The sequence below is a fragment of the Camellia sinensis genome, chromosome 9 (genome assembly GCF_055761805.1).
Source record: "Camellia sinensis isolate YWXY chromosome 9, ASM5576180v1, whole genome shotgun sequence".
Lineage (NCBI taxonomy): Eukaryota > Viridiplantae > Streptophyta > Magnoliopsida > Ericales > Theaceae > Camellia > Camellia sinensis.
In genome coordinates this window covers 106,350,530-106,422,618 of record NC_138969.1, presented here as the reverse complement: position 1 = coordinate 106,422,618, position 72,089 = coordinate 106,350,530, and the positions used below count along the sequence as shown (strand labels likewise).

Sequence of the window (72,089 nt, the reverse complement as noted above, 5' to 3'; positions counted from 1 at the left end):
TCTAGCCGGTGGTGATCCCCTCTGTCCAAGGATGCAGTCCTGAGGTTTTGACAGCCTCCAGAGGAGTGAAGGAAGGAAAACTGAGGCAACCTATGCATGGCGGCGCGTTTCCCGAGGCGTTTACTGCTTTTCTTAGTCTATTTTAATTTGTTAATTAAATTAGGCAATTTGTAACATTTAATTAGCTTGCGTAATTTGTAATATTTATTTGGTCCCTCCGAGCGAGGGCATATTTGTAATAAGTGTGCGTGCGTGTGATGTATGTCTTCCAAACCCACTTCTTTCTTCCCTTTTATTTACCTGCTTATGATGGTAGATTAGGGCACATTTATTTTAGCATACCTTATGCTATGCATGCGTGCATTCATGCATTTGTTGACATGCATCAGGCTCGGCACATCATGCTAACTGCATTTGTACTTTAATTTCAAAATTGAATACGTGCATCAATTGATTGCATCTCACATGCCATGCTTAGGTTAGCCGAGCCTACTTCAATTGCATCCCGTATGTGTTGCATTAGTCAATCTAACATGAACTAGGACATGCATGTTTGCTAACTAGTTTATTATTTTGGCACGGAGTACGATGTAAGTATTTATGATTTAGCATCCCGCATGCGTGTGAGTGTTGCCATGACAGTATGCTTAACATGTGGCTAGATGCTTATGTGTTATAAATTGTTTGAATGCCTGTGGATGGAGGTTGAATTACCTAAATTGGAATAATGCATTAAAACTGTAAGTTTTAAGCCCACTAGATAGTGGCAAAATCATCTTCTCTAAAAGCCCACTTAAGGGTGGCAAAATCTGCATTTTAGCCTACTTGCGAGTAGCAAACCATTTTCAAAACAAACATGAAATGTTTTGTTCCAATTTGGGCGATTTGGTCAATACTTGTTTGTTGCGCGCATAACATAGTAATTCTAGGCTAACAATTGGTTTAAGAACACATAAAGTTTTCAAAAACGGATATCACGGTTAGTAGAGGCCGGTCTTCGGACCGGGCGAAAGGGAGTGCTCATAGCTGACCTTCCCCGATCGTACCCAAGCTCCCGAGCCGAGACAACTCCGGTGATGACGGACATGTGGCCTTCGGCACCGAGTCAGGGTTTCCTAAATTCTCCCATTTTAAAATATTTAGGTGGCGACTCTGTATCTGGCAAAGCAGTCCATGTTTGGCACTACTTTTTCAAAAATCTGTTTCTCAAAACGATTTGCCAGATTTGGACTCTTTGGTTCAGATTAAGAACTGTGACACAAATCGAGTCCGAACTGTAGCATGAGGCCCACGGGGCGCGTCTACAGACATAAACGAGTAGACCGAAGGTCGTTTCGATATGAATAAATGGACCGAAGGTCGTTTGATGTAAATGAATGGACCAAAGGTCGTTTTGATATAATTGAATGGACCGAAGGTCGTTTTGATGTAAATGAATGGACCAAAGGTCGTTTTGATATAAATGAAGGGACCGAAGGTCGTTTCGATGTAAACGAATGGACCAAAGGTCGTTTTGACATATGTGAGTGGGCCGAAGGCCGTTTTGACATGAACGAGTGGGCCAAAGGCCGTTTTGACATAAATGAATGGGCCGAAGGCCATTTTGACAGAAATGAATGGGCCGAAGGCCGTTTCGACATAAGTGAATGGGCCGAAGGCCGTTTCGACATAAGTGAATGGGCCGAAGGCCGTTTTGCCATGAATGGAAACCCGAATGGGCCAAGGGCCAGAATGTTTGGAACTACAGTTACTTGATTTGCATTTCGTATAGTTATATATATCTGTTAAATAGAAGTATGAATTGGGCCCAAGGCCGTTTGGAACATGTTGTTCTACATTGTTATGTAACTTCTGTATTTGATTTGATATTATTCACTGGACTATCGCTCACGCTCATTCATGTGTTTGTAGGTGAGCCAAGAGAAGTCCAGACCCAGTCTCAGTGAAGTCTGTATGGAACAACTAAGGTTTTGAGAGAGTCAGCCCTTGTGTCTCACGCACGAGACCCGTCTTCGCCCTTTTGTTATGTATTTACATTTTGTCAGGTTGGCGAAGTTTTGTATATGTCTACTTATGGTTTTATGGGTTGACTTAGTTTTGGATGATCCTGTCTGTACAGAACCTATGTCGCTATGTTTCTGTTGTGAGTTATTAACGGACATATGTATGGTTTGTTTTGATGTGCCATGTAAGCACAGCTCTATGGACAAAGCTTTTAAATTTTGCTTCCCTTTTGGCCCCTTTACTCTGATGTGTTAAGTCTGTTTTGGTTTGAGTCCGTAGGTAATCTTAGGATTACTGGCCGGTTACGTCCTTAACCCATGGAGGCGGGTACGGGTCGTGACATTATAATCAGTGTCTACCATGTGTGGTGCATAACGGGCAAGTTCAGTAAATTTTGTCTCATATTCAGCCACCGACATGGTGCCTTGTTTCAGTTGTTCAAACTCAGTCACTTTTCTGTCCCTAGCACACTGAGGGAAATACTTCTCGAAGAAGGCTCCTTTGAATTGAGCCCAAGTCATTACGGTGTTGTTATCACGGATAAGCATCCACCACCTTCTGGCTTCTTCTTGCAGAGTAAAGGTGGCCAATAGCACTTTATGTGCTTCAGAGCACGGAAAAACCACAAACAATTTTTCAGTCTCAAGAACCCATGCTTCAGCTTTTAACGGTTCAAGGCCTTCCTGGAAGGACAGTGGTTTCATTTTGCTGAACTTATGGGTGAGAGCAATTATGTCCCCATCATTAACATTGGCATTCTGTCCCGGCTGTACTGGAGGAGGAGGTGGGGGCTGTTGATTCTGGTGTTGGTCCAGTCTTTCAATTATTAGTTCCATTATCCTTTCTAGTCTTGCCATTCTTGCCTCAGAGGATGAGGTTTCAGATTCGTTTGCAGTTCTCGCATTATCTATTTCACTATATGCAGTTATAACAGTTATCAACATAGGCAGTCATTTGTTTAAACAGATTAACACATTAGCATACATTAAGTCATGTCATAGCCACACACACTTATCATGCTCATGTGATGCCCTATTTACTTTTCTAGGACACCCTATAGCTTATTTGGACACGTGTGTGCGGTATAACTCGTGGTAAGTATCGCTCTGATACCACTCTGTCACGACCCAAACCCGCCCCTATGGGTTTAGCACCGTAATCGGCCAGTAATCCGAGATTACCGAAGGCCTGCTTAATAGTAATACAGTAAGACAGAGTGCAGGGGCTGGCAGAAGCCAATACAGTAAATAAACAATGTCCAATGAGCTGTGATAATCTGTATGCAAAAAGAATTTTCATTCATATATATATATATATATATACAGTCAGACAAAACAGTATGTACATATATACATTCATTTAGTTCAGGGACCTAATTCCCATTAAACAGTACGGTAACAGTCTATACAGTCGCACAAAACAGATACAGAGACAGACGGGGAAATTAAAAACACTCCTAAGCCATAGCTTGATTGGCTCGGAACCTCGCATTGAGGCACATAGGTTGGCTCGACAAAACTGGAGTTTACCCCGACGCTCCTAGCTGCGGTCTGGTGCCTGTACACCTACATATATATATGAGCAGTGAGCTAAAGCCCAGTGAATAACACAATGCGTAAAGGGGTTAAGAATGAATGTCCTTACAGTAATGAAAACAGTTCATTAATTCAGTATATCAGTCATTCAGTCATATGTGGTACATCCATTAGCATAACAATACAGTAAACAGTAGGTCTTAAAAGACCGAACAGTAAATGATGGCCATCAGTCAGTAACAGTAGTGGTTCCAACGAGGGAACCGACAGAGATCTCTGTAATAGTAACAGTAAACAGTAAACAGTAGTTGCCAAGGATGCCACAGTACAGTTCAGAATATAGGACATACATTCATTCAATCAACAGTATCAGTTCAGAAAGCAGTACAGTTCAATTGTTCAGAAGATAATCATTTTGAACATATCTTTACACAGTTGTTACTCACAGAGTTCTAGGCTATAGTAAAGCTAGAGCGCGTCCCCAGTCACCAACCCTACACAGTTACAGATTGAACACACACTAAGCTATACAGTTGAGAAAGATAATAACTTAATCCCTAATTTGGCTTGGTGTGGTTCTACATCTATATCTTCATTAAGATGTTTTAAACTAGGCCTAAGAATGCCTAGGATGAGATGAGGATGCAAAAATGCACTTCAAAAACATTTTCAGAATTTTCAGAAAACAGGGGTCACGCTCGAGCGTAGGTTACTCCGCTCGAGCGGACATGCAGACAAAGGTTTCTGCTCGAGCGTAGACTTACCCGCTCGAGCGTTCTGCAAAACAGTCAAAAGTGCTGGATAGGCGAAAATCACGCTCGATTGGGCGCTCGACACCCGCTCGAGCATGAGACACAATGTCCCGTTCGAGCGTCAATTATTCCGCTCGAGCGGACTTCAAAACAGAACAAAATACTGGGAGCACGATTTCTACGCTCGAGCGCCAGTTACCCTGCTCGAGCGTGAGTCCAAATTCTGGAAATTCCAGATTTGAACCCCAAGCTCAAAACCAAGTTTTAAACCATAAACTCCGATCCTCTTGGGCCAATTTTCCAGAAAACACATCAAAACTCATACTTTAACATGATTCAAAGCTCAATTTGTAAAATCAAAGCCCAAGGGTGTTTCAAACAACTCAATTTGAAACCAATTTCCATAAATATGAAGAACATGCAAACATGCATGAATTTAAATCATTTCAAAGCTTCAATTTGATGCTCTAAGGAGCCAATTGTTCCAAAAAAAAGATGAAAACCTGGACTTAACTTAACTATGAGCATGCATGTGACAATTCTCCATGGAATCAATCCAAAATTCAACAATATAGGCATGCATGCATGAATTAAGCTATAATTCAACAATTAAGAGCCATAACTTGGCTCTAGACTTCAACTTGCTCAAAACCATGCAAGAGTCAATTCAAAACATACACAAGAGGCAATGAATCTACCTTAGGTTTTGTAGTTCAAGATGTACAAGCTCAATTTTGCAAAGAACTCTTCAATTTACTTCAATTATCAAGCAAAACTCAAGCAAAAGTGAGATGAAATCAACTCTTCTAGTCTCTCTCTCTCTATGGTTGGCAATAACAAGGAGAATGGCTGAGGAAAAGTGTTGATTCAAAGTGTATACAAGCCTCAAAATGTGTAAGGTAGTGGCCACTAATAGGGCAAGGTTGTAATTAAGTGTAACAATGCAATTTAACTCATTTTAATCTAATTTAATCATACCTAATCAGTTTTCAGGTAATCACACCATAAAATCACATAAATCACGATGATCATAAAACACTAATCGGTTTCCGGTTCGGCCGCCGATAAGGCCTTCAATTAGCAGTTTAAACACAAAGACACGAACAGATAATCAAATGACCAAACAGATAGAATTACAATTAAACAGGTATACTCAATCAATTCAGTTTCAATTTCAGTCAGTCAGTTCAGTAGTTTATTCAGTTCACTTATCAGTCATAATCAGTTTCAGTTTAACGGTAATCAGTGGTTATTTGGTAAACAGTGACGAGGGTTGTTACACTTGCCTTATCGATAGATTACCTCCATCTTGAAATGACTTTACTAAGCATCTTAGGCACAAACACGGAGATCTGTCATTACCTCAACTAATCAATACACTTAGGGTAGAAGAGAAGCACAGATCAAATCTAGAAACTGGAAAAGAGAAAACTCCTAAGGTAAATTTGGTGGAGAATGGGAATAAAAATAGTTCCAACAATATGAATAACTTTCGACCTAAAGGTAAAATTTTCAAGAACAACCTTAAGTTTAAATCTAAAAGTCAAAATGGCAAACACCATCATAACAACTACCAAGCCAAGGCCAATAATTTTAAGGGACAAGGGAGTGGCAAAAGGTTGTGCTATGTATGTGGAAGAACCAATCATTATGCTAAGAATTGTTTTTTTTAAAGAAGATTGATGAGTATAAATCAAGGTTCAACAATAAGCAAAGAAATCAAGGTCATAATGCTGAAGTGAATATGATTTTGGAGAAAGAAGAAATTGGCAGGCCATCTTTTAGGTATAATCCTGAAATTAATTTTACTTTTGAATATCAAGATTGGTGGTTAGATTCTGGGGCTAATAAACATGTGTTTTTTGATTGTGGTTATTTTAAAACTTTCCAGAAATCAAGTGGAGGAAGTGTAACTTTGGGGAATGGATCAATTGCACCGATACTTGGCATTGGAGATATAGATTTAAAGACGACTTCTGAAAAAATCTTAACTTTGAGAGATGTGCGATATGTTCCTGAAGTTAGAAGAAATCTTATTCGTGGATCGTGTTTAGTACAGTTAGGTTACAAAATTGTAATAAGTAAAAATGATATCTTTATTGGTAAAGGTTTTGTATGTGATGGTTTATTTAAATTGAATGTATCTTTTGAAGTTAATTATATCTCTCATAATATTTTGAATATTGAAGTTTGTGATTTGTGGGGTAGATGACTTGGACATGTGAATTTAAGGAAAATTAGGAAAACGATGGATTTAGAATTAGTACCTAAATCACCTATTGATGTCAAACGTAAATGTGAAAATTGTGTGCAAGCAAAACAACCTAAGAAACCTTATAAATCTGTAGAAAGAAATTCACAACTCTTAGACCTTATATATAGTGACGTTTGTGATTCTAATAGACCACCAACTAGAGCAGGAAATAAATATTTTGCAACCTTTATAGATGATTGTTCTAAGTTTTGTTACTTATATTTAATTAAAACCAAAGATGAAGTTTTTAGTAAATTTAAAATTTATAAAGCTGAAATAGAAAATCAATTAGAAAGAAAGATTAAGAAACTTAGATCTGATAGAGGAGGTGAATATAATGTTGGTACCCTTAGTAATTTTTGTAAAGAACATGAAATTATTCATGAAGTAACCCCACCTTATTCTTCACAATCTAATGGGCTAGCTGAAAGGAAAAATAGAACTCTAATGGATATGATAAATGCAATGCTTATTAGTTCTGGTTTACCGGAAAGTTTGTGGGGGGAAGCAATACTCCTTGTGTTATATTAAATAGAGTTTGTGAATGATAATGATAACACACCTTATGAAATCTAGAAAAAAAAACGAGTACCTAATCTTAAAATCTTGAAAGTGTAGGGTGTTTAGCAAAAGTAGCAATTTCAGAACCTAAATATAAGAAAATATGACCTAAAACTGTTGATACTATTTTCTTAGGATATGCTCAAAATAGTATTGCTAATAGATTTCTAGTAATAAATTTTGAAATTAGTGAAATTACTAATAATACGATAATTGAATCTCGTGAAACTACTTTTTTTGAGAATATTTTTCCATATAAAACTAAGATCTCAAATCAGGTTGTAAATAAAACTTCTACTACTAGTGCTAGTGTTATTCCTTTAAAAGATGATTCTGAACATCTAGATATAGAACCTAGAAAGAGTAAGAGAACTAGAATAGAGAAAACCTTTGGAGATGATTTTTATATTTTTTTAACTGAAGGAGAACCAATACTTTTATAGAAGCTATGTTATCTCTAGATGCACCATTTTGAAAGGAAGCCATTAATAGTGAGTTTGAATCTATACTTCAAAATAATACTTTGGAGTTGACTAATCTACCTCCTAGGAGTAAAGCTAGTGGTTGCAAATGGGTATTTAGAAAGAAATTAAAACCTGATGGAAGTATAGATAAATATAAGGCAAGATTAGTAGCCAAGGGATTTACACAAAAGAAAGGAATAGATTATTTTGATACCTATTCACCTGTTCTAGGATTACAACCATTAGAGTCTTAATTGCTCTAGCATCCATTTATATTTAGAAATTCATCAAATGGATGTTAAAACTGTTTTTTTGAATGAAAATTTAGATGAAGAAATTTGTATGGAGCAACTTGAAGGTTTTGTGGTTAAAGGACAAGAACATAAAGTTTGCAAGTTGGTTAAATCTTTGTATGGACTTAAGCAAGCTCCCAAATAGTGGCATGAAAAGTTTGACAAGATAATTCTAGAATTTGATTTTAAGATCAATGAACATGAGAGATGTGTATACTATAAAGAAGATAATGGAGAATGTATTATTTTGTGTTTATATGTTGATGATATCTTATTATTTGGAACAAATTTAGAGATAATTAAAAATGTGAAATCTTATTTATCTTCAAAATTTGATATGAAAGATTTAGGAGAAGCTTATATAATTTTGGGTATGAAATTAGATAAAACAACCAAAGGTATTACATTAAATCAATCTAGAGTCCTAGAGAAAATGTTAAAAAAGTTTGATTATTATAATCTCAAACCTGTTTCAACTCCTTTTGATCCTAGCATGAATTTGAAGAAAAATAATGGTGTACCTATATCTCAACTTAGATATTCTCAAATTATTAGATCACTTTTCTATATTGCTAATAAGACTAGACCTGATATTGCCTATGCTGTTGGGAGATAAAGTAGACATACTCATAATCCTAGTAAAGATCATTGGATTGTTGTGGAAGAGTTTTTAAATATCTACGAGGAACTCTAGATTATTCACTTTGCTTTAGTGGTTTTCCTAATGTGGTAGAAGGTTATAACGATGCTAATTGGATAACAAATAACTTAGATGTTAAATCTACTACTGGGTATATATTTATGTTAGGTGGAGCAGCAATATCTTAGGGTTCTAAAAAACAAACTGTTATCTCTAGAAGTACAACAGAATCAGAACTTATAGCCTTAGTTACTACTGTACTGAAGCTGAGTGGATTAAAAATTTACTCTTTGATATTTCACTTGTGAAAGATCCTATACCTGTTATTTCCATACATTGCGACAATAAAGTTGTAATAGAACTTGTGAGACAAGCACATACTAATAAAAAGATGAATAGGCATATGCAAGTGAGGTATAAATCTATAAACAGTTTGGTGAATAAAAATGTTGTATCTTTGAATTTTGTGAAATTTGAAAAGAATATTGTTGATCAGTTAACGAAGGGTTTATCTAAGAGTGTAGTGTTAGATTTATCAAGGGGAATTGGTCTAAGCCCATAGGGAGTCAACTAAGGAAGTAACCCAACTTCTGTGATCGGAGATCTCATGAAGGAAGTTCAACAGGTAAGAACAATCCCTATAGTGGGACTTGTATTCTAGCACTTTAAAGAAGGAGACTTTATGTCACACACCAAACTTGCCCCTAAAGGTTTGGGCATGACCAACTCGATAATGGTCTCAAAACTTAATAATTATATAATAAGGGGCCTGAACGGAAGCAAGTAGTAAACTAAGATAACATCCATTGAGCTAATGCGACATGCCAGGATCACAAAACATTCAACATGTAATGAACTGCATAATGGAACATATACATTAGTAATAATTATACATAGACACATATACAGACCCAACCACGCAACTGGAGGGTATAACAAAAGCATCGAGAGTGTAGGATGCACGTGATTAACAACATTTGACAAGAGGCAAGTGACCCAAGCTATAAGCTATGAAAAGAACTCCACAAAAATGAATAGGCTTCATCTAATTGCTTGGCGCAGCAGGGTTGACAAAAACCGATAGGGCTGGCCTAGGTTTGACCTCCAGGCTGAGAACCTACAGAGACAGACATAACTCAGAGTGAGCAAAGCTCAGGGAATAATAGTACGTAGAAAATTCAAATGAGTAGACATGAATTACAGCGCACATAAACACATAAGTCACATGTTTGATCTTGTTCTGTAAACATTTCCATAATGGCCTTGGGCCCATTATATGTACAAAACGGCCTCAGGCCTAATATCATGCAGAACAACCTCAGGCCTAACATGTTATACAGAACGGCCTCAGGCCCACATCTCGACAGTTGTCCACACATTGGAGGGTAGGTAGAACATTAACATGTACACTACTTCCCTTGGCCTCTGGCCATGAATCATAATCAATCCGAATCATATTAGGGTCGGTGATACATCAGTATGTCGTCACCTCTCTCAGTCTTAGAGTTGCTGACAAGATGTAACTTATATCTGAACGGCCTCGGGCCCAGCAATAACAAAACAGAACGACCTCTGGTCCATAAGAATTTCCTTATCCAGTATCACACATAATTTCCAATTGTTCCTCATGTGAGAATATAGTTCATTCATGAATGACAATATGCTAACGGTAACAATTAGCAGTAATTAATCATATTACTACAGTACTATTACTCACAGTGCTGTGGCGGAGCGATAGTCCCTTCCTGTATGTGACCTACACACATTTGTAGTTCAGAAATTAGCTTATTTTCCTTTTTAATCAATATCCGATTCGTTCGACATACATTTAGTTATAAGCATTTTAAAGACTTCAAATGCACATTTTAGTAGTGCCAAAGGGTCCAACAGAAGAAAAGAAACATACAAAAAATTTGGCCCTAGGCCGCACGTGCGGCAGTCCTCTCTTGCACGTGCGGGGAGGTGGGCCGCACGTGCGGGAAGGTGGGCAGCACGTGCGGTGATCCTCCCTTGCACGTGCCTTTATTTCAGTACCTCCAAGTTGGGTTCCCCTATTTTTTGCATGTGCGGCTGTGAGCCCCGCATGTGTGGTGGTGCTTCCCGCACGTGCGGCCATGGGCCCCGCACGTGCGATCGGAACCCCTGTTTTAGCAGCTTCGAATTTAGGCAATAATCACTACGAAAACACATCATAAGACATAAAGTAGGGGAAATTAATTCAATATTATGGCTCAACATCACAATACATGAATCATAAATTTATAATATCACAATGAATATGAATCACAAGTTCAACTCAATCAATCTTCATCAACCACACACAAATAATTCAATGATTTATCAATCTTATACACAGCCATCTAGATGTACAAGTAAATTCAACAAACAAAAGTGAAGAGTAAGATATAATTTCCTTCCATATAGCTCAAACTAACTCAAAATAGCCAAGTGATACAAACATCCTTACTATTAGTCAATTATTACACACATGGCTTCAATTACAAACCCTAATCACATGAATACAAGAGAAATCCTTACTCAAGTCCAAGAGAGGGGCTACATAAGATGGATTATGTTTACCTCAAGTTCAAATCTCTATACTTCCTCTCAATTTCTCAAGCTTTTTCCTTGTTGAACTTCTTTTCTCTTTTCCTTGTTGAAGCTCTCTCTTTCCTTGCTCTTCCTCTCTAATCTCTCATCTCTCAGGAGATATTTGTTTTATGATATATAGTGACCAACCAAAGAGTTCAAGAGGCTATTTAATGATTTATATTAAATTAATTAATTTAATCATTCCGAATCGAATTTTTACAAAAATTTATATTATGATCTAACAATCATGCTGATCACCATTATAAAATCAATTTCAGATTATTAAGTTTCTAAGACTTTCAATTACTGATCCAAACATCGCAATTGCAACAGATATTCCTCATAATTGACAAATATAAACCCATAGTCATATAATTCACACAATTAAACTTAATTTCACATGGAATTTCACATTAGCCAGATAAATGCATATAATAAGAGACCGAAAGCATACTAGAAAACATGTAAGAGGGTCGGGTTATTACACTTTATTAAATTTATTATTTATATTCTTCTGCGCATCCTTAAGATATCAGTGCTGATGTAAATGCGATGGTTAAGGAAGAATATTTACTCTAAATGAATTCGAGGCGGGCATACTCTCGCAAGATAGACATCCATCACTTCTATCTTTGGAGGATTCACCTAAGTGAGAGTGTCGTGAAGCCGTGACCATGGAAATAGGGCTATTTCCTAAAACTCTCATGAGAATCAAGATTGAGCACATGGCTGTTAATAGTGCTAACCCACGCCACAGTTATGTATCATACCATATGTGTGACATGTTGAATTCTGGTAAAAAAGATTTAGTTCAAGACCTAGTTCACTAAAAATCTTTCAAAATGAAACTGTTAACACTAAGTGATATTCAAGTTTGAAAAACACCTACACCCATTGTTTGGTTTTAAAGTTGCCCATATTATTATTATTTTATTTTTATTTTTTTGTATTTATTTGATGATTTTACAAAGTTTTGAATCTTGTAGGGGATTGTTGGAGATTTCTTAAAAGTTTCAAAACTTTAATTATTTATTATTTATTTCTTTGTTTCTTTATTTCTTTCTTTTAATAGTCTTATTTATTTACATTTTAAATATGTATTTGGTTTCAAAATCAATAAGTGTGTCTATTCTCAACGGACACCATAGAGCCTTTTTATACATGACTCTAACATTGAGAAAAATATACAACGTTCTTTGTTCTCTCTCACTCTCTCTCTCTCTCTCTCCTTTTTACTGTATTCTTATATTCCATATTTCTGGGCAATCGATACATTCTTGACAAATTCTTCTGGTGCAACTGTGTATTATATCAAATCCTGTAAAGTTTTGAGTTGTATCTTGGAGTTGTTTGTGATCGTTAAAACATGTACAGAGGGAGCGGATAACGATTTTAGGACAACGTCTTTGACGTGCATCTCACAATCACATAGGCTATTTTCTGAACCCTTTTCTTCATCTATTTGTTATTCTGTTATATGTATATATAATTTTATTGAATTGTAAAAATCTATTTTTTAGAATCTGTTTTGCTTTCCATTTTATTCTATAACATTGATTTAAAATAATTATTGTTCAATTCACCTAACAGTTATTAATATATATTTTTGGATGATTATCATGTAATGAAAGGTTATTGGGCTTTTAATGTATACTCGATATATTTCATATATAAAATATTTTTAATTTTGAATTTTTTAATTTATTGGATTGATTCAGGGGGTACTTACATGTAGATCCTAATAAGTGGACTTATCGTCTAATAGGTCCTATGGGAAAAATTTATCATAAAAAAAGTCACTAATTGTAAGTTTTAGCGACAATTTATAAAAATCATGACAAAAAAAAAATCATTACAAAAAAAAAATCATTAATTGTCAATTTTTAGCGATGTATATAAAAAATTGTCACAAAAAAATTATTTTTAGCGATAATTTTATCAAGACTTATTTTTAATAGGACTTGATAGAAATTAAGTCAAACTATTAAAAACTATTAATAATTTACCCTTGATTCAGCCCGTCACCGTCGTGGGCCTTTTTTGGATAATTTATGTAAGGTGTCGGTATACACACACAACTTAAAAAATATAATACAATGCAAAAACGTTATGAGTCTCACAATTTAAAATTTTAAATTTATCTAAAATGAAATGATGTGAATGTTGTGATAATAAAATTTTACATAATTATGCATGTAGTAAATTAAAAATTAATACCTATTTTACTATTATATATTATTATGAATCAAATTATAAGAAATTTATAAAAACATTTTTTAATATATGACAAATATAATACAATGAATAGGTAGTCAAAACCGCGTTTGGCTGAACACGGCTCAAAAGGCTTTCCTTCTGTCATCATCACAATCCCAGTCCCATACCATCTATCTTTCTGCCGTTTTTAGGCCTACTTGGAGTGGGAAGTGTGTGCATTTCTCTGCGTACACCTTGCATTGATTTTAGGATAAATTACATTACGAGTTTCTATAATAGGGGCTTATGTCATTTTGATTTTTTATTTTTTAATTGTGATGTATTTAATTTTAAATTTTATTTTAAATAAGGATAATTGAAAATACTATTGTTTAAGGATAAAATTATCAATTTGATAAATTATAAATTAATTTGATAAAAATAAATGATAAATTTTTTTTTTTGAATTTTTAAAAATTATTTCTACTCACCAAAGATAAAATTATGTAAAATTGATAAATTTTTTACACATTTATTTATTTATTTTACCAAATTAATTTTTAGTATGTGTTTGGATGCTGATCATGTAATGGTTGGCTATTTTTATTGATATTTTTTATGGTTATTATGTAATAGATGGTTGTATTTGTTGTTAACAGATATTTTTAGATGATTATTATGTAATGAATGATTATTGGGTTTTTAATGTGTAATCGATATATTTAATATATGAAATATTTTTAGTTTTGAATTTTTTGATTTAATGGATTGATTTAATAATAATGTTAAAGTTGTTGACATATTTAAATTTTAGAAAAATCAAAACTAATTTAACAAAAATAAAAACAACCACCCATTACATGATCATCATCCAAACATATAGTAAAAGTTAATTTGGTAAAAATAAATAAATAAATATATAAAAGATTTATCAATTTGATATAATTTTATCGTTGGTGGGTATAAACAATTTTTAAAAATTCAAAAATAGTTTTTTGATATTTTTTTTTATTAAACTAGTTTATATTTTATCAAATTGACGACTTCACCTTTAAAATTAAGCAATGATATCTTCAATTGTCCTTATTTAAAATGAGATTTAAAATTAAAAATCAAATGTGTTACGATTAAAAAATTAAAAACAAAAATAACACAAATTTCAAATTATAAGAGCCGTTAACATAATTCACCTTTAATTTTAATTGGTTTGAAACAACGTATATTACGCAACAAGTCTAAATACCTACAAAATCACCTATATATATATTTTTTCCAATTAATTTTTCCCTATACACCAACTTTTCAGTGAAAAGGGTTTACATTAAAATTGTTCAATTTTGTTGTTTTGGATTAAAATATACTTCAAGGTAATTATGGGGTGTTTTGGAAAATTAGTAAAAAACTAATTTTTTTAACTTTTTGACTTTTTTGATAATTGTTTTGACAAAAAATTAAGTTATTTTGAGTAAAAAAACTGACTTTTTTAATTAAAAAAATTAAAAAATCAAAAAATTAACTTTTTTTTAGAGTGTTCCCAAAACACTTCTATATACCTCCACGTAAGAACTTTATTATTACCACTCTTGCATTTATAATTAAAAAATGAATAATGTAATACCAAAAAAGCATAGTAGTAATAATAATTTACAAAATATTTGTATAAAATGATGTGACTATATTGTGAGTTTATCACTTTAAAATAAAGAATATATCAAAATAACTACAAATTACAAAAATGCCACTATTATATAAATTTTCCTATGAAAAAAGTTTTTTTCTTAAAAAATTGATATTTCTACGTTCCTCTACTACCATCTCTCGAACTAACTCAACCTGTGTAATTTGATAAGGTGAGTGAGTTAGATTGGACTGGTTATGTGATAAAATTGACTGATCAGTTCCACTACTGGTTAAAATTTGTTAATTTCATATAATTTTGTAGGAGCCCATACTATATTTTTATTTCAAATTAGGGAGATTTGGAAGAAATTGAAATCAAAGCCATTTTAATTTCCTCTGAGCCTTCTTGATTTGAAATAAAAATGTAAGGACTCGTATCAGAAAGACTCGGAGGAAATTAGAATCCATTTCAATTTCCTCCGAGTCGTCTTGATTTGAAATAAAAATATAGTAAAGACTCATACAAAACTGTATAGAATTAATAAATTTTAACCAGCAGTCTAACTGAACAGTCAATTTTATCATTAAATCAGTCTAACCCAACTCACTTACCTTATAGTTTGTGCGGAATATCTATTTTTTTAGCACACTCCTATACATAACCATCCTTAAAAAAAAAAATTAAATAAATAAAACATGATTCGAGGCATTCAAGCCTCGAAATTTCAAGGACTCTAGCATGACCGGTAAAAAAAAAAATAATAATAATAATTAAAAAAACCAATAAGTTTGTTTCCTTTTAAAAGAAAAAATCATCAAGTCATGTTAATTTTCTATTAGGATAATCCAATCATACTTTAAATAAATTGTTTCAAAATAATTCAAACTACGGAAATACTACTTTCTTCTAGGGAAAATGCTATGCACCCTAGATAATCTACCAAATTTTTTACCAAATATCTCATATGAATATGAGATCTACACAAATCTAGATGTGTGTGGGTCCCACACCCATATGAGCTGTTTAGTAGCAAATTTAATAGATTGTTTGAAATTTCTAACATAACTCTTTTTCTAATTTTGTCATTTTTCATGCATATTAATTACACTTCTACCCACAATTTAATAATCAACTTTGTAAAAAAATCAGAAACAAGATTATATTAACATTTGGACTTCTAGATTTATATGTAATAACATCAAAAAATTGATAGTGGCTTGAAAATGAAAATCCAACTGAAATCGCATAGAGTCTAACAATGTTCAATATTTTGCTTTAGCAATCACCTCATTAAAAAATAAATAATTAAATAAATATATATATTTACAAGATAAATATTTTTCTCAGATGTCAACTCTCTTAAATATATATAACAGAAAAATAAGATTTTGTGAGATTGTTTTATTTAAAACAGGACTGAATTGTCTTGATAAAAAATTGATATGACTAAATGATTTTTCTTTAAGAAAAATATGACTAATTAGTTATTTTCCAAAATATAAAAATAAATAAATCGTTTGTCATTTTGATTACACATAAAAATTTTATATAAAATATTGCTAGCTCAATAGCCCCACCACTTTATTAAGAAATTAATGATTTAAGTATTGCCTAATAATTCTCTAAGTTATAATGAATAATATTGTAATATATCATGTTAGATTTATCATCTCATTTATTATAATTATATTGCTTAAATAAATTTCACTACTATCTATTATTGGTACAACAATAACGCATTATATGATAAATTAAATTTGATATATAAACGTGACCATTTAAAAGTATTTCTAGAATTTTGAAGGAAAAAGATTAAAGTAGCATGAGGTGATATCTTAGAGATTTGATGGGACTATTGGTTACTGTTTTGACTTGGTAGGTGGGTCCTAGACCTAGGTTTCAAATTGGGTGGTGATTAAGAGCTCTAATAATAGAGCTCTAATAAGAGCACTAGTGACATGGCAACCTAAAAAAAAAAATAAAAAAACAAAACAAAGGCAAAAATATCAAATCATACAGTGGGGCCCACAGGTTAGAGCTCTTCTAGAGCTCACAATTTAGAGGTCTCAAGCATTTTTCGTTTCAAATTAGTGCTAGTGAGTGTGAAAATAAATCATGGGTGGCTCGAAGTGTATCCGTGGTTGGAGTGTGCCCGGCTCGATTAGGTCCAGTTAAGTCTGAGCCCAATCTGAGATTTTAAACTTGAGCTATCATTTTGAAGTTTAGCCTGGTCCATAGACTTGGCCTGCCAGGCCCGGCCCGTGGCCCGGCCCATCAGCCCATTGAAGGCCCACTCAAAATCCATCCTGACACCCGGTCTGTCCAAGGTCCAGTATCATTTTTAGTGGAAAATAATAAAGGCCTTGTTTGGTTTGTTTTTGAGAAACAAATTTTAGAGAAAATTTTTTAAAATTTTGTTTGATTTAGTGATTTTGAAAAAAAATTTCTAAAATTACTTTCTATCTCTTACACATCAATCAATCACTTTTCTCTCTCCTCTCTCATTCTCAATCACTTTTTCTCTTACACACATCTACTCAACTACAATAAAATATCAAATCATCCCAAACATCCACACTCCAAAACTATTTCCAAAATATACAATCAAACAAATCAAAAAAAATTCTAAGTTCTTTCCTCAAATTTTTTTTTGAAAATTTATCTTCCAAAACCAAACTAAACACACCCAAATTTTGGTGAAAAAAAAATAAAAAAACAAAAAAATGTTCAAATCCGCCTAAGCTCGGCCCAAGCCTAAGCCTAGGCCTAGGCCTAGGCCATCGGCCAGCCCAAATCTCGAATATCCGCTAGACCTGAGCCTAGGCCTGTACCTAATTTTCTGACCTATGACCCTAACTTGACTCGAATTTTAGCAAGAACCCGCGAGGCTCACGTGGGCCAACCCAAGCCAAATTTATACCAACTGTACTATCTTCTACTCAAGTTGGGTTTTTAGCTCATAGTTTAGAGTTGATGTATTTGTTTAGGTTCAAAGAATCAAATATATTTGACTCTTTGGACAGTTCTGACTTGTGTGAAGACTCACATGTATAAAGTTCCATCTGGGTGATCTCAAATCTCAAAATCTCAATTGTTTCTGTTGTAGATAGGAGCAATAATGGTAATGGTTTCTCAAACTGGAAGTGTTGGTTTCATTGCATTTCTAGTTTGTTCTGTCTTAGTGGGGAGTGTTATATCTTTAGAACCAAACTCGGAAGTTCAAATTGAGGCCTTGAAAGCATTCAAGAATTCAATCACCAATGACCCATTTGGTGCCCTCCTGGATTGGAATAACACAAAGCTTCATCACTGCAATTGGTCTGGAATTGCATGTGACACTTCCTCAAATCAAGTCATTTCAGTTTCCTTCCCTGACAAGCAACTCAAAGGTGAAATCTCTCCATTTCTTGGAAATATTTCCACTCTTCAAATCCTTGATTTGTCTTTAAATTCCTTAACTGGGCACATCCCCCCACAGCTGGGGCTTTGCTCACAGCTATTGGAGCTGAGTTTTTACTCCAATTCCCTTTCCGGTCCAATTCCACCTGAACTAGGAAACCTTAGGAATGTGCAGTCAATAGACTTGGGAAGCAATTCCTTGAATGGTAGCATACCTGAAAGTATATGCAACTGCACAGCCTTGTTAGAACTCGGCATCATCTTCAACAATCTCACCGGTACAATCCCATCCAACTTTGGCAATTTAGTTAATCTTCAGCTTTTTGTAGCTTTCCATAACAGCTTGGTAGGTTCTATTCCTACTTCCTTTGGAAGATTGGAAGCTCTGCAAGCTTTTGACCTAAGTCAAAACCAGTTGTCGGGTGTAATACCACGAGAGATAGGGAATTTGACAAATTTAGAAGAACTTCAGTTGTTTGATAATTTGCTTGTTGGGAAAATTCCCTCTGAACTTGGTCATTGTAGGAAGCTTGTTCTTGTAAACATATATACCAACCAATTCACTGGAAGCATTCCTCCTGAACTTGGACATTTGGCCAACTTGGAAGCCTTGAGGTTGTACCAAAACAAGTTGAATTCAACAATCCCATTCCCTTTATTCCAAGCCAAATCAATAATCTATTTGGGACTATCACAGAATGAGTTAATGGGTACAATACCTTCTGAAATCGGATCTTTGAGATCGTTACGAATATTGACCCTCCATTCCAATAGGTTAACTGGTGAGATTCCACCGTCACTAACAACCTTGTCCAATTTGACATATTTGTCATTAGGCTTGAATTTCCTCACAGGCTCACTTCCATCAAATATTGGATTGTTGTACAATTTGAAGAACCTATCCTCGAATCGTAATCTTCTCGAGGGATCTATCCCGTCCAGTATCACCAATTGTACGCGTCTTCTCTATATTGATTTAGCTTACAATAAACTGAATGGGCAAATTCCTCAGGGCTTGGGCCAGTTGACAAATCTTACAGTCCTATCTCTTGGTCCAAATAACATGTTTGGTGAAATTCCAGATGACCTCTTCAATTGCTCAAATCTTGAAAAACTAAATTTGGGTGAGAACAATTTCAGTGGATCACTTAAACCAGGCATTGGCAACCTCTTTAATCTCCAAATATTGCAACTCCATTTCAATTCATTTGTTGGAACAATCCCGAGAGAGATTGGAAATCTAACTAAACTGATGTCCTTGTGGCTCCACACAAATAATCTTTCAGGCCTAGTTCCTCCTGAACTGTCAAAACTCTCTCTCCTCCAAGGACTTTTTCTGCACAAAAATGCACTCGAAGGACCAATCCCAGATCAAATTTTAGAGCTCAAACAGCTCACTAGTGTTCAGCTTCAGTACAATAGGTTCAGAGGTCCCATTCCAGATGCTTTTGCAAAGCTTGAGTTTCTTTCATACTTGGATCTCAGTGGGAACATGCTTAATGGGTCTATCCCAAAAGGTATGGCACAACTTAGTCGACTGACAAGCTTGGACCTCTCACATAACCATCTCACGGGACTTATTCCTGGGTCTGTGATTGCAAGTATGAAAAACATGCAGATATATCTGAATTTCTCATACAATTTCTTGGCCGGAACAATTCCAGATGAGCTTGGCAAATTAGAAATGGTACAAGCCATTGACATCTCAAACAATAATTTGTCAGGAAACATTCCTGAATCGCTTGAAGGCTGCAGAAATTTGTTCTATCTTGATCTGTCAGGGAACAAACTGGGTGGTCCAATACCAGGTAAAATTTTTAGTCAGATTAATATGCTTACAAGATTGAACCTCTCAAGGAATCTCCTGGATGGTACACTCCCTGAAAATTTGGCAAATTTGAAGCAGCTCAGCTCCCTCGACCTTTCTCAAAACAGCCTCAAGGGCATGATTCCCGAGAGTTATGCATCTTTCCTCCTTGAAACATTTCAATCTTTCGTTCAATCAACTTGAAGGTCGTGTTCCAGAGAGCGGTATCTTTAAGGACATAAATGCATCTAGTTTGGAAGGAAACCAAGCTCTATGCGGAACAACCAGCTTTCTTAGCCCATGCAGCACAAAGAACTATGGCTTATCAAAGAAAACCATCCTCATTCTAGCAGTACTTGGATCTGTTTCTGTACTCCTATTTCTGGTACTGGTACTCTGCATCTTTAACCGATACACCAAAAAGGAAAAACCAGAAGGGGCAGAGTATTCAGAACCGGAGTATGCTTCAGCATTATCCCTCGAGAGGTTTGATCAAAAGGATTTAGAACAAGCCACTGATTTCTTCAGTGAAGATAATGTCATTGGAGCAAGTAGTTTGAGCACGGTGTACAAGGGTAGATTGGAAGATGGGCAGACAATAGCAGTAAAGAACTTGAACTTGCAACAGTTTCCGGCAGAGTCTGACAAGTGCTTCTACAACGAAATCAAGACTCTGAGCCAACTGAGACACCGCAATCTGGTGAAGATACTTGGTTATGCGTGGGAAAGCAGGAAGCTGAAGGCTTTAGTTCTGGAGTATATGGAGAATGGGAACTTGGAGAGCATCATTCACGGCCCTTGCACAGATCATTCAAGATGGACGTTGTCACACAGAATCGACACTTTAGTCTCTGTTGCGAGTGGGTTGGTTTATCTGCATTCAGGTTATGATTTCCCCATAGTTCATTGTGATTTGAAACCTTCCAATATCCTTTTGGAAGAAAAATGGGAGGCCCATGTAAGCGATTTTGGAACTGCTCGAATGCTGGGTGTTCATCTCCAGGATGGGAGCAGCCTTTCCTCATCTGCCTTTCAGGGCACCATTGGCTATATAGCACCAGGTGACATTGAACTTTCTTCTCCGCATCATGAAGTTCATTGTAGGTGTATAAAATCTAGAATATTGAAATTATTTTGATATTTATTGTGACCACTCAAACAATGAAACAATTCCAATTAGTCTGTAATTGGGAGAGAAATTTCGTGCTAGATATATCGTAGCTTCAAAATTTACTTTATTTTTGAAAGGGTTTCAGTTGCTCTGCCTTTGAAGATATGCTCAAGCTTCCAGCTTATGTAAATAACTCGAAAATTTGAGTTATATATAGAGAGAGACATAGAGACAGAGCCTGAAAGAACTTCAATTATAATAAGTAGAAACACAATACATCCCACACAGTATCAAAATAAGCATCCCTAGCTAGTCTAGTTGCTAATTGTGCTGATTTCACATATGATTTGTTCGTTTTTACAATCAAAACATTACAAAGACAACCTAGCATGGTTTTACTGTACTCTACAATTGTAGAGATATCTATCTGAGCCATCATCTTCCCCAAGAGTCCCTTAACCAAAAGTTCACTATCCGTACACACCAGAACAGTGCCCAATCCCCAAGATTCCAGCCATTGCAGCACCAGAAAACCAGCCATAGCCTCCTGCTTGCAAACTTTATAGAACTTGCACCGATTTAGTTGCAGCAGCAACTTTCCACCAGAGCTCTCCCAAGCCACCCATTTTGTACCTGCTCATAAAGAAGTTTTCTCCCAAGATCCATTTACAATCACAAAGTAATCAAAATAAGTTAAATCAACATTATTCTAGAATGAACTGTAATTCTAGAATTGTATAATTGCAGCAATGTTTGGTCATTACAAAGCAAAGGGCTATATGTAAAATCCCATAAATTTCTTTTGCACTGCTTTTAAATTTGATTATTTGTTCAATAACAAGAACTGAAACCAACACCTCAAACTAGCTTCGACAGTTACCCTGATTATTCAGTACAAAACGAGTTTCATAGTTTGTTCAATTTTACTCTCTTTCTCTCTCTCTCCCTCTCTCTCTCTCATATGTTCTTATTTTGTGCAGTAGAGAAAGTCATGTGGGAGCAAACAATAAACTCAAAAAAGATTCTTCAAACCTTCTATTTGTTTGATAGAATTCAACAAAGTAGCATTTCAAACTGACATATACTGAATTGAAGGCATGTATCAAAGGGAGAGAGAATTATGTTTCTTGGTGTATAGGATGTGCTTTCTAGGAAATTGATAGATAATGTGTCTTGTTTCTCATAAATTGAGCCAGACATGAGATGCATTTTGCTCCATATTTTATCTCCTTACTGGTATGAAAAATTCTCATCTTCCTAGTCGCGGTATAATGGGCATGACGAACTGTGAAACATAACAGCAAAACCTAATAAAATAATAAATTGTTGTCATCTAAGAAAGAGATCTGTCTAAAGACAGCTCTAACTGGCATTATGTACAATTTATAGCTTCTTTACATCAATCGAACCCATGAATTTGACAAAATATCAAATATAAAAAATGTGAATATCAAACTATGTTTCTTCATCAATTTTCCACTGTACTCCACCATTAACATCGAGTTGTTACTATGTCAGTCTTGCCTAACAGTTGATTCTTAATCTTCCCAAAATTGTTTGTGTTGTGATCAGAGTTTGCATATATGAGGAAGGTTACAACCAAAGTGGACGTGTTCAGCTTCGGTATAATAGTAATGGAACTCTTAACAAAGCGAAGGCCAACAGGACTCACCCAGGAGGATGGGTTATCAATCACTTTGCCTCAACTCGTGGAGAGAGAGCTAGCAAATGGAATCAATAGGCTACTTCACATTGTCGACCCTCTACTAGCTTCACAAGTCTCCAAGGAGCAGGAAATGGTGGAAGCGATCCTTAAATTAGCCTTGTCTTGCACCTGCACAGCTCCTGAGGACCGACCCGACATGGATGAAATCTTGTCTTCCATTTTGAAGCTAAGCAAGCACAGGATAGCATCAAAACAGTGATAATGCTTTCCTCACTGCCGCTTTCAACATGAGACCAGATCAGAAGCTCCGATGCTTTAACAAGCAAAAAACTGCAAACTCAGTTGTCAAATGGACTGGTAACCCAACTTTTCTATGCGGGTGTGAGATTATGATTGTGCTGGTTATGCTTCAAAGTGGACTCTGAATGCTCCAAAATCCTGCAGCATTCATTCTGGTTCCAATAAAAATAAAAAAAATTGATTTTTAAATGTTGCAGAAGGAGTCCAAGCATGACATAAGCCAAGACCGTGCTCTAGCCAAGTTGTGTATCATTTGATAAGATAATCTACTTTATGGTGATGATTAGAGCTTTCTTTTCTGATGCAACTAACAAAGCAAGAAACTAAATAAAAAGAAATAAACAAAACAATATTGCCAAATTCAATCAGTTTTTAAAGTTAGAATTGTGCTCCTTTGAGTGAAAAGGAACATCAAATACTTAAATATCAAGTTAACATCCATCAGCAAATTGACAATAGTATAAATAATCAAAAAGTGATCCATATATAACATTGCCAATACAATAAAATCACCACTAGTGAAAATAGAGGACTTCCACATAGTTTGATATTCATCATGGGTAGTGGCTGGTTGTTCTCATGAATATTTTCTCCAAGCGAAGCCTAATCTTTAGGAGGATCATTCTGCAAGAACTCTGCTATAGTTGAGGGGAACTCAAATCTTCCAAAACCATCACCACACTCGGAAAGAAAGGCAGCTTTGCCCAAAAGCAAATGGGTCAATCTCAAAGGCTCTCTCCTTCCCTCTCCACCATCATTCAAAAAATGCTTAATCCATGCCTCCAACCTCCCCATCTCCCTTCCACATTTGGGCCCCTTAACCCCAATCATCTTTGAATAGAATCCACATTCATAACCACAGGTCTCACCACAATTCTTTAAATCCAAATCAACCTTGTTTTGCTCTTCTTCTTCTTCTTCACAATCTGACAAACCCAAAAGCTGAATTAATAATTCAATCTCGTCAACAGTATTGAATTCAACTCTGTTGATTGTTTGTGGGTTGTTTATGATATCTGCTTGAGGTATGTCTTCGTGGATTGGTGGGAAATCAAGGGAATTTGAAAGGAATTGTCTTGGGGGCTCACTGTCTTGGAGGGATGAGCTGTTATTGTTGTTTGTGCTGCTGGGTTGGTCAAAATTAAGGAATATAGGGGAGCTCAGAGATTCAACTGGGGTATAGCTAGTTTCCTCTGGTGGTTGTGGTGGCGGCGGTGGTGGTGAAGAGAGAGTGGAGGCTTGTGAAGGGTTCTCTAGTTTGAGTCTCTTCTCCACCTGTTCACATACATGTGAGAAAGAATCAAAAGCATATCTATCTGCTTACATATATAAAAATATATATATATACATACATATAGAGAGAGAGGCAAAGAGTGGCGCATGAGATTTAGGCCTAGTTTGGGAAGACTAAATAAGTGCACTTTTTGACTTTTTATGAAATATGGGTTGGGTTTGGATTGGGTTTGAAGTGATGTGTTAGAGAGGTGATGTGACTTAAATAAGATGATGCAACTTAAATAGGATAGTGACTTTTTGACTTTTTGTCTTTTTTCAATCATGCCAAACTTGGCCTTACCTGTTTGAGAGATGAGAAAAAATTGGAGTGAAGAGCAGGTGGTCTCATAATACTCAAGATTTAGATTTTGCTCCCTCTAATTTCTTATTATTGCATTAGTCTTCTGCAAATAAATTAAAGCAAGAGAATCATATCAATGCATTTCTCACCGCCTCTCTCACAAGGCAGTGGGAATGCTAATTGGGCCCCACTGCCTTGAAAGAGAGACAGTAATAAATGGAGTGTCCATAGCATTGTTGTTTTCTTTGTCATCTAAGTCAAGTCCATAATAATAATAAGAGGAGAGGACTATTAAAACATGGTTGTGATTTTTTATAATTTTTTTAAGTTCAAGCTTGAGCACAATGAGAACAACTCACATTTTGAGTTTGTTGGAATGGGCAAAATATCCAAAAACATGTAAGGATATTATTTTGTGACCTTGACAAAAGGAGGATTGTCACGGCAGGACTTCCAAAAGCTAGAAATGTTATAAATCACCGGAAAGGTTATCAAAGTGGTGCAAAAAACAGTTGTAGCCAATTTTTGTCAAAATAGTATGTCACAGAACTTGTGCTACCCTTTTATATCACTGGCTGTTTGAATAATCATGATTAGTTCCTTGTTCACAAAATTATTTACTTTCACTTAACCCTATGAGACATGTTGCAAGTCTAAAATTTTATGAACCCACAAAATGATATGCTTAAAGAAACATCTAAGCATCACAAAAGCATTTAACATCTATTATAATATATCGGGTGTCATTCTACCATACACACCCCTTACAAGGAGTGTAATATATGCAAGTTATGACATTGTGGTGTTGATTTCACAAAGTGTCATTACAAAATCATCTTCAGTCATCACTAAAAACACCACAATAAATCATAACTAAACACCATTTGAAGTATAATTAAAGACCTCTTAGGTTATAATAACAACCACAATACATAATAACCAACATGGCGATGACTCATAACCAAACACCTTTTCGGTCATTATTTAAATAACAATGATAAGAGGTAATCTATAAGTCTCAACTAACACACAATGAATCATAATTAAATCATAACTAACCAGTCATAATCAAAACCATAAATGTCAAATAACTGGGGTATATGATAAAAATCAGTGTGTATCATAAAATTTTCAGTATTTAAAAATCAGTGTGTATCATAAAAATCAGCGATTCACCCTTTGGGCCAGGCCCACAAGCTCTGCCCAAATTTGCCCGTGAAGAGGCCACTTTGCGTGGATCCCAGATTAGTCAGGTGCAGGTGCAGGGTGCGCGTAAGGTGATCTGGACACAAGTTATAAAATAAAATAAAAAACATGTATGGTTCATTTCTGACCTAGGGTATTCGCTGGCAATCAATCATAGTCTATGGCGACCCATTCAGGCCATTCAGTACAGTGTTGGAAGATCACGGGCAGCAATTTACAAACCAAAAGATTGAAGGTAATTATTATTTTTTATTTTTTTTTAATTTATAATAATTCATCATAACTCATCGCATTTGCAACTTAGAAACGCAACAACTTTCAAACACTAGAAATATTTCTCGGAAAAAACCTAATTGGAAAGCAATAGGAAAACAACAACAAACCTACTTCTGATTAGACCTTTAATCACAATCACGAAATAGACAAGACAGAGTATACCCCAACGGTCCTGTCTCTCCGCTCCATCTATCTATGAAAATTTTCGTACAAGCCCTTTTAACAAACTTTGTAATTTTAATTAGTATCAATTATTGTGGTGTTATTTATTATATTTATGGTAAATTATAAATATGTTTTTTTTAAATGTAATTTATTTGAAATTTTGAAAATTATATCTGGCCTCTTGAAATTTTTAATTTCATAACAAATTATTCATTTTATTAATAAATTATCAAATCAATTAATAATTCTGGTAATTTTATTATTGTGTAAGAGAGCAGTTATAAATTTTATTTTTTCAATTAATTTTATCAAATAAAATTTTTTAACAAGGGAATATTTGTAATTTTTCAAACTAACGGAAACAATCCATATTATAAACAAACCTCAAGAGGTAATCCGTATTATAAGTAAAGCTCAAGAGGTGTATTTTTAATTTATCCTATGTTTATTCTAATGTTAATTATGATATTATTTTAATTATTATTAAAAAAAAATTGATTATATTTTAGAGTAAAACACCAATAAATTCTAAGTTTAGGTCTTATGAATTATTTAATCCTACCTTTTTTCTTGTAGACTAATAAGTCCCATGTCAATATTAAAAACACTTATGTACATCATTGCCCCATATGTTTCTAGAAAAGTTTGGGATAGAAAGAGTGTTTCGGTGATGTTGAATTTACAGATTTGTCCAAAAAGCATACTGTAGAGGTTTTTTTGGTTTTCCCTCTCATCCGATCAATCCAGAAAAGATGAATATGGCAAGTTCTAGGTTTGTAATGCTAGCGTGATGAATAATCCTCCATTTTTGTATTTCAATGTTTTTGGTAATGTTAAAACATCAGTCATAGTAGCCCCAAATAATATTTGGTTCAAACCCTAGAACTTACTGTAACATTGAATCAACAGAAGCAATTGAACCTGTGTGATTTTGCGATATTGGTTGACGTTAGTGGCGTCACTCCGGCGAATTTGTTTTCACATCCACCCATCATTGGCGTCTTTGATTGTGTTGGTGAACGATGGTGTTAGATATGTGGCCTCCAATGTTTCATTTCCCTATTTTTATGGTCCATCCTCGTTGTGATGGTTAAGTGTGTTTGGTTAATATTAGAGTATGTGTCTGTATGTAATGGCTATGTAGGGTTTTTTTTTTTTGGTAGACATTGTTTGATGTTATTGGTTAGGTGGGTTTGTAATTGCGTCGGGGGTACAGTCATGTAATGGCTAATCTTTGTTTGTGCTAGTATTTCTAGTAATGTAACATTGGGTATGACATTCTGTTGGTGTTTTTGGTGATATGTGTTTTCTGTTATCATATATTGACATCATTGCAATGGTAGAGTCATTTCAATATTAGTTGTCTTGTTTTGTTACAATGACGCAAGGAGTTCCTTTTTTTTTACCATTTGTATATATGTTAGTAATGATGTGGAATGGTTGGGATGTCCATGTTAGTTTAAGGGCAATTTTATGATGATGTAGATCTTTATGATGTTCAATGGCTGCCCGGGGAAATGTGTGTTTACATGCAGGTCGGACTGTGCGATACTCGTTTGTTTCATCATCCGACAATGCTTCCACTTCGTTGAAATTGACAACACAATGGATGGATTGACGCCATCGATTCTACACGCGGCAATGGTGAGAATGTTTTTAAATGACCCGGAAAAAGGACTACGAGTTAGGAAAACATGATATGTTATGTCTGCTTCCCAACATCGCCATCCCCCAACAAGTTTGAATTAGGTTTTATGGTTTTTACTTTTTTTTTTCCAATGATTAATTAGTTTTTGACGTGACTGAATGTAAAGCAAGACATTGTGTTAGGACAATTTTTGTGCCTGCTTAATTAGGCGAATTGATTGTTTAGGGTTTTGGCATATGACGTTATGCGATGGTGAACAATTACAGCACATCGCAATTAATAAAAATATTATTTCCGGAATGTGACCATGTATGAATTTCTGTCTCTAGGGACAACAACAATTTGTGATGTTGTTTTGTTTGTATGGTAAGTAAGTGTTGTGCACCAGGCTCGTATTGTTAATTAAATGTCACATTTTCATGTGACAATTAAGCATTTGGTGTAGTATGAGTTGTGTAATGTAAAATGCTAATTCTGTAATCATTTTTGACATCTTATTATCAGTGGATTATGTTAATGTAACGGGAATTTGACAGGTACAATCGTGCTTCTGTTTGTGGTTATCCAATGATGTGGTGAGACAAATGTAGTTCGACGTGATAGTTGATGTATGGATGCATTCAAGCTGTAAAAATAGTTTATTAGAGAATGTGTATGTTTCTCACCCTCTCCCCTATTTTTATGCGTGGCTTACGTCACAAACCGTCATGCTAAAATTGAACCTTAACTCATTGGTGTCAACCTCCCCACCCGCCTCTCACAATTTGATGTTGTGAAAAGTTGAATACATAACGAAAAAGATGTAAATAGACTTGAAAAGAAAGAACTAACGAGCATTCCAAAGCTTGGTAACAAACAAAATGTTGTAATGTTCGGAACCTACTTCACCTTAAGATGAAGTACGTTAAAATTGATGTACTCAATAGGCCAATATGAATGGATGTGACGACCGTTAACCGGAATGTTTGATAACATATACCAACATCATAGCAAGACACAATGCCTAATACACCTACCCATTCGCCAAGTTCATGTTGTTATGTACCCATATTGTAACACAACCCATCTCATCAAACCACCTTTCATATAGTATCTTCATTGGTGTAATGCAAACACATCTCACCAAAACCCCTTACCCATATTGTGATACACCCCATCTCATCATACTAATTACCTAATGATCTAGTAAAAACTTAACTATTTAGTAAAAATATGAAAATCCAATGTGAACCATTTATATAATAAAGTGTATTCCACACACCCAACAAACATATATTGAAAATTTAAAATGTCGTAGACTTCTACAACGATAAACTTGTCCACAGCTCTTCTCTCATGTGGCAAAGTATGAACGTGAATGAGATAGTAAATTATTTAATGACCGAACATGAAAGATGTAATCGTGTTGGATATGTGCATCGACCATATGTGTCGATGCACTACATTGGTTCCTTACATGTTTTCTTGTTATGATTACCCATTTTGCCACAGCGGCCGTAACGAATGCGTAACACCACCTCACCCTTGGATGGGATCCTCTTTCGTTGGGGCCTTTCGGGTGGTTGCTTAACAATAGGTGGAGCAATGAGGTAATCCACAGTTGTGAACTTTGGTTTGGCAACCTTCAAAATTGGGTGAATAGACTTGGAATGCACCATCGTGATTCTTCATACAGAATCATTCTTTATGTATCTAAATTGAAACCCATATTCGACAACATACTTGCAAAGCACTGTCCAGAATTCGTGTGCACCGCCTCAAAACGATTGACCAACATGTGTAATACCAAATGCCCACCCAGCCGACAAAAACATCTTCGATTTGTGCAGACAATATAATGGTAATAAATCGGTCTGGTTTTCCATATTGCCCACCCGCCCATCAACAGTGTCAGGCTCACCAACATTTGGTGAATCCGCGACGTCACACTGAATGCTCAGCGTTTCACTCCGCGTTTGAATAAGCACATCAATATGATCAAGCCCAAATGACTTCGCAAGGCACAACATGTTTTGCACATTTTTGTCACAATGAACATTAAACTTGTTGTATTTGGGAATGGTGAACAAGAAACCCACCGACCCCGACACCAAGCTATCAAACATCCTACATACACTTTTAACCAATTATGCAAAATGTGAAGGCTTGATGGAGGTAAACAACCGTACTGGTCTGTCCATACGTACACAACAACAACACTGCAAACTCTATAACTACGATAGATTAAAACAACAACACATAACATTACAAATCAAAACACCATAATGGCCGAAAATGAAACAACCCATCCAAAGTAGAATAAATCAAAAGACACCCCTAAACAATTCATCTAGTATAGAATAAATCAAAATACACCCCTACAATGGCAACGTAACAATGGCATCTTAAATCCAGACTTCCTGACACAGCCACTGAAAACAAAAGCACACCCACAGATATTGACCCAACAACAAAACAAACATATGAAAATGACTTTCAAAAATGTCACCCAGCACATCAACAGCACAATAATGAAACAGACCTCCAAATTGCCTTACAATACATTAACAACACAGCACCCAAAGTATTAATTGAACGAAAACAAAACAACTACGACCCCCTACAGCAACGACCTATGCTTCCAGATCAGAAAAACACGTGAAATGGGCAATAACATCAACCCCATAAATCACTCCACGCAATCCAAAAAAAATAAAAAATAAAATGGAAACATATCTCCATATCTTAATAAATCCACCCAAACATCAAGAAAAAAATCAAAAACAAAATCACAGCCAACAACAACCCACGATTCCACATCAAAAACCCTCAATAAATGAGTAACATCACTAACCCTATAAATCACTCCACGCAATTCCCCACAAAAAATTTGAAAAACAACACCATACCGTAACAAACCCACCCAAACATCAGAAAAAAAAATCCAAAATAAAATCACATCCGAGGGTAAACAAGTAAACTTCCTAACTCCCAAATTAAACAAAAACAACATACCATAAATAAAAGGACTAATTGGTTTGGAAGAAAACTTCCAAGACTAAATGGAGCAACATTTTCCCAAATGGGATTTTTGAGTAATTTTTCTTATATTTTATGTGCTATTTGGTTATAATTTTTTTTTTTTAGTTATGACTCTCATATGATTGGCTTATAACATTTATGAGAATCAAATTCACAAATATCGTAGCTTATGGCTTCATTTGGAAAGTTGATTATTTTAGTAGACTATTTTAATTTTTGGCTATTTTAGTAGGTTAAAATTTTTGTGTTTGGAAAAATAGTTGAATTTTTTTATAGTCGGATGTGATATTTGTGAGAGAAAAAGTGAAATGATTATGGATTTGATGTGATATTTTGTCTTATTAGCTATTTTAATTTATTTTGTCTTTTTGTGAATTTTAGCCTAAAAAAAGCCATAAACCCACTTCCCGAACAGGGCCTATGGGGCATTTTGGCAACATAGTTAAAAGCCAGCTTTCTGATTTTTTGGCTTTTTTGGGTTACATCACCTTTGTTCTTTTGTTACAAAAAATTCCAAAAAGCCAGCTTTTTTGTCAACTTCCCAAAACACCACTATACTATAGCGAACCCGATTTTTACCCGACTCTTGTGATGTTCCGGGCTCGGGTTTAATGCTTTCATATTGTTGTCTATATCTTTCTTCCCTTGTATACCTTTGAAATTGGTCCTTGGGTTGTTGTGGTTGTGCTTGAAGCAGGTTGGTTACTTAATTTTCAAACTTTGTGTTGCCCATATTTTTGGTCTTACACTTGAGCAGCCATTATTGCGCTCGAGCGGGCTATGTAAATTTTGGTCCTCCGCTCGAGCGGGAGTTACAAACTCTCAGTACTCTGCACTTCTGCAAAAGTGCTGGAGGGAATGTTTTTCACGCTCAAGTGGCGTTTCCTACGCTTGAGCGGGTGTGAGCTCGAGCGGCTTCTTTGCACTTGAGCGGGTTGTTTGTTGTTTGCAAAAATACTGGATGTGTGTATTCTACGCTTGAGCAGAACAAATCTTGTGTCTGACGCTCGAGCGTGAAACCCGACGCTCGAGCGAACTGCGCATATATCAGATCGTAAAAGTGACATTTTATATCACTTTTTCATATCTCTCTCTCTCTAAAACTCTCCAAAACCCTAAAACTTGAGACTCTCTCTCTAAAATACTCTCTCTCTATACATTTTGGCCTAGATCCTTTGATCTCTCCATCATACTCCCTTTGATAAAAAGGTGGAGCTTTTCAAGATTTTCTCTTTGAACTGATTATAGTTGGATTTCGGCACTTTTCGGGTTTCTCTCTTACTTGGCTTATCTTCTTTCTTTGAGGTAGGGATATTCTATACTTTAGTATGAGTTTTAACCTAGTTATTTGTGGTTATGTATAAATGGTGGAAATTTTGAGAGTTTTGGGTAAACTAAGGGTTTGGTCCCAAATTTAAAGAGGGGTTTCTACATTGTGTTACATAGATGATTATGGAGTTTCGAAAATGAGGATATCTTGTGTTAAAATGGTGAATTTTAACCCTTAGGTTAATATTTGAATAAAGGGGGAGATTTACCCTAATTGTGTCTTGAATATTAATTGTATAAATAATGAAATTGATGTGAGAAATGTGAAATTGGAGAAAAGTATAAATGGATGGTGCAGTTAGATTTGTTGAATCACTCACCCATGGAATTTTGACAATTTATCTGTTCTACATATTTTATATATGTTTAAAAATATCTGTGATGGACTATTGGTGGAGGATACCTATGATTGTTGTAGAAATTGCATGATAATTAGGTGAATTGAAACTAATCATTTAACTTTATCATTGAATATGATGGTGTGATTAAGGCATTGAATATGTGTTATGGATAGTCATTGTATATGACGATGAATTTAAATACATTGTATTTATATAATGTTTTGGGAGAAGGGGATGTACTCCACTGTTTGGGAGGAGATAGGGGATGAAATCCATTGAGAATTAAGTTGGCCGGAGTGTCCAGAGTGAAAGTCTTGAAATCTTGTGAATACATGGGTGCCGATCCCGCGGATGAAATTTCCGTAAAATGGTAAGGTTGAAGTGTTTGTATAGTAGTTACGTTGATTGAGAACCACTGAGTTGTAATCTCAGTTGGATTATTTGAGAATTATAAACTTGATCTATGAATTAAAATGAAATGTACTAATTGGAAATGAATAAATGGGAATGGAATGAGGTATGAGTATTGGTACCATGTGGTCATGGAAAGGGTGTGCAGTGGTTATAAATTTTGAATATGTTATATTTGACACTCATATCTTTGTTAAACTTCATACATTGTATTAGACTGTTTCTACTGGGCTTTGGCTCATCCTACTTGGGAAACCATTTTCAAGTACTGGACATATGTTACCTCCAAGGACGTAGCTTGGGAAGATCTAAGAGTTGGATGCTCTATTTTGTTGTTTAATTGTTTTAGATGTTTGTTCAAGCCAAGGGCTTATATTTGTACAGAGCTTACGACTCTCTCTTTTGTTGTAACCAAGAAGTACCTTGGAAAGATGTAAGCCCCATAAGGCATTTATTTTGTTGATTATTAACTATGTTACATGCTATAGATTTAGGATGAACATTTATAAATGTATAATGCATGTAATATCTTTTGTATTACGAACTTTGATGAATGAAAAGTTATCAATTCCATTATGTTCACTTCTTTTATGTATTGGATTATTTGTATTTTTTTTGGGAGGGGGGGAGGGGGGCATTACAATACACTACAAGAAATTACAATTTTGGCGACTAAATTTTTTTTAGTCGCCAAAAGTTGTGGAATTGGCGACCAAAAATTATATTAGTCGACAAAAGTACAAGATTTAGCTACATTTTTTTTTAGTTGAGGTATATTGATTATTGGGGACTAAAAAAAAATTAGTCGCTAAAAATGCCACAATTGGCGACAAATTTTTACTACTAAAATTTTTAGTTAATTTTTAGCGACTAAAATTATTTTAGTTAATTTTTAGTTAATTTTTACAGCTTTAAATTTTTACAGCTTTAAATTTTTTTTTTAGTTAATTTTTACTACTAAAATTATTTAGTCACTGAATAAAAAATAAAAATTTACATTAGTTTGGTCGCCAAAAAATAATTTTCAGTGGCAAAAATTTGTTTTTAGTCGCTATAAAGTTAGTTTTGGCTACTAAAATTATTTAGTCGCTGAATGAAAACAAAAATTTACCCTCAGATCTTTGGCGACCAAACTTAAATTTATTTTCAGCGACTAAAATATGTTTTAGTCATTGTAGAGTTAGTTTTGGCTACTAAAATTATTTAGTAGCCGAATGAAAAACAAAAATTTACATTTTATCCTTGGCAACCAAATTTTGGTCGCCAAAAATTTATTTTCAATGACTAAAAAATATTTTTGTTGCCAAAGAACTAAAATATTTGGAGGGAGCCATTTCAAATTTTGGAGGGATTTATAAAATTAATTGGCAACCAAATTTATTTTTAGTCGCCAAAGGTGTGAAAACTTTAGAGGGAAATGATGCCCGCTTGTTATCTGTTTAAACAAAACAAATTGTTCTCTCTCTCACACAGATTCTCATTCACAACCAAACCTCATCTGTCTTTAAACCCATTCCTCTCCCTCTCTAAAATACGCAGAACATAACCACCGCCTCCCCTCCCCTCTAGCTACGTGCCTCCTCCTCACCTACTTTGCCACTAGAACCACCATCTCTCTCTACATCTTCTATTTCATCTCTCTCTCTCTCTCTCATACACACACACACACGTGCGCGCGCCCGTGCGTGCATACATAGTTTTGATCATGAAACCCTAGCCGATACTGCGAGATACGGCGGCGTTGGCCATGTTCCGGTGTAGATTTGATAACTGTAGGCCGAGATCTGAGTCGATCCACACAGATCTGTGAGTGATCCACACAGATTGCAGTTCTACACCCTATCTCTCTCTAAAACATTTCTATCTCTTAAGCATGGCGGCGATGTTACCTCCACCGATGTGTCCACTACCCTTGAACAGCGCCGATTGATTTCGTAACATAAGCAAAAACATCGATGATCTCATCATGACCGTTGGCTCTGCCAACACTGCTATTCTTGTCACCGTTGCTGCTCCTTGTGGTGGTTCTACAGCCCTTGCCCCTCCACCCAAGGAAAAAAAGGTAAAAATTAAGCGATACAAAAAGATCCCCATAATTATTTGCACTGTTATCATAGAGCAACTCTACAAGGTAACCATTTAATCTCAATCTTTTAACATTAGTTTCATCAAATGTTCTATTGGTGATGTTAATTCTTAATGGCTTAGGTCTTTAAGTACTTTACTTTTATGGTTATTTGAATCTATAAAATTAAACTAGAAATGATTGATAATCTCACTGATAAACAAAGCCTTAGAGTCAATTTGAGATTCAGTCTCTCTGATTGCTACAAGACAGCATGAGGGACTTTGCAGGTGAGACAAGTGCTAAGTTGAGTTATGGAGACGAGAAAATTGCACACTCTTTTTTTGGGCTTTTATTGTTTCTCATTTTGGAGGAATGGACTAAAGAATTGGATACACATATATTGCACGAACTCATTATACTTGTGTGTGGCGTTAATGCTCTGAGAGCAGCTGCATATTTCTTTAAATCACACTGCTCAGCTTTGTTAGCCACTTGCTATAAAGTAATCCTTGTAAAACCCATCTAAATCTTCCATGCTTAAATTGTTAATACCAGCTTTAACTTTGGCTGTCTTATCATTTTTTCCCTTGAGATTATTATGGATGACTCATACTCTTCACTGGCTATGTTACTTTGAATGCGAATCGTTCTTCAAATTAATCATTCAACAACACAATATTATGAAGCAATATGACCCATTGTTTTAAATTTTGTCAATCGAAAACCTCACCTAGATTTTAGTTTATTATATTTGACCTTTTCCCTATTAAGAAGAACTTTTAACGAAGAACAAAAAAATAAAAAATAAAAAATTATGGGGATAGCTAAACGGATGTACCACATATAACTATTTATGATTTCTGATTAAGTAGGCGGGTCTGAATTGTTTCTGATTTGAAATCTGATATGGGACATCATTATTAAGCCCTTTACTCTGTTATTATTCACTGGGCTTCGCTCACCATTTATATTATGTTTGTAGATAACCAGATGCGTGACTAGGCTCAGAGTTGAGGACCTGGAGTTTGGTATGTCAGCCAGCCCATGTGTCTCCCGGGGAGGTTCCCTTTTGAGAAGTCAAGTTTTGTGAACCAAGTGTTTAAGACTTTATTTTCCTTTGACACATGAACAAGCTTTTGTTTATCTGTATATTAGGCTAAGTCCCCATTTGGTTATATCTGTAATGAATGTGACGTGAGACTACTATAATTATGACGTCACGTGAATGTATATAAAGTTTTTGAATTTTTTGTCCCATGTGTGTTTGCATAGCTCATTGAACGTTGTATTTTGTATATTTCCTTCCGCTAACCCCTTAATTATATATTATTCTGTACAGAGGCTTTTGGTAATCTATAGATTACTGGCCAGTTACGACGCTAAACCTATAGGGGCGAGTTTAGGTTGTGACAGAGTGGTATCAGAGCACGAGTTATATCGCACACTCAAGTCCATATGAGCTATAAGATGTCCTAGAAAAGAATTAGAGACATTTCATCTACATGTTTGAATGTGTATTTATTTTGTAAATGTGCAAACTGAATCTGAACACGAACACATGAAATTGAAATGAATGAACTGGAACTAAATACTCTGAATGTTATGAAAAAAACTATTTGCCTATGTTTATAAGTGCTCTATTTACCTATAGCAATGGAAAATACAAGAAGTGATGGAACAACTAAATCTTCTGAGGCTTGCATGAGCCGAATGGAACAAATGCTTACAGCCCTAACTGAAGCAATGATATAGTAGCACAGGCGACAACCTCTGCCCCCTCATGTCCAAGTTGAGCCGGATAATAATAATATTATAAATCTAACTCAGAAGTTTATGAAGATAAAGCCGCCGACTTTCTTGGGTGGTATTGAACCCTTAAAGGCAGAGACATGGTTACTTGAAATGGAGAAACTATTTCAAGTATTTCCTTGCTCTGAGACGCAGAAAGTGTTATTGGCCACTTATACTCTGAAGGACAAAGCCTGAAGATGGTGGTTATTAATTTGAAATAGTAATGAAAGCATGACATGGGCTCAATTCAACGAGATCTTTTACAATAAGTACTTTCCTCAGTGCTTTTGGGACCGAAAGGTTTCTGAATTTCTGGAAGTTAAACAAAGTAAGATGTCCGTAGCTGAGTATGAAGCTAAGTTTACTAAGTTAGCCAGATTTGCTCCTCATATGGTTGACATAGATTACAAGAAGGCTCAAAAATTTGAAAGGGGATTAGATCTGCGTGTGTATGACCAAGTGGGCGTACTGTAGAAGTACTTGATAGAGCATTGATGGCTGAGGCCATTCTAGTAATAAAGAAACAAGCTCCAGCTCCAACAACTGAATGGAAGGGTAAAAGATTTGGATTCAATTTCAAGAAGGGTCGGTTATTTTCAAAAAGGCAGAATATGGGATCCTCTAGTAGCTCTAGTCAGAATAATGGATCTACTCCAAACTGTTTTGATTGCGGAAGAAAGCATAAAGGCACACGTTACCGTGCATCAGGTGCTTGTTTTCGGTATGGCAAGACTGGCCACATGGTTAGAGATTATCCGCTGAGATCTGATGATGCTAACCGTCCTGCCGCAAATTCAGCAGGATCTGCTTCTAGATCAAGAACAAATGTAAAAACTAATACGGGGAAAGAACCTTTGAGACAAGGTAGAGTTTTCGCACTTGTGCCTGGCAATATACAAAATACTGAATCAATGGTGTCAGGTATAACCTTTATATGTGCTCAGAATACCTATGTGTTGATAGATTATGGTTCCACACATTCCTTTGTGTCGCATGCTTTTTCTCAAAAATTAACTAGACCTTTAGAACCTATGAATTATTTATTGTCTTTATCTATGCCATCCGGGGGTCCTATAGTATGTGCCTATGTTTATCCAGCATGTGACATAGTGATTGGTGATGTGACATTGTATGTTGATTTATTACCTCTGGGAATTGATCATTTTGACTTCATATTGGGTATGGACTAGTTGACGAAGTACTGTGCAACTATTGACTGTGTAAATAAGTCTGTTGTATTTCGTCCACCTGGATTACCTAAGTTTATGTTTATTGGAAATGGAGTAGTTCCTTCCCCATACTTGATTTCTGCCATGAAAGTTGTTAAACTGCTTAGGAAGAGATGTAGGGGTTATATGTGTTATGTTTTGACTGAGACTTCTGATAGTCCTCTTGTAGAGAGCATCTCTGTAGTAAATGAATTTCCTGATGTATTTCTAAATGAATTGCCAGTGAGTTAATTGATAGGGAAATTGAGTTTACTATTGATGTTTTACTTAGAACACAACCGATTTCCAAAACCCCATATAAAATGTCAATTTCTGAACTGAAAGAATTGAAAACTCAACTTCAGGAACTGTTAGACAAGAGTTTATTTGCCTGAGCACTTCACCATGGGGTGCTCCAGTTTTGTTTGTCAAAAGGAAAGATGGATCTTTAAGGTTGTATATAGACTATCAGGAATTGAATAAAGTGACTATCCAGAATAAATACCCACTACCCCGAATAGATGATCTTTTTGACCAACTTCAGGGTGCATAAGTGTTCTTGAAGATAGACCTTAGATCCGGGTATCACCAGTTAAAAGTTAAAGCGGAAGACATAGAGAAAACTACATTTAGAACTAGATATGGGCACTACGAGTTTTTAGTAATGCCATTTGGGGTAACAAATGCACCTGTAGCGTTTATGGACATAATCAATCAGGTATTCAAACAATTTCTTGATGAATTTCTGGTGGCCTGGAATGAAGAAAAGTGTTGCTCATTTTGTAGCTAGATGTTTGCATTACCAACAAGATAAGGCTAAACACCAATGACCCGCTGGGTTACTTCAACCGCTCCCAATACCAGAATGAAAATGGGAACATATTACTATGGGACTTCATTGTTGGACTGCCTTGCTCTTTTTGAGGTATGGACTCTATATGGGTTATTGTTGACCGTTTAACTAAGTTTGTCCATTTTCTGCCTGTTAAAACTATTTATAATGTAGACAAGTTGGCTAACATTTATATAAATGAGATTGTGAGGTTACATAGTGCACTAGTATCTATTATGTCTGACAGAGATTCAAAGTTCATGTTAAGATTTTGGAAAAGTTTACAACAGGCTTTGGGAACTGAATTGTGATTGAGTAGTGCCTACCACCCACAGCCAGACAACTAATCTGAATGAACCAATCAGACTTTAGAAGATATGTTACAGATATGTGCCCTAGATTTCCAAGAGAATTGGGAGACCTATTTACCACTGGCCGAGTTTGTGTATAATAATAGTTACCATTCGAGTATCGGCATGGCTCCGTATGAAGCTTTGTATGGAAGAAAATGCCGTTCTCCAATATGTTGGGCTGAGATTGGTAACAGACCCTTGTTGGGACCGAAACTGGTACAAGAAATAACTGAAAATGTGAAATTGATTCAGCATAGGTTGAAAACTGCACAAAGTCGCCAAAAGAGTTATGCGGATGTCGTAAGGAGAGATCAGGAATATGAAGTTGGGGATTACGTGTTTATCAAAGTAACCCCGATGAAGGGCCAAACATGGTTTGGTGTAAAGGGCAAGCTAGCACCAAGATATGTTGGGCCATATGAAATTCTTGAGAAAATCAATCCAGTGACGTATCGGGGTAGCCTTACCACCAGTCATGGAGCATATGCATAATGTTTTTTACATATCCATACTTCGGGACCATCTACGAGATCTGTTACATGTTATTGAACCAACATATGTGCTTTTGAAGGATGACTACACTTATGAAGAGAGGCCAATTCAGATTGTGAATCGCTGTATCAAAAGATTGAGGAACAAAGAAATCCCATTGGTAAAAATGGATTGGCAAAACCACGGAGGGACATATGCAACATGGGAAACAAAAGAAGACATGATGAAAAGATACTCTGAACTGTTCCCTCTAGATCCGATATTCTACTAAAATGAAGGTAATTTGAGTTTGGAGGACCAAACTCTTTAAAGGGAGAAGACTATGACAACCCCGACTTGTGATTAACTATTAAACCATGATTAAGGATGCCTAATAAGTAATTAAGAGAAAGTCATGTGTGTTAATTGCATGAATTATATGTTGATTGCATTTGTATCTATCTGTCATAGAAATATTTGTTTATGTTTTCGTGTTGTTCCACGAATTGAAAGCCTTATCAGCATCCAATCACGAAATTGACTTAGGTTATGTGTTATTTGGAATCTATTTAGACTTTTGTGGTAGATTTAATTGAAAATTGATTCGGAGTGAATTAATTAGAATAAAATAAGGATTTAAGCCAATTAATTAAGATTACCTAAGTAGCCTATATAAGGCCAATATAACTCTTGAATTCTCTTACTCATCACATCATTTGGACTCTTGAGACCAAAACGTGAGAGAGAGTGGAAGCTAGGAAACTTGAGGTCAAACTTGAGGTAGAGAAGGACATTGCTAGGAGACTTGGAGAATTACTTAAGATTACCTCTAAACCTTAAGAAATTGAGAACCTTAGGTAAGAATTCTAGCCTTTAGCTCTGTAATTTAGTTGAGTAATGCATGGAATCAAGGGTGATAGGTGAATTCACATGAGAATTGAACTAGAAATGAAGGAATCTAAGTCGTGCCATGCATGCATGCATTTTCATCACATTTTGAATTTGAATTTCAAACAAAACTCACATGCATGTGTCTATCTTGGCTTTGTTTTAGGAATTTATCAAGTTTCTCATCATCTTACCTCAATTGAGCATGATTTGGAAGGTTTAAGTTTGAAGAGATTACATGCATGCGTATATCATGGGTTTCAAGCTTGATTTTAGCACAATTGGCTTGCCTTGGGCAGTAATCTTGCGAAATGATTTGAATTCACCATGTTTTACAATTTTCCAGGTGTTTCCTCAAGTTTTTTGCCCAAAAGAACTTGTTTTGTAACTTGGATTCGAGTTTTGAGCTTGGGAGTGCAATCTAGAAATTCTAGAATTCTGTCTCTCCACTCGAGTGACGGATTCTCCACTCGAGTGACCACCCTTTGTTTTGCACTTATGTTAGAGTGACCAAGAGTTGGCTCGAGCGTAAATTTCATGCTCCCAGAAGTTTACCATTTTTGCAGACCGCTCAAACGACAAGGGTTGTGCTTGAGCGAGGACCTCAGTCACACACTCGAGTGACCATCGAGCGACCGTCAAGCGGAAAATTCACACAACTAGTACTTTTGCAGAATTTATAGACTGCTTGAGCGACGGACTTTATGCTTGAGCGACCACTCACATTTTTGACTGTCCGCTCGAGTGAAAGAAGTTGCACTTGAGCGAAGCCTCTGTTTTCAGCATATTTGACCATGTGTTTTAAGCACATTTTAGCATCCTTTTTGCATCCGAGGCATTCCTAGGCCATGATTAGGACATGATAATGGGGATAATGTAGTGACCCTAATTTTGTTAAGTCATTATTTATTATTATTATGATTATTATTATCTTATTTTATTTTTTTGACTTTATTAATTGTGTGGTTTATATGAGAATTTAGTGTGTTGTTTAGTTAATGTGATATTTAATGAATTTAATGTTGTAATTAATAAATTTAATGTGTTATATAATTAATTAATATATTTATATATTTATTTATTTTTATAGAAAAAAAAGAGAGGTGTTTTATATATATATATATATATTTAATCTCATATTTATATATTATAATTATATATATTATATAATATAATATATTATAATAGTCATATTAGATTAGAATAGAAAATTTGGTTATTATATATATATATATGTTATATAAGTAGTCAACTAGGTTTTAATCTCTTTTTGGTGAAAAGATTTCCATCAGCAGCCGTAGGTGGGGAAGAGAGAGAGAGAGAGAGAGAGAGAGAGAGAGAGAGAGAGAGAGAGAGAGAGAGAGAGAGAGAGAGAGAGAGAGAGAGAGATTAATCAAAGAAAATTGAGAGAGAGCAGAGGGACGACGGCAGTGAAGAGAAAGAAAAAAAATTGGGGTTTTATTTTGGTGGCTCTATTAGTTCTCTAAATATTTCTTTGATCTTCAAAAAAAAATATTGTGAGTACAAAACTCACTTCCTTTGATTTATATTTAATTCGTTGTTTTTATTTATTTGATGTTAGTTTGATTTTGTATTTACCTAAAGATGATAGATTGATTTTAATTATTTTGATTAGTGGTGTATGTAAAGTTTAGGATTTTTAGATGATTGATTGATTTTAATTATTTTGGATTAGTTGTATATGTAAGGTTTAGAATTTTTAGATGATTGATTGATTTTAATTATTTTGGTTAGTTGTGTATACAAGGTTTAGGGTTTTTTCTTTTATGCATTTATTTTGTAGTTGTAATTACACTCATGATTATATAAAATGAAAATAAACTTAGAATTCATAGATATTGGTTAGAGGATGGATTGATTCGTTATTTTTATTTATTTATTTTTATTTGATGTTGAATTGATTTTGTATTTGCATGTAGATGAATCATTGATTTTAATTATTTTGATTAGTTATGTATGCCATGTTTAGGATTTTTATATGGATTTATTTTATAGTGGTAATTACACTCATGGTTATATAAAATTAAAATTAATTAGGAACCCATAAATAAATTCCTTATACTCCACCATGACTCCATGGATTGTTGTTTCATTTGAGTGATGGTGAGAAAGAGTGTATAAAAAAAAGGGGTGAGGATTATGAGATTTATTTGAATGCCTTAGGCTCGGCATTGTTATGTTTATTCTCATGTGTGAGATGTTGTGTATATATATATTGTTGTCTCGTTCTCATGAGTAGACGAGTGCTTTGATTTGCGCCCGTACGTATATGCTAACCATCCGGGGAGTGTGAGTCAAACTCGGGACGATATCCCCGTGCAAGTTTGGCTTCGGAGCGGTGTTAGGTATACGGGAGGCACATGGGATATATGTGCAGGCCGGAAGGGGAGAGCCGAAGTGGTGGAGTTAAGGTATAAAGAATTTAATTATGAATTTATTAGTATAATGTGAATGGTACTGATATGTACATGATAAAAAAATAATAAACAATTTTGATAAATTATGAAATTTGAGCAGAGGCATATATACGTGATTCTAGACAACTTTTGTGTTTTAGCTTTTTATTAAAAAGATCGATTAGAACTTATAATCGGATGATCTTGATTATTGTCGGTTTGATTCATTTTAGCAAGGCAGATTTTAGAGGCTGTTTTAACCCACGAAACGAGCTTATTTTTATTGGTTTCTTATAAAATGAAGTAAAACATTATTCTGCACACTTTTTGTGTTTTGAAATTTTTCAAAAAAAATCATCTTAGGGCAATTTTTGTTCGTTTTCAGCTTCAGATTTTTCGATTGAATTCCGTCTAGATTTTTATATCAAGTTTTTCTCTTAACATGTTCAATTTCTGTAAACTCGTTCGCATTGTATTTTAGGAAATTTGATTCTGTACAACTTTCGTTCTTTGAGTTTTGATCAATTCGAATTATTTAAGTATGAAACGGTGTAATTTTATATTTTTTTTTACAAGTTACTTATGATTAAATTATACTAACTTTATTTTTTTTGCAGGATAGTGTGTCTTACTAATTTTTTTTTATGCAGGGATGACCCACCATATTTTTATTTCTATTTTGTCTATTTTATAATCAATTTATATTTCGTTGTGTACGGACAAGAAACTAAATGTCACCGTATCTCGGGAAACTACCCATTCGTCTCGGTGCGGTTGGAACTACTTGTCTTGTCCCGTGATAAGAATTAAATGTATTTTTGTCTTGTACTCATACCAGTATACCTGTATACTGACCCGTTTTGTCTCTTGGCAACTCGGGTGCGTTCTGTTTGAGCGTAGCTGAGCTTCTTTTGCAGGATTAGTTGAGGCTACGGTGGTGACGAGAAGTAACTATAGTTTTTGGGCATATCTCTTGGATTTCTTTTGTTTTCTTGAGCTTAGGGTTTTTAGTAGTTCATGTATTTATTATTTTTTTTTTGACTTTAGTATTGGAATAATTTGACATGGTTTGTAACCGTACTTTATTTAAGTTGTTTTGGCTAGTTATTGCTACTTTAATGTTAGAGGTATTTGATAGTTATAAAATTATGGTAGATGTTTTGGTTGGCGTTTAGTTTTTGTTTCACCCCTAAGATTTGGATGATGGAATATTATTGGGGTTTAGTCCTAATTTAATACTTAATTGTCCGAATTTTGGGGCGTGACAGTTTGGTATCAAAGCTCTAGGTTACCGTAGACTTGTGAGAGTTTAGGTGATCCTCGGATTGTGGAAACATGGGTTAGCTGGTTTAGTTTGGTGGTTGAATTTATTCTAAGTATTTAAGAACGAATTCTTCTTATGTGTTTAACTTGAAGGTGATGGCTGGAAGGTATCTTTAAATTTTTTTTTTTCAAGAACCCATTAGAGTACTTTTTGATCATATCTAGGTAGTTTGTAGAAAGAGAACATATTGTAACTACCTTCTTGTCTAGACCTATTTGTGTTGAGACTCATTTAGGAGGGGCAGTTACTTTATGAGATGTGTAAAGATTTTGAGATTGACTTTGCAAGCAAAGTCTTGTATGCGGATCTAATTGTTTTAGGGTTTGAGGGGTTTACAATTATTTTGGGTATGGATTGGCTGCGAAAACACTTTGTGACTCTAGATTATGCTAGAAGGACTGTAAATATAGATATTCCCGGTATGTCACGGCTTACCCACACTTCTAGCGATGGAGAAGAGTCGGTGATGACGAGTTTTCTGTGCCCGGTAGAAATTCCTAAGCAAGATATTAGTGAGGTAGATGTGGTGCGTGAGTTTGAAGATGTATTTCAAGAGATACCTGGACCTCTACCCCGACGGGTAGTAGAATTTCGCATTGACCTAGTGCCAGGAACTGCACCAATTTCTAAGGCGGCATATAGAATGGCGCCTAAAGAGCTTGTGGAGATGAAGAAGCAGTTGGAAGAGATGCTTCAGAAAGGGTTCATTCGTTTAAGTAGCTCCCCGTGGGGAGCACCTGCGATTTTTGTCTCCAAGAAAGATGGCACTCTCCGTACGTGCATAGATTACAGGGAGCTAAACAAGGTGATTATCAAGAACAAGTATCCGCTACCTAGAATTGATGACTTGTTTGATCAGTTGAAGGGGGCAACCATGTTCCCTCAGTTTGATCTCAGAACAGGTTACCATCAGATGGGTGTGTCAAAGGAAAGTATACCGCTTACTGCTTTTCGGACCCGATATGGGTTGTACGAATTTCCTGTAATGCCTTTTGGTTTGACTAATGCTCCTTCCTACTTCATGGACTTGATGAACAGAATTTTTCAACCATATCTAGATAAGTTTGTGATTATCTTCATAGATGATATCCTGGTGTATTCTAAGAATAAGGAGGAACACAGAGAACACTTGAAAATTGTATTACAGACTTTGAAGGAGCAACAATTATACGCTAAGTTCAGTAAGTATCACTTTTGGGAGAAAGAAGTTCGATTTTTGGGACATGTTGTGTCCAATCAGGGGATAGCGGTAGATCCTGAAAAAGTTATTGCGGTCAAAGAATGGAAGCAGCCCACGAACCCCACAGAGGTGAGAAATTTTTTAGGACTAGCTGGTTATTACAGGAGATTTATAGAGAAGTTTTCCACTATTGCAGCACCCATAACCAAGTTGACCCGCAAGAATATGAAGTTTGTATGGACAGATGATTGTGAGAAAGCTTTCCAGGAGTTAAAGCAACGGTTGACTACAGCACCAGTGTTAACTATGCCGGTACAAGGGGAAAAGTTAGTAGTGTTTACTGATGCGAGTGGAACTGGGTTGGGATGTGTGTTGATGCAGCATCAGAAGGTTGTATCTTATGCTTCTCGACAATTAAAACCTCATGAGAGACGATAGCCTACTCATGACTTAGAGTTGGTAGCAGTTGTTTTTGCGTTGAAAGTGTGGCGACACTACTTGTTTGGGGAGCATTTTGAGTTGTACATAGATCACAAGAGCCTCAAATATCTCTTTTCTCAAAAAGAGTTGAACATGAGGCAACAGAGGTGGGTTGAATTCATCAGTAGTTATGATTTCGAGATCCTTTACCACCCAGGGAAAGGAAATGTGGTCGCTGATGCACTTAGTCGACAACATGGGATTATAGCTTCTTTGATGATTCAAGAATGAAAGTCCTTGGAGTTAATTTCGACGCATGATGTTCAACCAATAGAGTGTGCTGAGAAGGCATACATTGGTAGTTTGATCGTGTAGCCGACGTTACTGGGTAATCAGATGCAGAATTTAGATGGGTTTCTCGTTAGCAAGCTCGATGACCTTGTAGTGAATTTGATCGATGATTGTCCTACTGATTGGTCTGTGGACTCAGATGGGGGATTGCGATTCAAGGGCAAGTTGTGTGTACCTAATATTATTGAATTGAGGAAAGAAATTATGAATGATGCCCATAGGTCCCGATATACCATTCACCTCGGTGGGACTAAGATGTATCATGACTTGAAGAGAACATTTTGGTGGGAAGGTATGAAGAAGGACGTAGGAGAGTATGTTTCTCGATGTTATGTATGCCAACAGGTTAAGGCAAAACACCAACGACCGTTTGGACTTTTGCAGCCTCTTGAGATCCCTACTTGGAAATGGGAGTGCATCTCTATGGATTTCGTGGATGGATTGCCGCAGTCTAAGCGAGGCAATGAATCTATTTGGGTGATAGTGGATCGACTCACAAAGTCTGCTCATTTTATTCCTATTAGTGTTCACCGAACTGCGGATAAACCAGCTAGGCTATATATTAGGGAGGTGGTGCGACTTCATGGCGCACCCGTTTCTATAGTTTTGGATTGTGATCCATTGTTTGTGGCAGAGTTTTGGGAGAGTTTTCAGCATGCTTTGGGTGCTAGGTTAGACCTAAGCACGACTTATCATCTTCAGACAGATGGGCAAACTGAGCGGGTAAATCAGATCTTGGAGGATATGTTGAGAGCTTGTGTCATCGATCTTGGTGGTAGTTGGGAAGAACACTTACCATTGGTGGAGTTTGCTTATAATAATAGCTATCACTCCAGTATCGGGATGGCACCTTTTGAGGCTTTGTATGGGAGGCCATATCGATCACCTGCTTGTTGGATAAAGGTAGGAAATGTGCCGTTGTTAGGGCCAGAGTTGGTGAGAGAGACCACAGAGAAAGTGAACATTATTCGGGAACGTATTAAGACTGCACAAAGCCGTCAGAAAAGTTACGCCGATAAAAAAACGTAGGGGGGTTGAGTTGAATGTTGGAGATTTTGTGTTTTTGAAGGTCTCGCCGATGAAAGGTATCATGCGATTCGGAAAGAAGGGAAAGTTAGCACCTAGATTTGTGGGACCATATGAGATCACTGAGAAGATTGGTAATGTGGCTTACAAACTAGCTCTACCACCTGCTTTAGCTATGATTCACAATGTGTTCCATATATCTTTATTGCGGAAGTGTGTACAAGACCCTTCCCAAGTAGTATCACCAGAAGTGTTGGAGATTAGTGATGATTTAACATATGTGGTGCGATCGGTTACTATTCTAGATTGGGATGTAAAACAGTTGCAACGCAAGAAAGTGAACTTAATTAAAGTGCAATGGAGCAAGGATGAGAATGATATCACTTGGGAATTGGAAGAGAAAGTTCGGCATATGCATCCGGAACTTTTTACTTAGTACTCTCTCCTATTGAATCTCGGGACAAGATTCTTTTGAGGTGTGTATATTGTAGCGACCCTAATTTTGTTAAGTCATTATTTATTATTATTATGATTATTATTATCTTATTTTATTTTTTTGACTTTATTAATTGTGTGGTTTATATGAGAATTTAGTGTGTTGTTTAGTTAATGTGATATTTAATGAATTTAATGTTGTAATTAATAAATTTAATGTGTTATTTAATTAATTAATATATTTATTTATTTTTATAGAAAAAAACGAGAGGTGTTTTATATATATATATATATATATATGTTTAATCTTATATTTATATATTATAATTATATATATTATATAATATAATATATTATAATAGTCATATTAGATTTGAATAGAAAATTTGGTTATTATATATATATATATATGTTATATAAGTAGTCAATTAGGTTTTAATCTCTTTTTGGTGAAAAGATTTCCATCAGCAACCGTAGGTGGGGAAGAGAGAGAGAGAGAGAGAGAGAGAGAGAGAGAGAGAGAGAGAGAGAGAGAGAGAGAGAGAGAGAGAGAGAGAGAGAGATTAATCAAAGAAAATTGAAAGAGAGCAGAGGGACGGCGGCAATGAAGAGAAAAGAAAAAAAATTGGGGTTTTATTTTGGTGGCTCTATTAGTTCTTTAAATATTTTTTTGATCTTTAAAAAAAATATTGTGAATACAAAACCCACTTCCTTTGATTTATATTTAATTCGTTGTTTTTATTTATTTATTTTTATTTATTTGATGTTAGTTTGATTTTGTATTTACCTAAAGATAGATTGATTTTGATTATTTTGATTAGTGGTGTATGTAAAGTTTAGGGTTTTTAGATGATTGATTGATTTTAATTATTTTGGATTAGTTGTATATGTAAGGTTTAGGATTTTTAGATGATTGATTGATTTTAATTATTTTGGTTAGTTGTGTATACAAGGTTTATGGTTTTTTCTTTTATGCATTTATTTTATGGTTGTAATTACACTCGTGATTATATAAAATGAAAATAAACTTAGAATCCATAGATATTGGTTAGAGGATGGATTGATTCGTTATTTTTATTTATTTATTTTTATTTGATGTTGAATTGATTTTGTATTTGTATGTAAATGAATGATTGATTTTAATTATTTTGATTAGTTATGTATGCCATGTTTAGGATTTTTATATGGATTTATTTTATAGTGGTAATTACACTCATGGTTATATAAAATTAAAATTAATTAGGAACCCATAAATAAATTCCTTATACTCCACCATGACTCCATGGATTGTTATTTTATTTGAGTGATGGTGAGAAAGAGTGTATAAAAAAAAGGGGTGAGGATTATGAGATTTATTTGAATGTCTTAGGCTCGGCATTGTTATGTTTATTCTCATGTGTGAGATGTTGTGTATATATATATATTGTTGTCTCGTTCTCATATGTAGACGAGTGCTTTGATTTGCGCGCGTACGTAGTCAAACTCGGGACGATATCCCCGTATACGTTTGGCTTCGGAGCGGTGTTAGGTGTATGTGAGGCACATGGGATATATGTGCAGGCCAGAAGGGGAGAGCCGAAGTGGTGGAGTTAAGGTACAAAGAATTTAATTATAAATTTATTAGTATAATGTGAATGGTACTGATATGTACATGATAAAAAAATAGTAAACGATCTTGATAAATTATGAAATTTGAGTAGAGGCATGTATACGTGATTCTAGACAACTTTTGTGTTTTAGTTTTTTATTAAAAAGATCGATTAGAACTTATAATCGGATGATCTTGATTATTGTCGGTTTGATTCATTTTAGCAAGGCAGATTTTAGAGGCTGTTTTAACCCACGAAACGAGCTTATTTTTATTGGTTTCCGTAAAATCGAAGTAAAACATTATTCTGCACACTTTTCGTGTTTTAAAATTTTTCAAAAAAAATCATCTTAGGGCCGTTTTTGTTCGTTTTCAGCTTCAGATTTTTCGATTGAATTCCGTCTAGATTTTTATATCAAGTTTTTCTCTTAACCTGTTCAGTTTCTGTAAATTCGTTCGCGATGTCTTTTAGAAAATTTGATTCTGTACAACTTTCGTTCTTTGAATTTTGATCAATTCGAATTATTTAAGTATGAAACGGTGTAATTTTATATTTTTTTTTTACAAGTTACTTATGATTAAATTATACTAACTTTATTTGTTTTGCAGGATGGTGTGTCTTACTAATTTTTTTTATGCAGGGATGACCCACCATATTTTTATTTCTATTTTGTCTATTTTATAATCAATTTATATTTCGTTGTGTACGGACAAGAAACTAAATGCCACCGTATCTCGAGAAACTACCCATTCGTCTCGGTGCGGTTGGAACTACTTGTCTTGTCCCGTGATAAGAATTAAATGTATTTTTGTCTGTGTCTGGTGGACACGTGGGTGTTAAATATTGTACTCATACCAGTATACCTGTATACTGACCCGTTTTGTCTCTTAGCAACTCGGGTGCGTTCTATTTGAACGCCGCTGAGCTTCTTTTGCAGGATTAGTTGAGGCTACGGTGGTGATGAGAAGTAACTATAGTTTTTGGGCATATCTCTTGGATTTCCTTTGTTTTCTTGAGATTAGGGTTTTTAGTAGTTCATGTATTTATTATTATTTTTTTTACTTTAGTATTGGAATAATTTGGCATGGTTTGTAACCGTACTTTATTTAAGTTGTTTTGGCTAGTTGTTGTTACTTTAATGTTGGAGGTATTTGATAGTTATAAAATTATGGTAGATGTTTTGGTTGGCATTTAATTTTTGTTTCACCCCTAAGATTTGGATGATGGAATATTATTGGGGTTTAGTCCTAATTTAATATTTAATTGTCCGAATTTTGGGGCGTGATAGATAAGGATTAGAAACACACCAAGATAGAAAGAACTAAGTTATGTACTATCCGAGTATGTGTTTCAAGATGTGTATCTGTTATGTTGTGTAGGTCACGCGCCGTAAGCTAGTTGATCTGTCTGCTCTGTCTGTTTGCTTTTGGAGCTATTTGTGAGTAATAACTTAGTAAAGTTATGTTCAATTTTATTTATTTTCTATATGATAAAATAAGATCTGTTTTCTGGACTATTACGTTTTGTACAACGAATGATTGTCTAATTTCTAATAAGTATTTGTGGCATCCTTAGTTTATGTAGCCCTCGCTCGGGGGCAATAATACTGTGACCAATATGCATGTGGCCCTCGCTCAGGGGTAACAATACTGTGGCTTATGTTCATGTGGCCCTTGCCCGGGGGTAACAATACCGAGGCCTATGTTCATATGGCCCTCACCTGGGGGTAACAATACCATGGCTACTTGTGCACAAGATGTAGACCAACGTGGTCATCAGTACCGACTATGCAAATTTATGATATGATAGTTAAAGGGATGTACCGCATATAACTATTTATGATTTCTGATTACGTATGCGAGTATTGTTTCTGATTTTAAATCTGATATGAGACATCATTCATTAAACCCTTTACTATGTTATTATTCGATGTGCTTCGCTCACCATTTATACTATGTATGTAGGTGACCAGGCGCGTGACCAGACTTAGAGTTGAGGATCTGGAGTTTAATTTGTTAGCCAGCCCTGTGCCTTCTGGGGAGGTTCTCTTTTGAGAAGTCAAGTTTTGTGAACCAAGCATTTAAGACTTTATTTTCTTTTGACACATGAACAAGCTTTTGTTTATCTGTATATTGGGCTAAGTCCCCATTTGGTTATATCCGGAATGAATATGGTGTGAGACTACTGTAATTATGACATCACGTGAATGTATATAAAGTTTTTGAAATTTTTTGTCCCATGTATGTGTGGACTCATCTTTTTCCGCGCCCTGCTTTTCGGAAAGGGTTGAAAAGAGGGCCTCACAGTTCGGATTCTCGCGGTTCTGAATGTAGTCTCACAAGTGCAATGTGAAATTGATAAACACCAAATAGTCCAAATCTGGCAAATCTTTTTGAAAAATCAATTTTAAATCAAATAATGCCAAAATTGGACTGCTTTGCTAGATACAAAGTCGGCACCTATATTTTTTTATTTTGGAGAAATTTAGGAAACCCTGACTCGTGCCAAAGGCTACGTGTCCGTCATCACCAAAGTTGCCTCAACTCGGGAACTTAGGTGCGAGAGGGGAAGGTCATGAGTTGAGCACCCCCGTTAGCCCGATTAAAGATCTGCCTCTACTAATCATGATAAGATTTTTTATAAATATTATGTGGTCTTGTTTCAGTTATTAATCTAACCTTACTATGTGATGCATACAAGCAAGTATAAACTAATCGCAAGACTTGGAACAATTCAACTCGTGTTTTGTTTTCGAAAATGGTTTGAATTTGCCACTCTCAAGTGGGCTTTAAAGATGCAGATTTGCCACCTCAAGTGGGCTTTAAAACAGGATTTGCCACTTCACAAAGTAGGCTTAAAACTCACATTCATTGAATCATTCCAATTCAAACAACAAGCCTTCATCCACAGGCATTCATACAGTTAAGCATTTAAGCACATAGCTTCATGGCAAGCATGCTAATCATGGCAATATGGAAATCACACTCGTGCAAGTATGCTAAAGCGTAAAAGCTTACCAAATACTCCAAGCCAAAACAAAAACTAGTTAAAAAAATGTATGATCCTAACTATACAAGATGCCTAATGCAACACATGCAATATGAAATTAATAGGCTCGGCTACTAATGTGGCATATGATTCAATTTGAACAACATGTGATTAAACACGTATTCAAAGAATTACTGAAATTGCGATGCAGTTTGAATGATACGCCGAGCCTCGGTGTATGCAAGACAAATGGATGGATGCAAGCCTGCGATATGCTAATTGAAATATGCCCCTAATCTAACCATCAAAAGCAATTAAGTAAAAGGGAGAAAGACGTGGAGTTGGAAGATATACACATACGCACGAACACTTATTACAACATCACACCCTTGCGAAGGAGGGTCCGAATGAATAAGCTAAGCTACTAGCTACGCTAATTAAGCTAACTAATACAACACTTGAAATGAATTAACTAACTATTCTAAGCTAATTAATTATTACAAACCGGAATTGATTAACTAGTTACACTAACTAATTAATTACAACACTTGAATTAACTAGCTATTCTAAGCTAACAAAAGCAATTAAATAATTAACTATCTAAGCTAATTAAATATTATAACAGAACTAATTAGTTACAACTAATTGAATTATTACAACACAATTCATTATACTAGCGAAATGATTAAATGACAATGCATTTGATGTGAGCACCAAGGAAGATGGATGGAGGTTGACTGCACATCGCCCGAAAGCTGCTCTGTCTACCCCAGACTGCCTCTGTTTCACCTTCAGCCACTGCCTCTGTTTCTGTAAAACTACACTGCTGGCCAAACACCAAGGGTCGGCCATGTATTGATTTGGTGCAAACTCTGTTTTTGTGCTCTGAGGTGAAATCAGTGTAGATAGAGCATTTTCAGGCTCTGTTTGTCCTTCCTTTCCTCTCTATCATGGGAAAGCCTGAAGAGAATGATGGAATCATTTCTAAAGACATCAATGAGCAATTGATTGCTTGATGTTCTAGGACATGATTTTGGACAAAATTAATAAATGTAATGCAAATGACCACCCCTCCCTTTTTGTCATGGAATGAACTCAAAAAAGGAAGTTGAGACACTTCAAGGACATCAAAAACACCATGAATTGATGCTTGATGACCCTTGACACAAGGAACTTGGCATAACGTCCGGCCAAGTTCAAGCTTTCCAAGCCATTTTCTTTAAGTGTGTTGAACCAAATTTTAAACCAATTTTATTAGGCCTTGTTATTCATTAGTCCATTTGTCCAAATGTGATGTTAAGAGTCCTCTAAACAAGAAATAACGTCAAATGAGAGGTCTCTCTAAAACATGAGAGAAAGGCTACGCCGTTGACAATGAATCTCCTAAGAGATTAAGCCATTAAGTGTAGGACATTCTTACATGTTTCGAGCAACCCCGATCGGTTGAAATCATTCTCAAATACAAATGATAGATAGTTGATTGATTATTTAGAGTGAGACTCTCAACATGGAAATAGAGCGAAGGAAAGCTCAGAACAATACAATATAAGCCATGCATGCAATTTATGAGACAACACATGAACTAACCAAAGCATGGAACAATTTTAAAGGCCATGGAAACCCTAAAATAGCCCCTAAAAGGGTAAAAACAGTGCTGAAATTACACTACAAAAACCAAGAAAAAAGCAAGCAAAAAATGAGAGAATTAAAGCTAGTAAGCAAGCCTAAGGATGGGTGGCTAATCCCTCCACTTTTTGGACCTCAAAACCACATATTTTAGCCTTTCAAATCTCTAAAAATCAGTATGAATACCCAGGGAAGATGGTGAAAGGGAGAAGAGTTTAGGTTATGAAATAAAGGTGTAGAAAGAGTACCCTTTTGGTAACCCTCCCAACTCAACTCCAACACCTCAAATGAGCTAAAAAAACAACAAAAACAACAAGAATGATGGTGTAGGGAACAAAAATTTAAGCAAGAAAAGAGAAGCAAGCTTATACCTTTCTAGAAGCTAGCTTGCTTTTAGAGTTTCAAACTCAAGTTCAATGCACTCTCAAGCTTGAATTACGCTTCCTCAAGATCAACCAAGGCCTTAGGATGATCAAACAAGGCTGTGTATGGTGTGTAGTGATGGTGTAAACAAACTAGATTAGTTGAAAGGATGCCTTGCAATGGAAGAAGGACGAGTCAAGGCTCTCAAGGGTGTATATCTCTCTTCTAGATATTTGTTCAACCCTCAAAACAATCCCAGAGCCTCAGTTTTATAGAATTCGAGCTGAAAAGGTGACAAATATCTTCAAAAATGGACAGTTGGCGGCCTCCCGCCCATAGCAGTGTTTATCGCCATCGAAGGCCGGCCGGCCATTCATAGCCACGGCTGGGCTTTGATGGCCTCCCCTGTTTTTTGGCTCAAACTCAGCTCATGGAGGGAAACGGTCCAAAAATAAAGCTCACAAGTTCAAACAAAGTAAATGTTGAAGATTTGAGGTTATTTCGGAAGCGTGATTGATTCGAATCGCTGCGAATTCACAATTCAACTTTCATCATTGAGTGCACCGAATCGAGTGTCCGAGTCTCGCGGGCAGTCAAAAGTGGGATGTCTATAGTTGCCCCTCTTTGACCGAACTTGGAAGTCATGAAATGACGAGAGTGAATGTCAAAGCCCGAAGACGACCCATTTTTACAAGGCCACAAAACTTGGACAAGAAAGGAAGACATAAACTAAAAATGGTTGCGCCCGCAGGCTGCCTACGTATCCCTTTGCAAGGAATCAAACCAGCACAGCTCTGGGGCAAGATGCAAATGATATGCATGATGCAAAAACATCTAGATGCAACATCTAGATGCAAATGTTATGCAAAGAAATGCGACATTCAAGCAAACCGAGGTAAGGTACAGCAATCTCAAGCATAAACAGAAGTAAGTAAACACGCCACGCTTGAGAATCACAAGCCAAACCACATTTCATATAGAAAGGATGTAAGAAAATTATGCAAACCTAACTACACCACACGCAGGAAAGACAAAGAATAAGACAAATCACAGATACACCCAAGGCGTCAAGCAAGATTCCAACGTGTTGCACGCGGAAGGAAAGGAGGGATGGTGTGAACATCGGGATACACCCAAACGTTTCTAAACCAAAGCATCCTAACGCGTTGCACGCGAGAGAAGAAAAGGCAACAAGAACACTAGGACGCACCCAAATGTCTCTGACCGAAAGTGTCCTAACGCGTCGCACGTGAGAGGAGAAAAGGCAACGAGAACACTGGGACGCGCCCAAATGTCTCTAACCAAAAGCGTCCTAACACGTCGCACGCGAGAGAAGAAATGGCAACAAGAACACCGGGACGCACCCAAATGTCTCTAACCGAAAGTGTCCTAACGCGTCGCACGCGAGAGGAGAAATGGAAACTAGAACACCGGGATGCGTCCAAATGTCTCTAACCGAAAGTGTCCTAACGCGTCACACGCGAGAGGAGAAATGGAAACTAGAACACCGGGATGCATCTAAATGTCTCTAAACGAAAGCGTCTTAATGCGTCGTACGCGAGAGGAGAAATGGCAACAAGAACACCGGGATGCGCCCAAATGTCTCTAACCGAAAGCGTCCTAACGCGTTGCACGCGAGATGAGAAATGGCAACGAGAACACCGGGATGTGCCCAAATGTCTCTAACCGAAAGTGTCCTAATGCGTCGCACGCGAGAGTAGAAATGGCAACGAGAACACCGGGACGCTCCCAAATTTCTCTAACCGAAAGAAGTGGTGTAAACACCAGGGCACACCCAATGCTTTTAACCAAAACAAGGTGTTTGAGGGACAGAAATGATCTCACTTGGAATTCCTCTAAATGAACCACACATACAATATCGTATGGTTACATCAGCATTGAATGAACCATACATACAATATAGTGCCTGCATAAGAAAGAAACTTAACAGATACAATACAATAAGGATACACGTTCTATGTAAGACAAATGATCAAGACCACAATGTTGGAGACATGTTTTCTGCAAAACATGAGAAACAAAACGGAAGCATATTCTATGCAACGAGAATTGGAGCATGTTCTATACAACATTGGAATGCATATTCAAGGCAATAGTACAAAATGCATGTTCTATGCAAATGTAATGACAGTATGTTCTATAATAGTTGGAAGCATGTTCCATGTTCCAATGGAGAAGTGCATGTTCCATGCAAATGTGAAGAAGTGCATATTCTATGTGTATGCAACAAATAGGAATCGCATATTCTATGCATAATTCGAGAGCAAATGCATGATTCAAGAGTGAAAGCAATAAGCATGTTCTATGCATGAGACATGAGCACTTTCTATGCAAAATGTAAGGGGAGGAAGGGAATCACGTATGTACTTTGATGCCTCCGACTTACCTCTCAGAAGACTTTACAACATGCTCAACTCAAAAGGATACATCTTGTTCATACCAACAAAGGGTAAAACCTGCTATTTTAATTGCCACTTTGACAATCTTGGGGTTGAGATAGAGAAATGGCGTTGCTCGAGTAGGTACATCTGGAATGCAGGCTCGGCATTTGTTGAGGTTGAAACGCATTAAGATGCTCCAAATTTTTCTCATTTTCTTTTGCCATTCTAACTCTCTTTTCCTTTCTCTTTCACTTTTTCTTTTCTTCTTTTCTTTTATTCTTTTATTCTTTTTACAAAACTCAAAATAAATCAAAAATTTTAAAAATTCCAAATAAAAACCTACAATTATAACATAGAATTAAAATAATAGTGACCAACAATACATACAAACAGAGCAAATTTCCAAACCTAAAGAAAAGCAGCAAGAGTAAAATTGAAATCACCAAAGGCTGGCCGGGCCTCGATGATGCACGGCCGGCCTTCGGCAGTGACAAAGGGCAGTTCGGTAAAAGTTGAACCCGTGGCTATTTATAACACAAAACAAACCTCATTCAGACCATACCCTAGATCGAAAAAACATCCCACTCCCTCTATAAAACCCCTCTCTCTCTCTAGATTTTCACTCCCCTAGAATTACCCAACAATTCTTGCAAAAATTTTCTTGAAAACCCTCTTGATCCCCCAACTTTTGAACCGATTAGAAATCATTTTGGTTGAAGTTTTAGTTACCTCTTGGTTTTTTCCCTCACTTTCTCACTTTTGCCTAATCTTTCCCGTTCCCTTTTAATTTTCTACAATTTCTCCATTTTCTCCCTCTCTTAGGGTTTAAAATTTAAGATTTCACCCATTTTCACTCACCCCCTTCACTTTTTTTCATTTTTCCATGGCCAGTGACGAAGTCCCCCTTCCAAAACCTGTCGTAGATGTTGGTGCCGCCCTCGGCCCAGACATGGAGGTGGAGGAAGCAACTGCATTACTCCCCCTCGCCGAGAGGCCTTTTGATGTGGCCACATACCTGTAGACGCGCCCGAACGCCCCCGGAGGATGAGTCCCGTTCCGTTCATTTGTGGGTCTACTACAGTTCGGACTCAAATTGTCACGGTTCTTAATTTAAACCAAAGAGTTCAAATCCGGCAAATCGTTTTTGAAAACAGATTTTTAGAAAAGAAGGACCAAACATGGACTGTTTTGCCAGATACAGAGTCGCCACCTAAATGTTTTATTTTTAGCACTACAAAAAAATTGACTTTTTGCGACGGTAAAATACCGTCGCTAATACTCCTAATGCCGTCGCTAATACTTTTTGCGACGGCATAACGACTTTTTGCGACGGCAAGAGGAGGGTCGCAACTGCAGGGGTTGCAAAAGAGTTTTTGCGACGGTAAGTGCCGTCGCTAATGTTTTGCGACGGCATTTTTTACCTTTTTGCGACGGCACCGTGCAGTCGCTAATAATATTTGAAATTTCTTGACTTTTTTGCGACAGCCCTATTTTACCGTCGCTAAAAATGTTATTTGAGACGGCAAAAAATACCGTCGCCAATAGTCTTTTTTTAAAAAAAAAACACTACTTTTTGCGACGGTGTGGTGCCGTCGCAAAAAATATTAAAAAATAATAAAATTTCTATTTTAAATAATAAAATTTCTATTTTTTGCGACAGTATAATGTTGTCACAAAAAGTAAAACCTGTAACAAAATTAATAAAAATATTAAAATTTTCTATTTTTTCCGACGGTGGTGCCGTCTCTCTCTAAGAGCTGATTATTTACATTCTATTCACAAAAACATCATAACAAAAAATAAAAATAAAAATTTAAATTGATCAAACCATCAAATTCAATATTTTACAAAGAACAATTAAACTGTACATGTTCATAAAAGCATATTTAAATTATAAAATTCACCCAAATCCTAAAAAAAAATAAAATAATAAAATAAAATCTAAAATTCACCAATCAGCACATTGGATATTTAAATGCTCTTACAAAAATTAAAAAATTTCCAACAAGATCTCAATTTTGAGCCTATTTCAAAAATCAAGCTCCAAATTCCTTACTTCTAGAATCAGATCTTCCCCTCAGCAAAATTTATCCTTTTGACCTACAAATAAATAGATAACAGTTGCAAATTTAATCTTTTGGAGAAACCAACTATTTAAACACCAGTAATGAAGACAATGAAGACTGTGGAAAGAACACTTACGTTGTCTTCAGGAACAACTGCATATCTCTCAATTGGAGAAACCAAAGCTTTCTCTGCTCACAAAAAATAATAATAATAATAATAATAATAATGGAATTCAATGTAGTCCAAAATAGTGTAATAAACTCTTATTGTAATATACCTGGGGAATTTTTTCATGTCTGGTGGGAGTGGGAAAGGCGTGTGTGTGCACGAGTACCATCCACCATGTATGGAAATGTTGTTTCCATGCTTTGAACCCAGCAAGATCTACGAAACTTTTACCCATATATGAAAATATTGTTTCCGCGCTTTGAAACCATATAAAAAACATAAATAAAAATAAAGGGATTTGCGTTATATTTCTTACTAGCAACTTATTGACCATAGATTGATGCTTGGTTAAACTTGATCTCAGATTAAGCTATTGTTATGGAGGTGTAATTCATTTATGAATTGAGTTAGATTCTGTTTAGGTATTTATCAACCTTATTAGTCTAGGGGTCAAACATCCACCTTGGAATGTTACGACATTGCTCAAAATTTAAATGTGTAGTATAGATTTAAACCTTAGTATTATATTATTAAATAGGCTACACCCAGGATTAATATAATTCAAATTTTGCATATTTTTCTACACATTTTTTGTAAGTTTGTAGTATTATTGTCTCGTGAATGCCAATAAGAAAGGTAATCTACCCGAATTGGATGTCTAGTTTGAGCACCTCATGCTCGCCACGTCAATATTTTTTAAAAGGTAATAGTTCAAATTTTATCTACCTATTTCCAAACCCAATTTTAGATCCAACAAAAAATTTTCAACCCAATATTTGATGGGTTAATAAGTCAACAAAACCTAAAACTTTGATTTACAAAAAAATATAACGTAGGTGGCATAATGTGTTGGGCTGAACTGTTATACCCGGAATGTGGACTAGAGAGAAATAAATTATATGGTGCAAGCCTTTGACAATTTGAAGTTAAAAAAATAGTAGTAACAAATCAATGAATTAATAGAGAGACTCACAGAATCTGGTGAGAATTCCAGAGGATAGAATAGGAGTGAAAGTCCTCAGTGGGATCAAACCAAAGCTGGTGCCTCATCTCTCGGTTTCCAGTTCCATTCTTGTAAACGTTGGTCTGAATGAGGTACGGCTGCCCTGTTCTGTTCCCCAAAAACTCAATATCCAACTCATCTCTCGTCGGCCCCGCCCCGTTCTCCGAGCACATTTTTGCTGGGGCTTGAACTCATCCATTGTACCATAGTTGCTGGGGCTTGAACTCATGCATTTTTACCATAGTTGCAGGTTGATTGACAGACCTTCGAAATCAGCCTTGGTTTTAAACCCAGACGAGCTGCACATGTTAACGCATTCCCAGTGTTTCCACCTCCTTGAATCTATGAAGCAAAAATGTCAGAATATAACTGCAGTCCCTTTTAAAGCTATAAATCAATCGTATCATTTTATCACAACCATAGTCTGTAAATAGTACTAGCACCAAGATTAGGTAGGTAGTTCATTAAGATAATTAATTCCCCTTCAAACCAGTAAATGATCAACTGTCTTCATAAATGAATAAGTCAACTGAATCAAAACTGACACTAACTTTCCATATAAAAGGAGAAAAATATTTAGGCTCTGTTTGTTGCATTACTCTCAAAGCATTTGCTATAAAAGTATCGTAGCTTACTTAATTCATTTTTTACACATAAACTGTGACTCTGAAGTCCTGAGGCTTTCCAGATCCATGGAAACAACTATGGTACAATGCATGAGTTCAAGCCCCAGCAATGTATTATATCTCAAAATAGTTCCAAAATAAAACTTTTAAGATCAGATCTGTTTAGTGCTATTCTTGTTGCTATGTTTAGTTGAATGTAGTTGTTGACTAGATGACATGTAAACTGTTACTCCTCCTTTGAGGACTCCTCTCATGTTTGTCATTGGTTCAGTAAGGTATATCATTTATCTCTAGGTATAAGGACATAGGGTTGTCTTCAGAATTCAAATTGTCATAGCACATCTACTTTTCAATTTAGCAATAACAAATATAATAGTGTGTTATTTGCTCAGTTAGATTATTTATGTAAGGGGTATATGAAATTTTACTAGGTTATGTTTGGATGACAAGAAACGTGAATTCTATTACTACAAATCCCATTACTGGTAATAAAATTTGTGTCAGTTCAATTTAAGTGATTGATTTGGTTAGGAATTTACAAAAAATGACATATAATTTTATATATTTAGATATGAGTCCATTTACTAGTTTTATTCTTAAATATTAATGTGATTTTTTTGTTGGAGATGTGAGCAAAGGATTCTCCCAACCGAGGATTCAACGCAACCAGCCATCTCGTTCATGTAAACATTTACCCGAAATCTAACTGATCAAATTTCATCGTGGAACATACCATTTTTCTTGAAAAATAAACGCAAATTTTTTGTTGCTCAAATTGGGGATTACATTCTTGTCCTCAGATGTCACAATGTAATGAATGAGATTTAAAATAAAATTCTCATTCCGCCACTTCATTCCTGCCATCCAAACGACCTATAACCACATAACCCATTAAACACAGAACAGCAAATCTGGTGATTTGTGACAAGTACTAGATAAAAAGTTAAATAGATGGAGAAGATAAATAATGTAATCTTGAGTGTGAATTTTTAAGTGGGCCAATAAAAACATTCACTCTAAATTTGGCTTTTAATTTTTTTATCTGGGCTACTATAAATTTTAGTGTTACAAATCATTTAGGTAAAAAATCAACTTGATTGAATATTGGTAGACAAATAGATGACTTATAATTTAAAATCACATTTGCCTTTAATTTTTATTAAAGAAAAATAAAATTCGATCTTGTGATTATTGATATACAATCCACTTGAATTCTCTATTCAACGAAACGATATGAACAATTCATGAGATCATAAAAATGTGTGTGGTGTGAACCTCAATGAAGTGGATAGCACCCCCTAATGTGCCTCAAAGGCATAACAAAACCCCAACTCCCAAAATATGACACATAATATGATTATTATAACATTATTGATTCAATATATCTCAATAAATTTACACATTATCAAAATTATAGGATAATAAATTTTAAATAGTATGTTATTAATCTTATTTGAGCAATTCAAAACTTATTACAAACCCTATTTTAAAGCACAAACTTTTTAGATGTAGTGCCCACAGTTTCAGACCAATCAGATTCTGTGCTTTGATTACACTCTCCCAAAGTGTGTGAACAAATTCATTTTCATGCATTTAAAGTACCAAACCATGTTCTTACTTCCCAACTACAAAGGACACCTAGGCAGGCAAAGAAACCCAACCCACCAACACAGGACTGCCCAAATACACGTTAATCATTCACATTGTTTAATAAAACACGAATGAAAATCGACATTGTTTATTTCAAAAAGATCTAAACACATCGTAATACATGCAATTCAACAATCTCAGCCGCCAAAATCGAGATCATATTGAAGAAGAAGAAGAGAAAGAAAAAAAAAAGCCCTAATTTATAGACATGAAATTGACAAATTCAGCAGATAGTACACAGGGAAAAATCACAGAATGGCTAAATACAGGGATTAAACCACTAACCTGAATGGAAATACCAAAGATTTTCCCGAGAAAAAAAAGATTGAGAGAGAGAGTTTACCTGTGAGTAGATCGGCGGTGCGATGATCGGTGCGAATCGATGAGATGAACAACGAGAGAGTGACAAAGTGATCGATGCAGAGATGAACGAGATCGGTGCAGAGATAAACGAGAGGGTGAGAGAGAGAGAGAGAGAGGCGACTGAGAGAGTGATGTGAGGGAGACGATTAGATTTAGGGTTTTTTTTGGTTCTAAACAGATTGGGGATTTTGGGGGCGCGGGAATGGAAAAAATGGAAAAAAAAAAAATTCATCATAAATAAATATTTTAATAATAAAAATAAATAAATAATAATTTTTATTTTCTTTCCGTTATTAAGGTTGATTTTTTTCATATATATTTTAATGAAAAATATTTTCACTAAAATAAAAGTTAATTTTCTGTAGTCAATGAAAAATATTTTTCTACGGCCTATTTTTTTTATTACTAAAAATTATGAACTAATTTTTTGTGGTAGAGGAAAAGGAGCGGCAGCAGTAGTGAAGGTGGTGGATAAGAGATGATGGTGGTGGTGGTGGTGGTGGTGATGGTGATGGCGAAAGAGATTAGTGGTGAAGTTGTGGTAGTGGTAGTGTAAATGGAGTGGCAGGGGTGAAAGAGAGGTAATGTTAGTAGTAGTAGTGGTGGTAGTGGAGTGGTGGCGATAGTAGTAGTAATGGTAGTGGTAGAGGTGAAGTGGCTACAGTAGAAGTAATGGTGGTGATGGAATGGTGTTTGCAGTAGTGGTGAATGTGGTAAAGGAGATGGGTGATGAGAGAGAGAAATGAGTGAGAGACAGATAGAGGAGAGAGAAAGACAGAGTGAAGAGCGAGAGAGAGATAAAGAGAGAAATAGATATAGAGAGAGACAGAGAGAGAAATAGATAGAGAGAGACATATAGAAAAATAGAGATAAACAAGAGATGAGAGAGACACATAGAAAGAGAGCGAAAAGAGATGAACGATAGAGAGAATAGAAAAATAGAGAGATAGAGAGAAGAGAGATGAGCGAGAGAGACAGAGAGAGAAAAGAGATGAGAGAGATAGAGAGAAGAGAGATGAGCGAGGGAGACATAGAGAGAAGACCAATGAGAGAGATAGAGAGAAGAAAGATGAACGAAAGACACACAGACAAACAGACAAACAGATAGATAGACAAACAAACAGAGAAATAAGAGTGATGAGTGAAAGAGAGAAAGAGAACAGTGGTGGTAGTTGAATGGCATTTGCAGTAGTGGTAAATGTGGTAGAGAAGATGGGTAGTGAGAGAGAAAGATGAGTGAGAGACGAATAGAGAAAAGAGATAGAGAGACAGAGTGATGAGCGAGAAAGAGACAAAGTGGTCGCTAAAAGTGCATTTTCTTGTAGTGGATCGATAAATCGATAGGGAGCTCAATAAATAAAGAAGATAGATAATTCAAAACTCTGTTCAAAACTTAATTCAAATCAATTTTTTAAATATTTTAAATATTTAAATATTTTAAAAATATTTTAATTTTGTGAGAGACAGATAAAGAAGAGAGATAGAGAGAGAGAGACACAGAGATAGAGTGATGAGCGAGAGAGAGAGATAGATAAAGTGGTTGCTAAAAGTGCATTTTCTTATAGTGGATCGATAAATCGAGAAGGAGCTCGATAAATAGAGAAGATAGGAGTAAGAGAGTGAGCAAGGCGAACATAGTGAGGGAGAAATAGACAAATAGACAAATAGACACAGAGAGAGAGAAGAGTGATGAGTGAGAGAGAGATAAACAGAAAAAGAGATAGAGAGAGAAAGAAAGAGAGAGATGGAAAGATAGAAAAAGAGAGAGAAACAAGAGATGAGCGAGAGATAGACAAAAAAGAGAGAAATAGAGCGAAAAGAGATGAGCGAGAGAGAGACACAGAAAAAGAGAGAGACAGAAAGAGAAGAGAAATGAGCGAGAGAGATAGAGAGAGATAGAAAGATAAGAGAGAGAGAAAGAGAGAGAAAAAAAAAAGAAATGAGAGAGATAGAGATAAGAGAGATGAGCGAGAGAGACAGAGAGAGAAAACAGATGAAAGAGATAGAGAGAAGAGAGATAGGCGAGAGACACAGAGAGAAAATGAGAGAGAGAGAAACAGGCAGACATAGAAAGAGAGAGAGATAGAGATAGAAAGAAATGAATGAAAAGAGATAAAGAGAAGAGAGAGAGATAGAGACAGAGAGACAAGAAGATGAAAAAATGAATGAAAAGAGAAATGTTATATCAAAAGAGTAAGACGACATTGTTTTTTTTAATTTTTTTTTGCGACAGAAAAATACCGTTGAATTTATTCAAACCATTTTGTGACTGTATATATATGAAGCTATCTCAAAACCATAATCACCAAAATCTTTTAAAAATTCACTAAATACCAAAAATACAAAAAAAAAAATACCATAATTCAATACATTTTTTTTTGGTATTTTTATGTATTTATTAATTTTTAAAAATATTTTTTCATAATTTTTTTATTTTTTAGATACATCTAAGTAAGGTACATCTAAAAAAAATATTTAAAATTTTAAAAATATTCACTAAAAAAAAACACGAAAGCCACTTTTTGTGACGGCAGAAAATGCCGTCTCAAAAAAGCAGAGTATTTGCGACGGCACCATTTGCCGTCTCAAAAAAGCAGAGCATTTGCGACGACACTATTTACCGTCTCAAAAAATGAGAGTATTTGCGACGGCAGAAAATACCATCGCAAATACTCCCATTTTTTGAGACGGCAAATAGTGCCGTCGCAAATGCTCTGCTTTTTTGAGACAGCAAATGGTGCCGTCGCAAATACTCTGCTTTTTTGAGACGGCATTTTCTGCCGTCACAAAAAGTGACTTTTTGAGACGGCAAGTGTGCCGTCGCAAATAGTTCCGTCTCATATACCCAGTTTTCTGGTAGTGTAGGGAAATTTAGGAAACCCTGACTCGTTTTCCTAAGGCCACGTGTACGTCATCACCAAAGTTGCCTCGGCTCGGGAACTTGGGTACGATTGGGGAAGGTCAGCTATGAGCACCCCCGCTCGCTCAATCAAAGATCGGCCTCTACTAACCATGATATCCAATTTTGAGAACATTATGTATTCCTATTCCGGTTATTAGCCTAGAATTACTATGTTATGCGCACAACGAACAAGTATAGACCAAATTGCCTAAATTGGAACAAAACATTGCATGTTTGTTTATTTGAGAATGATTTGATGGTGCTACCCGCGAGTAGGCTAAGACATGGATTTTGCCACCCTCGAGTGGGCTTAGAAAATATGGTTTTGCCACTCTCAAGTGGGCTAAAAATTCGCATCCAATGCATTGTTCCAATTTAAGTAACCCAACCTTCACCCACAGGCATTCAGACAGTTATAGCACGTAAGCACGTAGCCTCATGATAAGCATGCTGTCATGGCAAACACTCACACTCATGCAAGATGCTAAAGGATAAAAGCTTACCTAGTACTCCGAGCCAAAACAAAAGCTAGTTAGTAATCAATGCATGATCCTAGCTCATGTTAAGATGGCTAATGCAACACATACAAGATGCAACTACAATAGGCTCGGCTATTCTAAGATGGCATGTGATGATGCTACAACTAACATGTATTCAACTTTGGGATTGAAATACAAATGCAGTTAGTATGATGCGCCGAGCCCGGTGCATGTAAGACAAATATATGGATGCACGCATGCTATCATACTGTATGCTAATTGAAACATGCCCTAGACTAACCATCGAAAGCTAGTAAATAAAAGAGAAGAAAGACGTGGGGTTGAGAGACATACACACACTCACGCACGCTTATTACACAATTGCCCTCGCTCGGAGGGTCAGAATAAATATTACAGTCTGAATAAATAATACTAAATTAATTATTACAGAATTTCTAATTAATTAATAAATTAAATACAGAAAGAAGGTGGCCACAGCCCGCCTCGGGATGCGTGAATGATACGTGCTTGACTCGTCTCACCCTGAAACTCACTGCCATAGCACTGTTGCCTCTGTTTACACTGCCCTGCTCCTCTGAAGACTGTGAAAGTCGCCAGAACTGCTTCTAGAGTGTTGTGGAATGTTACCGGCCAAAAGAATATGCTACTGGCCATGGGAATACTCTCATCGGCTAAATATTGTGCTCTCAGCCAAACATTCTTTGCCGGTCGGCACTTAACACTGCCGGCGGGCCAAATCTTCCTGCTGAAACCTGCAGTTGACAACAGCAGAGGGCAAGCAGTGTATGGCATGGAATTTTCAAGCAAATGTATGCATGGACACACTTCCTATCATGCAATGAACTCCAGGGAGCATGGCCCTCGACCCTCGGGCCATCAATCGTGCATTTCGATACATGATGGCCTAAGAGGCCAAGTTTGCAACTTGATGTAAATGCATGCAACAAACAAATGAAAGCTTCACGCCCTATCATGTAGGGATCAAGGGCGTCGGCGACCGAGGATTGAGGCGTGTTACGTCACTTTGAGTACGAACGCACCTCATCCCTTGTGCTTGGTTTGACACCCCAAACCAAGAAAAATGTAATGCATGTATGCAATATGGCTCGAGTATGCAAAATGACTCGAGCTAGCAAAGCATGTCAAATGTAAACACCAACCAAACATGCAAATATGCAATGTGCCAAGCATGCAATGCTATAATGCTACCTAGATAGACAACTAGGCAAAATGATAATCATGTAATAATGCATTAACTACAAGGATGCAACAATCATGCAATGTGACGATCATACTACAAGACACAAATGCATGGACTTACACTAGGATGGAGGGACCTCAGCCACACCCCAAAACAATGGCCAAAGGTACTAAAATGATGGTGCCAACATGCAAGACAAGCGTGCAAACCAATGGGCCTAAGACTAAGGCATAAAAGCCAACTTTCAAGCGCACTTAAAAGAAGACAAACATGGACATTAGACCAACAAAATAAGAGCTATGGCATGTTAGAATGAGCCCCAAAACCCATTTAGATGGCATCCCAAATGTCTAAACATGGTGGCAAACACAATGACCAACTCTTGAGGCACAAAACTACAACACTTCAAAGCATTGAAAGAGAGCCAAATGCAAGTGTAAGACCACATTACATGGACTGAAATATGATCTCAAATGATGCCAAATTATGGGAATAAGCCAAGTAAAGCATGCTAGTGACCCACACACCCAAGGCTCTCAAGCCAAAATGCATGGTGGCTATATCAAACATGGAAAATATGACCAAATCAGTACCAAACAGTCCTTAAGCATGGCAAAACATGACCTAAAGCTTCACAAAGCTGAGCCAAAACATGCAAGCATGATGGTCCAAAGGCAATATGCATTTCTAAGCAAAATAGAGGAATACAAGGCAAGTGTATTATGCATGCAAGAGGTCAACAAACCAACATGGGACAGAGATAAAACATGCTAAATAAACACCAAATAACCTCTGAAATAAAGCCAAACAAAGCTAGGCATGCATACTACCTTTATAAGCCTTAAACACAAGCAAAAGAGACAAAAGGGTAGAGGGGTGTCCTCCCCTATACAAGACCTCAAAACCTCTTCTTCACCACTGAAAATTTACTGGATTTCAGTGGTGAGAAGGCCAATACACAAAAGGTTCAAAGCTCAATCAAAGAGGGGACAAAAGGGGCCAAACAAGGCCTAAGAGGGAGAGGTCGACCCCCAACACCAAAGTGACCTTAATAAAAGATCTTAAGCATGAAAATACAAGACTTTTTTCAGTTATGCACAAAGCTTAAATCAGTATGCAAGACAGGTCAAAAGCTAGTGCAAGAATGGGGGATAAAAAGGAATAGTGCTCACCCTTGAAGAACTCTTGAAGAACAGCAAGCTCAGGCCCCTTTTTGTGATCAAAATCAGCTCAAAACTTTAAGAACAAACCCTCAAGGCCTCCCAAGTTGAATTATGGTGTAATAGTGTGTGTCTTAGTGCAATACTATGAACTAAACACACTTTTAGGCTATAAAACACACACAAAATGAAGAGAGAGAGGGAGATATAGAGAGAGAAAGTGTATATCAGATATATATATATATATTTTGCTCTAGTTTTTGCTGAACCAAAACAAAGGAGGAGGAGGGTCTCCTTATATAGACAAGGGAATGGCTCCAAGCTTCTTAAAGAAGCTAACAAAAGAAAGGTCAAAGGGGCCAAGCTTCCAAGAGAAGCTAACCCAAAGGTTCAAGCTTGAGGAAGCTAAGACAAAGGGTCAAGCTTCCTCAAGAAGCTTGAGCAAAGGGTGCAATCTTCTAGAGGAAGTTTGGATCAAAAAGGGTGCAATGGGGCCAAAACAGCTACATACACGTATGGGGGCAGGGTCTGTGCACCCCAGCTGGCACAGCTGGCATGCACCATGCCTGCAAGAGTCAAAAAGGTGGTACCAGCCAGAAAAGGAGACCATCGGCCAAATAAATGGTCGGTCGGCTACTTATTTGGTTAGTCGGCTATTTTGATTGGCCGATGGCACAAAAAATGGCACAAACCTTTGTGCAAAAAGTCATGCCCTTTTTGGTGAAGCCGCGCAGATTCGGTCCAACCGGAGTAATGCCCTACTTCAATCAACCATATCTCCCCCACCTGGACTTGGATTTAGGAGATTCTTAAGTGAAAAATGAAGCCCCGGAAGTAAGATTTCCAACGGTGGTGGCCTCATAGCTAAAATCCAAGTATGCAAATGAATAAGCCCGATTCAGTGAGGGCTGCTCGACTCTCTCCTACTCGGATTCATGCCGAACTTCTCCCAAACTAGTTTTCTCCTCTCCTTTCCTCTTTTCTTCAACTCCAAACCCCTAAACAAAGTGTTTTGAAATATTTTTCAAAGATTTCATCTCTCTTTCATTTATCTCCACTTTGTCCTTACTCGGTTTACCGAAAAGCGCAACATTTACCGAAATGCGAGCGTCGGAACATCGTAGGAACTTTATTTTCAAAACATTTTGAAAGAGAGGATTTTAAGATCTAAAATCTTTTGATCAAGATTGTTTTGGTCCAAAAGGGGTATGAAGTTGGGATTTGACTCTCTCATTGCTGAAGAATTTGAACCTTTGCCCTGCACACCTTTTACCACCAAGTAAACCATCAGTAACGCCCAAGTCTTAAGGGCGGTCAAAAATGAGGTGTCTACAATACCGACCACACACACACGTGCCACCTCATGGTGGTATCTTGAGATTCGAGGGTTCTATTTCTGGGCTAGACGAGGATACCTTACTGCGAGAGCCCATGGAGCATCTCTCTGTCGACGCTTCTATGGTACACAACTCCTCCTCCATCTTGCTTTGTATCTTACTTTACATACATGTTGAGATGTTGAACTTGATGAACAAATCACTTACCCATGATGCACATATACTGATAAAACTTTCATTTGATAGGTGATCGCCATGAGGGTAGGCGGCTACGGCTCTATCTCCGGGCCCCGGTGCTGGTACGAGCAGCTTCCTACGGAGGTCCGCGCTTTGGTAGATGCTTTTGACTTCAGTCCCTTTTGTTCCAGACTCATAGAGATGAGAGATGAGTCTTTGCTTTGCGGGGCCCTAGTAGAGAGATGGTGGGACACCACCAGCTCATTCCATTTCTTTTCTACTAGAGAGATGACACTAACCTCGTATGATTTCTGGATGTTGACCAGTCTATGGGTCGGGGTCGGCGGCCCAGTTCCCTTTGATCCAGACATGACCGAGTGGAGAGATGCGTAGCTCCAGCTTCTCAGGACGATCCCAGACACCACTAGCCATGGAATGGTGTGCTACAGCTAGTTTTATGACCATTTCTCTGGCACATAGCCAGTTACTGCAGACGAGGTTACTCAGTACACTCGTGGCTTTCTGACATATCTCTTCGGTACTACCCTATTCGCAAATAGGGAGAACACCGTAGGACTATACATCCTTGGGGTGCTGGTACATCTTCCTTGGATAGCAGATTACGACTGGGGCAGCGCAGGTTTAGCCACCCTATACTGCTATATGAGCTCAGTTTCCCGCCGCAAGGTGGATTCACTTGGCGGCTACTGGAGGGTTTGGGAGGTACATCTTACACTCACTTTCTTGATGCACTTTGTATTCTGTTCACTGTTGCATTTCTCGTTCATTTGATTCGTTTTCTCATGCCATCTATTTGTCTCTGATTTGCAGCTTTGGGTCTACACCTACTTTACTTCATTGGCCCCAGTTCCAATGAGGCTGTTCGAGTTGTCTGTACCATGCTCTCAGTACTACAACTCGCGATTCGAGCGACGTCGCCTTGTGGATCGCAACTTTCTATATTTTTGTCGTTTCTTCGATACTATCACAGCGGACCAGGTATTGCACTATTTTCTGCATTATATGATCATTCTTATGTTGTTATACTGTTGCCCTGTACCACATTGCCATTCTCACATTGCCCTGACTTCTACACTGCACTGATTCTGACACTGTACTGATTCTGACACTGCACTACCATTCTGACACTACACTGATTCTGACACTGTACTTCCATTCTGACACTACACTGATTTCCTCAAGTCTACTGGTACCCTTGGATAGGCATTCCCCACGAGTCGAGGATGACCTATGCCGCTGCCTGGCATGCTTCCACACTGAGGATCCTGTTTGAGGGAGAGATTCATCAGTCAGACTCGGGACGTGGCTGACCCTAATGTTCCACATCCACCTCCTGTTGGTATGAGGGTCGTAGATGATTTACAGGACGGTCCCGACCTGGACCTTCTAATAATTGACGAAGACGGTGATCGCCACCATGAGCCTGGCGAATTCATGATTTTCTATGCACTCGAGTGATGGCTCCTCTTATCCCAAGCATAGCTCACGTTATACCAGCGGTTGCTGCTGCCCCTACTGCTGGAGTTGGTGATGCGCCTGCTGGCGGTGGGCCTGCCGCTACTTCCATTCCCGGACTGCTTGTGCTTTTTATCGAGATTATGTACATGCGCCCAGATTGAGTGATTGAGCAGATCCTGCTCGAGCCCATCGAGGAAAGAGACCGCAGGCTTGTGTTTGCCCCTAGCGTTGAATAGGTATATTTTCATTTCATGCTAGTCTATGCTACACTTTAGCCCCTTAGCCATTAATGTGCATTGTTCAATTATTTCTATCTGTTTTTCTCAATTTCTCTCTTTGTTTTGTAGATTTCTTGAGCATATGGTGACGAGCTCCTTCGGACGATTGACCGATTACTCATCATGTTACGAAGGAGGCAGACTGCCTTAGTCACCTATGGTGTTGAGGTATATTCTGTGTATAGCTTACTATCATTACCATGTTGTACACTCCGGGCCATCTCATTTGATATCTGACTTCTTTTCAGCTTGAGCCGATGCCAGTAATGCCACTTCCG

The 72,089-nt window shown here is 36.4% G+C and overlaps 3 protein-coding genes across 3 annotated transcripts; 1 reads left to right on the top strand and 2 right to left on the bottom strand.

Annotated features, from left to right (window-relative positions):
* Positions 1 to 17,859: 17,859 nt before the first annotated feature.
* On the top strand, positions 17,860 to 23,481 carry LOC114309072 (uncharacterized). The gene is given in 3 exon segments (XM_028254768.2): positions 17,860 to 20,276; positions 20,278 to 21,179; positions 22,802 to 23,481. Coding segments are annotated over 3 exon segments (3,501 nt in total). The 5' UTR covers positions 17,860 to 18,030; the 3' UTR covers positions 23,155 to 23,481.
* An 83-nt stretch (positions 23,482 to 23,564) lies between these two features.
* On the bottom strand, positions 23,565 to 24,919 carry LOC114309074 (uncharacterized). Its single transcript, XM_028254777.2, has 2 exons — positions 24,772 to 24,919; positions 23,565 to 24,470 (listed from the first exon to the last, which is right to left on the bottom strand). Exons 1-2 carry the CDS (start codon positions 24,817 to 24,819, stop codon positions 23,799 to 23,801), a joined length of 720 nt encoding a protein of 239 aa, XP_028110578.1. The 5' UTR covers positions 24,820 to 24,919; the 3' UTR covers positions 23,565 to 23,798.
* Positions 24,920 to 58,695: 33,776 nt separating this feature from the next.
* Positions 58,696 to 62,931, bottom strand: LOC145798710 (putative xyloglucan endotransglucosylase/hydrolase protein 8). Its single transcript, XM_082887389.1, has 5 exons — positions 62,758 to 62,931; positions 60,109 to 60,480; positions 59,245 to 59,359; positions 59,103 to 59,155; positions 58,696 to 59,000 (listed from the first exon to the last, which is right to left on the bottom strand). Exons 2-5 carry the CDS (start codon positions 60,309 to 60,311, stop codon positions 58,988 to 58,990), a joined length of 384 nt encoding a protein of 127 aa, XP_082743515.1. The 5' UTR covers positions 60,312 to 60,480; positions 62,758 to 62,931; the 3' UTR covers positions 58,696 to 58,987.
* Between the last annotated feature and the right edge of the window lie 9,158 nt (positions 62,932 to 72,089).

What these genes read in the sequence shown, in the direction of transcription:
- LOC114309074 (XM_028254777.2), bottom strand. Translation starts at nt 24,819, where the DNA reads ATGAGACCACCTGCTCTTCACTCCAATTTTTTCTCATCTCTCAAACAG. An exon ending in TTTTCTCATCTCTCAAACAG is followed by an intron (nt 24,471 to 24,771) that starts GTAAGGCCAAGT and finishes GTATGTGAACAG; the next exon opens with GTGGAGAAGAGACTCAAACT.
- LOC145798710 (XM_082887389.1), bottom strand. Translation starts at nt 60,311, where the DNA reads ATGTGCTCGGAGAACGGGGCGGGGCCGACGAGAGATGAGTTGGATATT. An exon ending in TGGAATTCTCACCAGATTCT is followed by an intron (nt 59,360 to 60,108) that starts GTGAGTCTCTCT and finishes TATGGGTAAAAG; the next exon opens with TTTCGTAGATCTTGCTGGGT. An exon ending in GACATGAAAAAATTCCCCAG is followed by an intron (nt 59,156 to 59,244) that starts GTATATTACAAT and finishes TTTTGTGAGCAG; the next exon opens with AGAAAGCTTTGGTTTCTCCA.